Source organism: Helianthus annuus, chromosome 14, assembly GCF_002127325.2.
Source record: "Helianthus annuus cultivar XRQ/B chromosome 14, HanXRQr2.0-SUNRISE, whole genome shotgun sequence".
Lineage (NCBI taxonomy): Eukaryota > Viridiplantae > Streptophyta > Magnoliopsida > Asterales > Asteraceae > Helianthus > Helianthus annuus.
Genome location: NC_035446.2, coordinates 122229928 through 122302016, shown reverse-complemented (window position 1 = coordinate 122302016; position 72089 = coordinate 122229928). Strand labels below are relative to the sequence as shown.

Below are 72089 nucleotides of genomic sequence, written 5' to 3'. Positions count from 1 at the left end.
AATTCCTATAAAATTAGCCGAGTTTGATGTGTGTTAGAAATAGATTGAGTAGTAACCAACCCTGCTCGAATTCTCCGTAATAAGAACTTTATAGAAAATCCAGGCACCCGCCGGAGAAATATTTATGATTACAGGAAATAAACTACGTAAGGTCACATGATGAATCATGAAGATATTCACTTAGATCCTGCTAAGATAGCAGCAAATCACTAAAATGGAAGATTTCGCAATCCTTAAATGGAAATTAGGAATCTTGTAAATTTAGCCAGATACTATAGGAAGTTTATTAAGGATTCTCTTAGATAGATATATCCTTAACTAAGCTAAAACAGTTAATCCTAAATAAAAACTTAAACAAAAAGAAGCCTCTAGCATAAATTAACAAACATTCCAATCCTAGCCTTACTAGAAAGAACAGAAGATTTTAAAGGTATACGGTGATGCTTCAAAGCTAGAAATTGGGTGTATGGTAATGCAACACAAAAAGGTAATTGTGTATGCATCAAGGCAATTGCAAAAACACGAAGAAAGCCTTACCCCTTGTAAGCTTAAAAATTTAGAAACCACAAGTTACCCTTAAAAATTAGGAAACATTATCTAAGTAAGTTTACTATCCATATGGGTCATAAGAATTTAAGATATATATTGGAGCAAAGATTAAACATGAGGATAAGGAAATCCTCAGTAACTACACCTGTGATATTCAGTATCACGAAGAAAAGACTGAAGACGGTTAGAAGAATTATACAAATAATAAACAAGAGCCGTCGAAGTTCGAGTTGGAGACAAAATGCTATTGAAAGTATTTTCTTAGAAAGGAATTTATAAATTCGGTAAGAAAAGAAGCTATACGTAAAGCCATTCCCAGTGATCCAACGGATAGGACCAGTAGCTTATCGTTTACAACTACCAGAAGAATTAGCTGGAGTACATGATATGTTCATGTATCCAACCTCAAGAAATGTTTATCTGACAAATCCCTGGTAGTACCTCTTCAAGATGTAGAGGTAAATAAAAAGCTGAATCTGTAGAGAAACCACTACAAATTGAAGATAGAAAGATCAAGTTTCTCAAAACCCAAACGACTAGTGCTAATAGGAATCCAGGAAAGGACCAGAGTACACTTGGGAACTGGAATCAAAGATGAAGCGAAAATACCCTCATCTATTTTAGTAAATCTCGAGGACGATATTTTTCTTAAGGTGGGGAGGATGTAACAACTGCCACTAAAATCCATAATTAGGACGATAATTAGTCAACAAGAAAACCCTAATTGAGACACCCAAGTAATTCTGCACTAACCCTAAAATTTTCATAACAATCGGAATCAGGATCAGGGCCCCTAAAACTCAGGGGGGTTAAACCTTAGTGGATGTTTATCCTCTAAATTTGCTGTAAAAACGAAATTTGTTCGTTTAACTTACTCAGCAAGGTTACTTGGACACGAAGCAACCTAGGCTAGAAAATAGACCCGTCGCGCCACGCGACGGGTACACATGTCTTCTTCGCGTGGCGCGAGGGAGGACATTTTCCAGCTATAAATAAAGGACGTTGGCACTTGAATTTTGGTGTTCATTCCACGTCCAAATTCTCTGTAACCATCAAGTTATAGCGAATATCATTCACAACACACACAATTCACGAAGTGCTGCCGCAATCAGGGTAATAACTCGATCGCTATTACGATTCAACGTCCGATCGATTATAACTATCCAACGATTGTCCGAGTGCTGCTCAAATTGAGCTTGTACTTTGATTATTCGTCGTGATTTCGACTTGAATATTAGAGTGCTGTTCGAATTCGGACTATGCTCTGTTATTCGTTGTGAATCCGATTGAATTATTAAGTATTGCACTTGTTAATCATTGTGAGGGTTTGATCTCGTGAATTGACGTAACTGCTGAATTAGTTACTAACCTATTGTGTGTGCATTATTATTAAATTAGGTTAAATCAAGGCAAATCAGTAGGCTTATACCTTGCCCGCTAAGTCTGCAATGTGAGTCATTCTTCTTTTAAACTGTTTTCTCACAGTTTGTGAGTAAGTATTACAATACCTCAAGTTATTTTCAAAGTGTTATAATTACAGGGATTAAGTCGTGGTTATCTTAACCGCTGGTTAGTGGGGTATTGTGCACATTACTAATTTCTCACAGTTAGGCAATAAGCCCTAACATGGGTTAGGCTAATAAGATCTAACAGTGACAAAACGTCACTAATTGGGTGACTGGACCCAATAGTGGTATGACCATCGTCACACGGGTGGCAAGACCAGATATTAATTAAGATACTGCCATAGTAATCGCTCTTATGCTGTAATTTATAACTATGTGTCATTTTTATCAAAATGAATGATTCACTCAGTATTTCCCCGCTGACAAAACCTTTTTACAACATGTTTCAGGTGACCTACTGAATTAAGTACACGTGCTACGGAGCACTATCAAGCTTGAAGTGGTGGCTCAAATAAAATAAATAAACATGTTTGTAAAATAATGAAATTATGATATTTACGGGGTTTATCCTAAATGTAAATAAATAATACTCGGGCAAATTTTCTAATTTTAAAACGATCCTGTTAAGACTTCCGCTATAAAAATAAATACCACGGGATTTTCTGTCCCGCGGCTCCCGAAACAGGTCAAACCGGGTCGGGGGCCGTGACAAAACAGATTGTCTAGAAGTTTCCATAACAACTATATTTACCAAATATTTAAAGCAACACGTCCCATACCATGTCATAAATGAAAATACAATTATTACAGAAAGATCTAGTCAAATTGTTCTGTTCCGACAACTCAGATTTTTATTACAGACAAATGTTTATTGTTGACCTAGGTCTTTCCTAGCCTCGATTTCACAGCAAAGTAAGCAAATAAGCATCCTAAGCACCTGTCACATACGTTAAAGTAAAAGTCAATACACATAGTGTAAATGGATGCATACAAGTTTAATAGATATAATAGAGTTCGAAATCGATTACGCATAACCAGCACGTACACAGTGTGAAATGAGGCATGTTAGTTATCGACATGAACCTATCGATACCAATGACTGCGGTTTGACTGCCCAAGGCAGTTCGCGATACATACTCACCACTGTGAGCCATGTAAATAATTGTCCTTAACAACCCCTGAGTGAATAGGTGCTGAGTCCAAACTATGGTACTATCGTTGCTAAGGCAGGTAGATAGCATTCCATGTGTAAACATAACAAACAAGCATTCATTAAGTCACGTATAACATGCGGTAACAGTTAGCGTTAAAAGTATTGCGTAATGCGTTTGATGTGATTTAGAATAAGTAACGTATGTAACACCCAAAAGTGCATAAAGCAAAAAGGGATCGAGTATACTCACAGTGATTGATGGATTGAAGGGAGCGCAAGAGAGTAAGGTTAGCCTGATCAGAACGATAACATAATGATAAGAGACGCGTAAAACGATGCAAAGTGCTAGTGGGTTAAACAGCAGGTCGATCGGATGGTAGTCCGATCGGACATCTGATCGTTCGAGTGACAGTCCGCTCGGATGGTCATCCGATCGGGTGACCTTTCGAGTGGATTGTTTCTTCCTTTAGGAAGGATGTGTTTGTGTATGATGGCTTGACTTTTGAAGTTTTTGTTGTAGCGTTTTGAAAACACAGAAGTATAGCTACCTTTCAGGTCGGTCGATCGGACGGTCATTCCGTCCTGGTCGTTCCGTTCATCTGACACTTGGTTGTTTTGATAGTTTGTCGTTTTATCGAGATGTGTTGATATTGTGCTAACCAGCAGAACCCCATCCTAAACCTTAGTGACCCGATTGAACAGGAACCACCCAAGTTCAGTCAGTCCACCGGTTCATGACAGTTGTTCTTGGTTAACCCGGAATCGGTAATCTCATGGATAGAATCCAAGTCTTGAACCAATACAACCTCAAGAATGAGTAGAAAGTCGGTACAAGCTCCGATTCTATCGGTTTTGAGTGCATTGAGTGTAAAAGAGTTGAAAGAAAGTGGGAAAACCTTCTTTCAATCCTTTTCACCGTGAAAATGTTTATATATATGAAAGATCCTTGTTTGTTTATGTGGAAATCGGTTAGATCTAAATTGTTCTTGGAGGATTGAGGCCAAAACATGAAGTTCTCAAGAACACCATGATGACGTCATCCTAGAACACCTCAAATCTAGTGATTTCACGGTCAAAAGTTAAGATTCAAAAGATAGAAAGGTGTAGAATCAAGTGTAGATCAAAGATGTACGAGATTTAGGTTGAGATCTTACTGGAATTGGGAGAAATCAGAGAAAAAGTGAAGTTGAAGCGCTGGTCGGACGTCAGAGTGCAAAAGTGGAAAGTTTGATGGTGACATGGGGTATTTATTGGGTTACCCAAAGTGGAAAGGGGCTGGTCGATTGGGTGGCAGCCCGATCGAGTGGCTGGCCGATCGAGCGGCTGGTCGGTCGGCTGGTCGCCTAGTCGGTCAATCGCTTGGCTCGAGCGTTTGGTGCGACGAGTTTTGTCGTTTCGATTACTGCGAGCGTTGCGATGCGATGAAGTTTCTATTCAAATTACTTTTAATCCCAACTACTATATCTAACATACATTCATCCTATTTCACTTGCGTTTAGCGTTTGCGATTGAGTTTTGATTGCGTTTCGATTGATCACCACAACATAACATAATTAAACATGCACAAGTAACACATAAGGCACACATACACGTAAACAATACCCAGAACGCGTAGTTCGAGTTGCGAGCGCGATTGCGATAAGCGATAAAGTGATCAAATATGCGATAATTATCGGATAAACCTCGATAATTAATAAGTACTCCACATCATACAACTAACGTTAAGCATAAACTAGACTAACTACGAGTCAAAGAAGTCAAAACAGGAATTGAGCAAGGAGCGATAGATTACAATTAGCAATCTTTTCTTCCTTTGACTTCAATCTTGACTTTGACTTTGACTTTCGAAATACAGGGTGTTACATCCGAGGTGTTGATCGTAATAAAATTTGATCATTTTATATGAATTATACTTTGATTATTTGTACTTGTTTTACATTCAATTTATATACATGCTTGATACATATTCATCTTTCATGTAAACTCGTACTTATTTTACATAAAAACTATCGGAAATACGTGTTTTAACGTGCAATATACTTAATCATGCATTAGCAATACTCAATTTATGCTTTGTACATGTTTTTTACTCAATCATATGTAAAATATACAAAATATAGCTTAAATTATGTTAAATACCAAACTATAGGGGCTGAACTGTAAAAACTTGAAACTTCCCCAGATGAAACGCGTCGCGGCACGCGACACATGTCCCTTCCTCCTCCTCGCGCCGCAAAGGAACTTGATCCGCATCATGCACGCTTCCTAGTCACGGGTTGGCCAATATTTCACATATTTTTCTCACCTAATCACCTTTAAAACACATTTGAAACTCAACCTAACTCACCCACTATATAACAACCTTTCTAACCCTCATTTGCACTTTCCAAACACATCTAAACTATCAAAACACTCCCAAAATCTGCTGGAAATCAAGAACAAGGCAGATTTCTTCAAGTGCTAAAAGTGAGTTCGATCAAACTCACTTTTCTTCATCTTTTCTTCAGCATTTCTTCCTCTACCAAGGTGGAACATCACCATTTTGAGGTCCAAACTTTCTGTTTTGGATGAATCTATGGTTAACTTTTATAAAACTCAACTTTTCTTCTTGAATCTCATGCCTAACACCTTCCTAAACTCATCTATGGTTGTGGAACTTGTTAGAGCTTGATCCTTAAAGTTTAGATGTGCAAACACCCTCCAAACTTTCCTTTTTAATAGGGTTTAAGACAACCCACAAGTGTTGAAGTCACATAAGACTACCATAGTTCATATGGCAAGACTTGCGTTTGATGCAATATCCAAGTAGCTTGCTAGTCTTAAAGTAACATAACCCCGTATAGCCTTCAACACTTAGTTAATTCTTTCCATGTTGAGACGGCTTACCTGGGTTAATCTTACTTGGCTACTTGAAGACATATTAGTTAGCTGTACATATCATTTTCATTCATGACCATCCGAATCATCCATGTGATGATTTGTCCATTGGTGAATCATACAATGAGGTTAATCCTTCATGCTTGACTTACATGATGATCTATGATACTCTTGATGGACTTAGCTTAGATTACTATATAACTATATATATATATATATATATATATATATATATATATATATATATATATAGGGAGAAGATCATGTGAGAACCACCTCTTATTGTGAGAACCGCGAGAACCAATGTGAACACACCAAAAATGCCTAAAAATAGCTAAAAATCACACAAATTTTTTTTTAAATATTTTTTATATAAAAATCGCTACTTTTCGAAGCAAAAAAAAAAATTTTGTGGCCACTAAAAGTAGCGATTTGAGCATAAAAAATATTAAAAAAGAATTTTTTTAGATTTTTTTTTATTTTTTTAGATTTTTTAAGATTTTTTTTAGGTTTTTTGGGGGTTTAGTTTTTAGTATTTTAGCTTGGGGGGGGGGGGTTTAGGTTTTTTGGGGGGTGGGGGAGGGGGGTTTAGGTTTTTTTTGGGGGGGGGGGGGTTAGGTTTTTTTTAGGTTTTTTGGGGGTTTTAGTTTTTAGCATTTAGCTTTGGGAGGGGGGTGGGGGGTTTAGGTTTTTTTGGGGGTGGGGGTGGGGGGTGGGGGTTAGGTTTTTTTAGGTTTTTTAGCTATTTTAGGTTGTGTTCACATTGGTTTTCAAGGTTCTCACAATAAGGGTGGTTCTCGCATGAGCCCCTCCATATATATATATATATATATATATATATATATATGTGTGTGTGTGTGTGTGTGTGTGTGTGTGTATCTACAAACATGGCCGAACTCATGATGATAATCAGTTTATGATTATTTGTCATGAACTTAGGCTACTTTATATTGTCACACCCCCAAAATCCACCTGCGGATAACACCCGCTTCGGGGGCGTGACCGACCAGGATCCAGCCACCAATTATACTGAATATTTAAGTTGATAACAAAAGTAATACTTACTAATCAAAAGCTTAGCAAATATTAAATTCAGAGTTTAAGGTTTTAAGTTCAAAACAGTAATAAGTAGCGGAAGCTTAAGTAAAGAAGTTTAAACATAGTTCATGTTTCAAAATAAGGTAACACCCAACACAAGGGTGAACAGACACTACACGTTCCCAAGCTGCAAGCTCCTTCGTCACTGGTTACCTGCAAAGCATGCAGTAAGGGGTCAACAATAATGCTGAGTGAGTTCACTAGTTGTCCAGTTTTAATTACCAAAAACTTTGTTTCACCGGTTAATTTATCCGTTTATACATGCCCTGGGGAGCTACCCCAAAAGTTAGCGACTAAACTGTTTTTCCAATACCGAACACTAGGTAACCGTTGCGTATCCGCAGGATGCCCCGATGTCAATGTTCTATCATCATTGACGGATTTCTGAGTACATTAGTTCACGACCGATCCCAAACCAGGGCACGGTGTGAGGCTGGTAAACACCTAAATAGCGCTATCAACTAATAACCCGCTCGCCTAACCCGGCGACTAATCGGTATTTGTAGTAGGGACTTGAGTGATAGAGTTTCGTTTAGTGCCGTTAGTTGCAATCCGTATAAACAGTAATTAACCAAAATGTTTCCCAATACCCGGGAAGGAAAAGTAAGTTTTGTTCCCCATAACTAGGGAAGGTATGTAAATGGTATCCCCTTTTACCAGGGGATAGGGTTGTTTCAGTCTCGTGTCCCAAACCACCGGGACGCATGCTTTTAAGTTGTGAACTCACCTTGGGTTGCTCGGTAGGTTTAGGTTACTTGTCAATCACGTTGGTCACCACGTCCTAACATGGTTACCGGTATAGGTCAGGTTCGGTATACAAGCATTCACGTAAAAACACATATAGACACGTAACATGCATACAAGCAATAGTCATGGGTTATTGGGCCGGCCCTAACAGTAACACCGTCAAACAGAACACAGCAACCCATAGTCCACTTAACAGATAACCCAAGTTAACACAGAATGGCCCAATAACTAAAATGGACAGCCCACTCGCAACCAGCTGGTCTCGAGTCGCAACCAGGTGGTTTCGGCTTGTCACGCTGTGGTTGCGAGTCGTAACCGTGGTCTCGAGTCATCATGCTGTGGTTGCGAGTCGCAACCGACGTAGTCTCGAGTCGCAATCACGTGGTTTCGACTTGTCATGCTTTGGTTGCGAGTCGCAACGATGTGGTTTCGAGTCGGAATGCTGTCGTTGCGGGTCGTAATGCCGTGGTTGCGAGTCGTAATCTGTCACTTTCATATACACGTGATGATGCAGATATGACAGTCCAAATTGTACCAAGAATTCAGGCCCATTTTAGGAAACAACCAATAATATTTCACTAACACTTTGCCTAATCTGAATACTAGTAAAGATAGATCAAACTTTGCCATTTTTACATCTTCAAGTCATATTCAAACAAGTTCATCCTATCTTCATATTTTTCTAGGGTTTTCACCATAACAAATCACACATTTATGAACCAAAAATTACATATTTACAACAAGATCATGATGCAAAATAAGAAATCATGCATTATATATCCGAAATCTCATATCTAACAACATCATTTTGCGAGAACAATGAAGCATTCATTTTATAATCTTGAACATAGTTTTGGTTGGCATGAACATTCCTACACTACCATTTCTAAACATGTAACCACATAGTGTCAAACTTTTACAAATCAACCTAAAAGTCATACCAAAAACTACTAACCAAACATTTTTAGTTCATTTAACCCACAAAAGATAACACAAAAGATAGCACTAACCGGTTATGAAAGGAGGAGCCGAAAACAAAGAAAAGAGAACCGAGAAGATGGAATGTCCGAGTGATAGTCTTGACCGAGTTTCTTGTCCGGGATCTTTGCTTGAACCGAAAATAGGAAGGGATTGGGGTGTGTTGTTGAGGGTTTCTAGTAGAGAGAGTTTGAGGAGTGTTTGTGTGTGTAAAATGGAAGAAGTGGGGGAAAGGTGGGATATATATACAAGGGGATGTTTCGGGTTGGGCTTGGGGTCTCGGCCCAAACCGGTTTCGGCTCATCGGCCCACTCGAGACCGAGTGGCCCACTCGCAACCGCCCGGTTGCGAGTCATGGTCTCGGGTCGTGGTTTCGGCTCTTATATATATATATAATACATACATACATCACATATCATGCACAAAGGTCACGTTTTCATTTAATAATATTTATATACACCAGATATTACAAAGTGTTCGTTCGGAAAAACCTCGAGTGTCACATTATCCCCAAGTTTTAAGAACTTTCGTCCCGAAAGTTGAAGCAGCCACTGCCAAGCTAGCGTGTTTTAACGGGGTGTCACATCATCCCCCCGTTAGTTTGGAATTTCGTCCCGAAATTCGGTTGTAGCTTCAGTGCTGGGGTTTTCGTTTGGGAACAACTGGGGATACTTGGACTTCATCTGGTCCTCCCGCTCCCAGGTAAACTCTGGGCCGCGCCGTGAGTTCCAACGAACTCGCACAAGGGGTATCTGGCTACGTTTGAGGGTTTTGATCTCTCGATCCGTGATCTCAATCGGTTCCTCAGTAAAGTGTAGCTGTTCGTCAATCGTCAGTTCCTTAAAAGGAATCACAAGTGTTTCATCCGACAAACACTTCTTCAGGTTAGATACGTGAAAAACGTTGTGCACTGCACTCAGCTCTGCAGGCAGGTTCAATCTATAAGCAACCTTACCGATTTTCTCGGTAATTTCGAATGGTCCAACATACCGTGGATTCAGCTTGCCCCGTTTACCGAAACGGACCACACCCTTCCAGGGTGAGACTTTAAGTAGAACCCGGTCCCCGACCTGGAATTCTAACGGTTTCCTACGCTTGTCAGCGTAGCTTTTCTGACGGTCACGAGCTGCCGCCATGCGTTGTCTGATCTGGGAAATCTTTTCCGTTGTGTCTACCACTAGTTCTGGGCCTGTGAGTTGGCTGTCACCTACTTCCGCCCAGCAGAGAGGTGATCGGCATTTACGACCGTACAATGCCTCAAAAGGTGCCGCCTGAATACTAGTGTGATAACTGTTATTGTAGGAGAATTCCACCAGCGGTAGATGCTTCTCCCAGTTCTTGCCAAAATCGATCACACATGCTCTAAGCATGTCTTCCAGGGTTTGGATGGTGCGTTCAGACTGCCCATCCGTTTGCGGGTGATACGCGGTGCTCATATCCAATCGGGAGCCAAAGGATTTGTGCATAGCTTGCCACAACTCGGAAGTAAAACGAGCGTCTCGGTCGGAAATAATAGAAGTTGGCACCCCGTGTCTGGAGACTACTTCCTTTAAATAGATTTCTGCCAAGGTAGAAAACTTGTCTGTTTCCTTAATGGCCAGAAAGTGTGCAGACTTAGTCAATCGATCTACTATCACCCAAATAGTATCATTCCCGCGTTGGGATCTAGGTAGCCCTGTAACAAAATCCATGGAAATCTGTTCCCATTTCCATTTCGGGATTTCGGGTTGCTGGAGTAGGCCTGCTGGTTTCTGATACTCGATCTTGACTCTTGCGCAGGTCAAACATTTGCCAACATAGGCAGCTATGTGGGCCTTCATACCAGGCCACTAGTAAGTGGTTTTTAAGTCGTGGTACATCTTATCTGCACCAGGATGTACTGAATAACGGGATTTATGAGCTTCGTCCATCACAAGCTCTCGTAGGTCTCCGTAAAGTGGGACCCAAATGCGCCCTGCCACATAGTAGGCGCCGTCTGCTTTCTGTTCTAGTTGTTGTCTTGATCCTCGCAGGGATTCAGCCCTGATGTTTTCCGGTTTCAAAGCTTCAATCTGAGCATTTCGAATCTGGGTAGGGAGACTAGACTGGATGGTAAGTTGTAATGCTCGCACGCGCTTTGGTACAGTGTCTTTCCGGCTGAGGGCGTCTGCCACAACATTGGCCTTGCCCGGATGATACTTAATGGCGCATTCATAATCATTCAGAAGTTCGACCCACCGGCGTTGCCGCATGTTTAATTCTTTCTGCTTGAAGATATGCTCGAGACTCCTGTGATCGGTGTAAATGGTGCACTTGGTACCGTACAGGTAATGTCTCCATATCTTAAGCGCAAATATCACTGCTCCCAGTTCTAAGTCATGCGTTGTGTAGTTCCTCTCGTGTGTCTTGAGTTGTCGTGATGCGTAGGCAATAACTTTCTCGCGTTGCATCAACACGCAACCGAGTCCATGAATAGACGCATCGCAGTACACCACAAAGTCGTCCGTTCCTTCAGGTAACGAGAGAATAGGAGCACTGCAGAGGTTATCCTTAAGCCTCTGAAAAGCAGATTCCTGTGCTTCTTTCCACTTGTAGGTGACGCCTTTCTGAGTGAGCGTAGTGAGGGGTTGTGCAATCTTTGAGAATCCCTGAATGAATCTGCGGTAGTAACCTGCCAATCCCAAGAATTGGCGAACTTCAGTGGGAGTCTTAGGGGTAGGCCAATTCCTTATAGAGTCGATCTTTGCAGGGTCGACGTGGATTCCATCCTTGTTAACCACGTGCCCAAGGAAATGGACTTCTCGAAGCCAGAAATCGCATTTCGAGAACTTGGCATACAGTCGCTCATTGCGAAGGAGTTCGAGGATAAGGCGTAGGTGCTGTTCATGCTCTTCCTGACTTTTCGAGTAGATCAAGATGTCGTCTATAAACACGATCACAAACTTGTCAAGGTAGGGTTTGCATACTCGGTTCATAAGATCCATGAACACTGCAGGGGCGTTGGTCATTCCAAAGGGCATAACGAGGAATTCATAATGACCATAACGAGTTCTGAATGCAGTCTTGGAAATATCTTCATTACGGACCCTTAACTGATGGTAGCCTGATCGCAGGTCAATCTTAGAGTAGTAGCTTGATCCTTGCAATTGATCGAATAGGTCGTCGATTCGAGGGAGAGGGTAGCGATTCTTGATGGTAACCTTGTTCAACTCACGATAGTCAATACACATTCGGAATGTGCCATCCTTCTTCTTAACAAAGAGTACCGGTGCTCCCCAGGGTGACGAACTAGGGCGAATAAACCCTTTATCCAAAAGTTCCTGTAGTTGTGTAGAGAGTTCCTTCAATTCTGCGGGGGCTAGTCGATAAGGTGCACGAGCTATAGGCGCTGCTCCGGGAGCTAGCTCGATTTGGAATTCGACCTGACGATGGGGAGGGAGTCCAGGTAATTCCTCAGGAAATACTTCGGGGTAGTCACGCACTACTGGAAAATCTTCAATCCTCTTTTCCTTTTCCTGCGTGTTGGTAACAAGTGCTAGGATAGCGGTGTGCCCTTTTCGTAAACACTTCTGGGCCTTCAAGAATGAGATAATGCCGGAGATCTCTCCACTTTTGCCACCTTGTACAATGAGGGGTTTGCCAGAACGGCGAGGAATACGAACTGCTTTCTCTTGACAGAGGATCTCAGCGCGATGCTTGGATAACCAATCCGTACCAATAACGACGTCGAAGCTTCCAAGAGTAACAGGGAAAAGATCGATACTAAATGTCTGACCAGACAACTCTAGTTTGCAGCCTTTGACAACATGTGAGGCCTCGATGTTTCTACCATTAGCTAACTCGACAATATGAGGAGTACTTAATAACGACAGCGGACGCTTAAGCTTCTTACTAATACGTAGGGATACATAACTAGCATCGGCACCGGAATCAAATAACACAGAAACATAACGATCATCGAGTAGGAACTTACCCGTCACGACATTGGGGTCATTCCTTGCTTCACCAGCTCCAATCACGAATGCCCTTCCTCTAGCACCATTCCCAGCATTGTTGTTCTGATTGTTGTTCCCAGCTCCCTGATTATTGTTGCGGTTCTGATTCAGTTCAGGACAATCCTTCTTAAAGTGCCCCTCAGCTCCACACTTAAAACATGCCCGGTTGTTTCCCTGCTGCTGTTGCTGTTGGGGTTGTTGCTGATTTTGTCTAGCTGGGAACTGACTTCGACAATCCTTGGCGTCGTGCCCCATCTTGTGGCATCGCTGACACTGGCCCTTGTTACATGCCCCATTGTGGTGCTTGTTACACTTGTTGCACTTAGGGTAGCTTCCCCGGTAGCCACCCTGTTGCTGGGTGCCTTTGTTGTTTTCAGTTTTCCTTTGCTGTGCTGGGGCCTGAGTGGGGTTAGCATCCTTGCTTTGACTTCCTTCCCACTTACGCTTGCTGTCACTAGAAGTTCCGACAGTAGCACTGATCCTTTTGGGCAACCTGCCCTCTTCCACGGCCTGATCAGTGAGTTTGTGAGCAAGTCGAACAATCGGCTGAATGGTAGTGTGGTTGGCTGAAGTGACATGGCTTCGAATCTCTGGGGCCAAACCCTTGATGTACAGCTCGATTCTTCGGTACATAGGTCGAGACATGTTTGGGCAAAGAGCAGCATAGTCATTAGACAGCTTGGTGTAAGTTTCAATTTCTGACCCAACCATCTTGAGCTCATAGTACTCATTCTCAAGCTTGTGGATGTCATCCCGGTGACAGTATTCCTCCTTAATCATGTCCTTGAAATCCTCCCATGCCGTAGCATTTGCAGTTTCCAATCCAAACATCTGAATCTGCGCCTTCCACCAAGAAAGCGCGCTTCCTTCGAGCGTAGCAGTAGCAAATTTCACCCAATTTGCAGTGGGACACTCGCAAACAGCAAAAACAGCTTCAATTTTCTCAATCCAATGCAGAAGACCTATGGCACCCTCAGTGCCGTTGAAAGGGAGAGGCTTGCAATCCATGAAAGTTTTGAAAGTACACACTGGTGGTTGCGCAGGTGCATGCTGACCTGTTCGTGAGAAGCGAAGCGTATAGGTTTAGAGGCGAAAAGTCGATGTGGCGGTAGGATCTAAACATCCTAAAACAACGAGCTTACCTATAGGGTGAGCTGCGAAAGCTGCAGCCACTGTGTTGAGCAGGTTAGTGAACTGAGCCTGCGTCATGTTAATGTTTCCTCTTCCGCGTCCACTCATTGTCTTCATAACCAGAAAACACAGTATGAGTGCGATGTCGTAATGTAGCGAGAATGAGATAGAAGAGAGAGGTGTATCTATCTAGTTTAGGCACACTAATATGTATAGCATAACAGGAAACATAAAGCAAACAAGTAAACACTAGTCCGAGCTATGAGGTCAAAAGTGTCGAGCCTTGCACTTGGAGTGTAGTGTCGTTGCGAGTCACGGGTTATAGTCTGGTTTTCTCCAAAAAGATTTTCCCCTTTTTAAAACCAAGTTCACTATAACCAATGGCTCTGATACCAATCTGTCACACCCCCAAAATCCACCTGCGGATAACACCCGCTTCGGGGGCGTGACCGACCAGGATCCAGCCACCAATTATACTGAATATTTAAGTTGATAACAAAAGTAATACTTACTAATCAAAAGCTTAGCAAATATTAAATTCAGAGTTTAAGGTTTTAAGTTCAAAACAGTAATAAGTAGCGGAAGCTTAAGTAAAGAAGTTTAAACATAGTTCATGTTTCAAAATAAGGTAACACCCAACACAAGGGTGAACAGACACTACACGTTCCCAAGCTGCAAGCTCCTTCGTCACTGGTTACCTGCAAAGCATGCAGTAAGGGGTCAACAATAATGCTGAGTGAGTTCACTAGTTGTCCAGTTTTAATTACCAAAAACTTTGTTTCACCGGTTAATTTATCCGTTTATACATGCCCTGGGGAGCTACCCCAAAAGTTAGCGACTAAACTGTTTTTCCAATACCGAACACTAGGTAACCGTTGCGTATCCGCAGGATGCCCCGATGTCAATGTTCTATCATCATTGACGGATTTCTGAGTACATTAGTTCACGACCGATCCCAAACCAGGGCACGGTGTGAGGCTGGTAAACACCTAAATAGCGCTATCAACTAATAACCCGCTCGCCTAACCCGGCGACTAATCGGTATTTGTAGTAGGGACTTGAGTGATAGAGTTTCGTTTAGTGCCGTTAGTTGCAATCCGTATAAACAGTAATTAACCAAAATGTTTCCCAATACCCGGGAAGGAAAAGTAAGTTTTGTTCCCCATAACTAGGGAAGGTATGTAAATGGTATCCCCTTTTACCAGGGGATAGGGTTGTTTCAGTCTCGTGTCCCAAACCACCGGGACGCATGCTTTTAAGTTGTGAACTCACCTTGGGTTGCTCGGTAGGTTTAGGTTACTTGTCAATCACGTTGGTCACCACGTCCTAACATGGTTACCGGTATAGGTCAGGTTCGGTATACAAGCATTCACGTAAAAACACATATAGACACGTAACATGCATACAAGCAATAGTCATGGGTTATTGGGCCGGCCCTAACAGTAACACCGTCAAACAGAACACAGCAACCCATAGTCCACTTAACAGATAACCCAAGTTAACACAGAATGGCCCAATAACTAAAATGGACAGCCCACTCGCAACCAGCTGGTCTCGAGTCGCAACCAGGTGGTTTCGGCTTGTCACGCTGTGGTTGCGAGTCGTAACCGTGGTCTCGAGTCATCATGCTGTGGTTGCGAGTCGCAACCGACGTAGTCTCGAGTCGCAATCACGTGGTTTCGACTTGTCATGCTTTGGTTGCGAGTCGCAACGATGTGGTTTCGAGTCGGAATGCTGTCGTTGCGGGTCGTAATGCCGTGGTTGCGAGTCGTAATCTGTCACTTTCATATACACGTGATGATGCAGATATGACAGTCCAAATTGTACCAAGAATTCAGGCCCATTTTAGGAAACAACCAATAATATTTCACTAACACTTTGCCTAATCTGAATACTAGTAAAGATAGATCAAACTTTGCCATTTTTACATCTTCAAGTCATATTCAAACAAGTTCATCCTATCTTCATATTTTTCTAGGGTTTTCACCATAACAAATCACACATTTATGAACCAAAAATTACATATTTACAACAAGATCATGATGCAAAATAAGAAATCATGCATTATATATCCGAAATCTCATATCTAACAACATCATTTTGCGAGAACAATGAAGCATTCATTTTATAATCTTGAACATAGTTTTGGTTGGCATGAACATTCCTACACTACCATTTCTAAACATGTAACCACATAGTGTCAAACTTTTACAAATCAACCTAAAAGTCATACCAAAAACTACTAACCAAACATTTTTAGTTCATTTAACCCACAAAAGATAACACAAAAGATAGCACTAACCGGTTATGAAAGGAGGAGCCGAAAACAAAGAAAAGAGAACTGAGAAGATGGAATGTCCGAGTGATAGTCTTGACCGAGTTTCTTGTCCGGGATCTTTGCTTGAACCGAAAATAGGAAGGGATTGGGGTGTGTTGTTGAGGGTTTCTAGTAGAGAGAGTTTGAGGAGTGTTTGTGTGTGTAAAATGGAAGAAGTGGGGGAAAGGTGGGATATATATACAAGGGGATGTTTCGGGTTGGGCTTGGGGTCTCGGCCCAAACCGGTTTCGGCTCATCGGCCCACTCGAGACCGAGTGGCCCACTCGCAACCGCCCGGTTGCGAGTCATGGTCTCGGGTCGTGGTTTCGGCTCTTATATATATATATATAATACATACATACATCACATATCATGCACAAAGGTCACGTTTTCATTTAATAATATTTATATACACCAGATATTACAAAGTGTTCGTTCGGAAAAACCTCGAGTGTCACATATATGATTCTAAGTCTCTTGTTTTTTATTCTAATGGGCAAACTAGGACCGATGAAATCACATACAACTTAGTGTCAAAACGAGTACTTAGACAAGATATACTTTTATGCATATATACTTTTTTGTACTTTGAATTCCAATCCAAATCCTCTGTCATAATTCCGAATACTCACACACCTTCGTTTACCCCATGTAGGGTGACCTCGGTGTTCCATCCTCCAACTCTCCAACTCTTCAGGGGATTACCAAAGGAAAGCTTTGCAAAACCATGAGTATACTCGAACGCCCTTTTTATGCTTTACACTTTTGGGTGCAATATGTTTAACTTATCAAACTACACGCAATCACACTTATACTTTATGCAAACACAAACAATCCATCTTACATGCTTAAATACGTGATACTTGATTTGTATTCTTGGATCATTCTTATGTGATTCGCTTGTCATTAACTTCGTACGAGCTTCCCCTTAACATGTATGGCGCTATAGGAGTAATGCATCACCCGTAGTCTTGTGGTCATGTTAAGTCCTTAATTCATGCGGTAATTAGAGGATTGGCTTGTTAAATTGCATGCTATGATACATTAATCTAGTTAGCTATTTTTTGTCATGTGGATTCGTTTAAACCATTTTTGCATACTTATACAAGCAGGCTGGTCTAGGTGGAGGGCAACCTCAGGGTTACTTTGTGACAAGAACTTCCTAATTGGATTAAAGGGGAAATTCTATAGGGTGGAGTCCGACCGGCTATGCTATATGGAACAAATTGCTATGCTATTATGAAGACACAGGAGCGTAAGATGGAGGTTGCAAAGATGAGGATGTTGAGGTGGATGTGTAGCCACATAAGGTTAGATCGGGTAAGAAATGGCGTTTTCGGGCAACGTTAGGAGTGGCTAGTGTGTCAGATAATATAAGGGAAAGGGGATTAAAATGGTTTGGGCATGTGAAGAGGAGACAAAAAATGGCGTTGGTTAGAGCAACAGAAGCCATCATAGTAAAGGGGGGTGGGGGAGTAGAGGGAGGCCTCCAAGATAGGAGTTCTTGGAGATATGAGATTAAGATTAGAGAGTTTTAGAGGCTTAGGGTGTCCTACATTTTAGGTACACTTTGCATGTTGCTATATACCTATATTTGTGTCTATTTGTTGCTACATATATTTGCATTTTACTTTTTCATCACTTGTTTGGTTGGTGGTTTTCTTTTTTCGTTTAATAGTGTTTATTTGTCTGTTGTTGATTTTAGAGCTGGTTGGGGTCTTTCTAGAACTAACGTCTCTGTTCTCAGAGATAGGGGTAAGATTTGCCTACATCACATCATTCCCAGACCCTATCAATAGCTTTGCTATAGGAGGGATTTACTGTATTAGGTTGTTGTTGATTTATGATTTTTTAAGTTCTTTTGTTTTTATCTTCAAGGGTAAATAAGTAATTTCACATGTATTTAATTGAAAATTTAACGGCGTTAGCTACTAAGGACCACACGTGTTACATTTTTACATTTTTTACAACCATCGGAATCAACTTTGTACTTATTAAAATTTGAGAAACAACTGTGCAAAATTTGTAAACCGATAACCGGACATTTAACTCGATTTTCCATTCTGATTTTGGATTTTCATGATCAACATTATTTGACCCTTTCTAGGATATCACAGGGGAAACACAAATGTATTAAGAAGTTCACAAATGTATTAAGAAGTTTTACACCATGAATAAGGTATGATAAAATACATAAACCTTTTACACTATCATTAATACCATGAATAAGGTATGATCAAACACATAAACCTTTTACACTATCATTAATGTTTACTAAATAATAATCAAAGTCATCGGTCTTATATTTAAATAAATCTTCACAAAAAAGTAACTTTTTCCTTGTGAGTCAAATTGAAATAATTCTTCCCTTAGAAATACTCCACAAATTTCAAAGTTTTATAAAACAATAATAGGACAAAAAAAGATTTAATAAAATAAACTATTTTTGTAAAATGATATGTACTAAGATAATTATTTAACAAACTTTTCAATAAAACCATTACTTTCTCATGAAAATTTAGAAGGAAACACATGTTATTTGTAGAAAAAGAAAGAAACACATGTTATTTTAGAAAAAGAAAGAAAGCAAAACTGGAGTAGACAACCCTGTAAACTGTAATCACACAAAAAGCATCAATATCCGTTGACTATACGCGGTGACATTCCCAATCTGCATACAATAATTCAAAGACTAGGTTTCGATTATTTTAATATTTGAATGCTCCGAAAAAGCGGCAACTGTATTCACTCATATGCAATTGCTTACGTAGTAGTTAACTCGTTGGCCGATTTATACAGTAGCAAACTTGCGATTTTCGACGGGAAGTCGAAAACGTATATACCAAAAAATTTCTACAGAACCAGTGGTCGAAAACGTATATGCCCAAAAATTTTTATACGAAAACCACATATATGGTTATGCGGCCCGCGACACGTCTGGAAACTGGAATACTATCCCCTCCCACTTTCTGATGCGGGTCCAAGTGTAGAGGAGCGGACCATCTTGTATTTGGAGGCCCAAGATCGTGTGACAAGAGAGGCTTCACTAAAATGACTCTAACTTGAGCTACATGGGTCCGTTTTGGGTGTGCGACCAGGCGAAACGATCGCGAGAACGAGCTCCATCTTGCCGCAAACGCCTGCGGCGGTTTGGGTCATCACCCGGGCCAAAAAACGCTTATTTCTATTAGTTATTTATCTTTTTATTTTTTTTCGGTGTTTTAGACATTTTGTTTTTGGGCTTGTGTTTGGCCCATGGCCTTTTGTGGCCCATTTCGAATTTCTGTCATTATTATTATTTATATGATTCTCTTGTAAGTTGGAAGATCAGATTTCAATTTTGAATATACTCAATTTTCACTTCAAATTTTGTGCCCTTTGGATTGAATTTTGGGGGTTTGGGGAAGATCAACACGGGTATTCGCAGAATCAAGTGTTTTGCTCTTCGTTATCGTAACACACGCTACATCACTTTCTCCAGAAGGTATTCTTTTATCATTCATAGTTATGTTATTCACAGTTATGAGTTCATGTTGATGATCATAATTGTTGTATGTTTGCAGGGCTACTGGGGATGTGAGGTTCAAAGTTCTTTATTAGATCTTCACTTTGTCAAGAACGATTGGGGAATTACTAAGTACCCGGTTACTCCAGGGTACAATTTCCCTTTTACTATTTTAATGGAATTATATTTTTTATCTGACTCTTGTAAAAGTGACCCTGTCCATTAATAATAAGCTTTATATTTAATTTTAGTGTTTGTTAATTAAAATTGTATTTGGATTGTACAACACAGGCATGAGGTTGTTGGTGTAGTGACAGAAGTAGGAAGCAAAGTGGAGAAATTCAAAATTGGGAATAAAGTTGGGGTTGGGTGCTTGGTGGGATCATGTAGATAATGCCAAAGTTGTGCTTCTGACTATGAATAGTATTTGATAAAATTACAACATCAACAGAGAGGTTCAATTGATCGCAAAGGGGCGGTCTGGAGAAGATCTATAGTCGAAGGACTAAACGAGTAAAATAGTAATTAAATGTATTTAATTATTACTTGAATTATCTTAGTATTAGTTTGATTAGTGTTTAATTGTTTAGAGATAAGTATAAGTAAGAATAGGAGTCCTAGTAGAATTAGCTTGTTTCTAGTATTTGTATTCCTTGAGTCTTGTAGATTTAATAGAAGGAATTTGTGAATTCTGTTTGTATTCGCTCTCTGATCATGTACCCAAATTTAACAGTATTGCCCTAAGCAGGTACAAACTTATGGTTTCACCAACTTTGATGGTACACAGACGTACGGTGGGTACTCCGATCACATGGTTGCAGATGAGCATTTTGTACTCCGTTGGCCGGAGAATTTGCCACTTGATTCCGGTGCACCCTTGCTATGTGCTGGGGTCACAACTTATAGCCCTCTCAAGTACTTTGGATTGGACAAGCCTGGTATGAAAGTGGGTGTGGTTGGTCTCAGTTGGCTTGGTCATGTTGCTGTGAAGATGGCTAAGGCGTTTGGGGCTGAAGTTACTGTTTTTAGTACTTCCCCTGCTAAGGAGAAAGAAGGCATTGAGGGACTTAAAGCTGACCATTTTATAAACAGTAAAGATGAACATCAGATGTGTAACACCTCGAAATTTTGTGTCCAATAATGTATTGACACGTGTCTTAAGTTTACACGTGGCGTATTGTATTTAATAAAGGACGAATGTTGACAAACCTTGAAAGTATGTAAATTCGAGGGTTATAAATGTCAAACAAGGGTAAGTATACTGTATAGTAACCCTAAAAGATGCTCGTACCTTAAAACGAATAAATCATGGATCGTACGGAAGCGAAACGCGGAAGAAAGTGAGAGATTACAAGCTGCGGGGGTTAACTGTGTCAACATGTTTAATTATACCTCGGAGTGACCTTTTGACGTACCCGAAACCTTGTAACAGTATAATACGCTCACTAGAATATAATATATAAATTCCGCGAAGTTCCGTTTTAAAACGAGAAACTTATGACCAAATTCGTATGAGAGGGGTTAAAAGCGTCAACTATATAAATTAAGGCTTCTCGGATAATAAGTAAACTATCCGGGGGCTTAACTACACGGGTAAATAACGCGAGGTCCTTAATTGTAAATAACCGAGGGCCATATCGCAAAGTTACCCCTTCAAACCCGAAAGGTCAGGTTATTAATTACCAAGATTTTGGTAATCATTGTAAAAAGATTTAAAAAGATTGTTTCTTAACCCCTTACGGATCGTAAAGGTCATGCCTTACGGACCGTAAGGGAGCGCATGATTGATTTAGATCCGCCATAGGCTTACGGACCGCAAGGCCCAAGCCATACGGTCCGTAAGCGACGCCCAGCGACAGAAATATGGCTGTTGGCTCTTTTAAGCGGCAAGACAATTATGGATGGGTTTTCCAGAGTCATGGGCGCCCCCTACTCGACCCATAACACCTAGAGACACATGCCCATTATCCATGATCATTTGTAGACCAATGTGTGATGATCTAAGAGCATTTCTTGCACTATAAATAGACCTTCAATGTTCACAACTTAAACACACCTCAAACACACTCTTCTGATCATACTTGGAGCTCTCAAAGCTTTATCTTATCATTCTAAGTTGTGCACAAGTCTCTGTAAGTATGCCAAACCTTTTATGGTTTTGTTTTTGCTTAGTTTAGCCTAAAAGTCAATCCGTCGTAACTAACGATTGACTTTGCGATAACTCACGAATGGTTCAGTGAATTGTCGAATCAAAAGTGGTTATGTGTTGGTATTTAAGTGGGTAATAAACCTCTAAAAGGGCTCCCACTGATCACCACTCTAACTATGTCGAATGTCGACTCAAACGTGCACTTAAAAAGTCAACAGAAAGTCATTTTGCGATTTTGTACATAATCTGTAATGTATATGCTATGAAACCTGTTTTGATGATCATAAAACATGATATTAAGTATATAAACTTGTCTAAACTCGTTTGATTCGGCCATTTGCTATATTGACCCGGTTCGGAGCCGAATGTCGCAAAAGTTTGACTTTTGCTTTGACTTCAGTTCTGACCCGTTTTAGTATAATGTAGATATGCCTTAGGACTCTCGTAGGACCAGGTCACGTGTTGGTATCACCCTCTGTGACCGGTTCGTTGTTTATCCGAGTCTTTTACGCATTTCCGTTAATTACTTAAAAGTTGACCGTAACGCCCTTTTTAAAATAAAACGAGTATTTCGGACATGTGAAGGGACCATAACCTTGCTTACTAAATTCTAAGCATGTCCCTAAAGTTTCACGCCAATCCGAGGTCTAGAATGGGAGTTATGCTAAATAGCGCATTTATAAGAAACTTTTGTAATAAACGGCGCAATTAGCATAACGCCTACCTAAACCAAGATTTCGTCACCAAAACTTTTACCCACTGTAGTAAAATAATATTTTGGGATTTTTAAAGATTTTTAATAAATTTTAACCTGCTCATAACCTGCGGTTATGGCTACGGTTCGGTAAATACCGAATATCCCCTTTTCGGCCAAAACTTGAGTTCTACAAGGTCTTTTGACCCGATTCCAGTTGCTACTGATTTTAAATAATAAATAAGATATTTTAAACTTATTAAACTGATCGGGAAACTCAGGTTTCCTGTAGAACTCAGAAATCCCTTTAAAAGTCTTTAAAATGACCGGAAAACCCCTACGGGGCGTATAATGAACTAAAACTCGTTACGGGCATTATGGAAGGTATCCTACTGATACCACAACCTCATTAAAGTATATTAACTTAGGAAAACAGTGTAAGACTCTTACTGTTACCCGTCGCGCCTATCACGCGCACGGTTCGGCTTATGTAACTAATTTACATAAATTAGCCGATGCGGGTCAAACCATATCATTTTGACCCCAAAATCCAGAGTGTGAATATTAAGCCCATATAAAACAAGTCTCCGAACTTGTTGGGTCAGAATCACATTCCATTCTCGGTTTTCGCCTTTCACGCGATTAAACCGTATCTATCCCTCGAAACTAACCGGTCTAGGCTACGGCTAATATAAAGACCCGTTAGGATTCTAATAGGTTATTTAAAACCTTTGTTCCAGAATAAGGAGCCCCAGTAAAAGATATCAGTGATTTAATTGATTAAGGAATATACATTTCAAAGGTAAATACTTTTAACTTATTTTCCCTTATACGGGCTTGGGTTACGGTATATAAAATACCGCTTGATTGAGCATCAAATAATTCCATCGTTTAGGTGGTTAATTGAATAGTTTGATCGGCTCATTTAAACAGTCTTGTTACTTAAAATCCTTTGGGGGGTTAATGACCATGTCCCGGATATCCTAGGCATCATTTTACGAAATGGCCACGACCTTGACAGTCGGGTGTAGGCGTACACCCGGTATTATGTCTATATTATTAAAAGACGTAGCCGATGGTTTACCCACCTCGGTTTTACGCAAATGTGGTGTGTCTATTGATCTTTAACCCGGACAGGATCCGGGCTACTGAACGCAAAGAAGGAACATGTAATTCGTTCACAAGATTATAACTTTAATTAATTCTCCCAAGTTAAATAAACATGTTTATGCCATGTGCATCCAAATCAATTTTCAACCATTTTACAAAATGAGTCAGTTGATTGTATTTACCAGTGTAAACTGACGTATTTTTCCAAAAAGATTAAGTGCAGATACTACACGTAATTGGCTGGTAGTAGCTCCCTAGCATCTAAGGAAGTCTCGCAAGCTTGATGTCTATCTGTTGAACAATATTTTTATTTATTTGATCCATCCTGTGGATACTATTCGACTACTTGTGATACAATTGGATATTACAGTAAATGGTTGAATTATATTTATCTTTATGCTTCCGCTGTGCATTTATATATTGTGGTTTGACTATATTGTTGCCAACTATGTCACGGTAATCCCCCACCGGGCCCACCGGTGATACACGTGGAAATCGGGGTGTGACAGGTTGGTATCAGAGCCAACATTGAGTGAATTAAACACTATCTTAATGTGTTTAATCTCAGTGACACAATTGCACATACTTGAGTCTAGACAAGAACATAGGACAAATTCGAATTGTTATTCCAAATTTGTCTTTTCCTTTTTATTATGGTATTTAAAGTTTTAAAAAGCAGGAAATATGCCGCCAGTGAGATTCCGAGGAAGAGGAAGGGGAAGAAGAGGCAGAGGAGAGATCGTTACACATCACGATCACGAAGCCGGACCTTCAAATACGCGAGCTCCTTCAACCACAAGGAGTGAAGAACCGCAAAGGCGAAGAGACCTTTATGAACCTGCGAGGCATTCCACCTCGCATAGCTCAACGCCATCATACCGGCACTCATTCGGGCCAAATTCCGAGAATGACCCCAACAACCCGCAACCCTCCTTCATACCTCTACAGCGTTCGGTATCACACCGAAATTTTGACAACCCTACTCCATACTTCAGAGGTCAGTTTAATCCAGCTGACTACATCCAGGAACCTTCAGGTTTTGTTCCATTAGGGCCGCAAGATCACTTCTCCGAAGATCATATGGACGAGGATACTGATCCGACAGAACCTGCTCGTGGTACGCCCACGCACCCAATAGAAATCTCTGATGGGTCATCCTTCCATGGTGCACCCTATTAGGGACCGGATAGCTTCATGGCGTTATTTAATCAACACGAGTGGTACCATACGCCACAGTCATCACAACAGCCGCAACATCCGCGAGATCCCTCCGAGGATCCACATTTCATGGCAGTTACGCCACCACCTCCGCCACCGGCACAGCCAGTAATGCCTGATCCGCCAAGGCGTAGAAGGACAAATGCCCGTATGTCCACACGAGGAGGAGGGGATTTCTACTTCAGCACCCCTCGACACTCTAGTAGTAGCCACTACCCGCCACTACAAGAAGAAGGACCTTCAAGTCCTGTACAGGAGGCGAACTCCGCACCAGCTGCACCAACTTCGCCACCCTTTGGGTATGACTACCCAATACCTGCGTACACGGGTCCAACGGCTTACAACCCGTTCGAACCGTCATCTCAAGCACATTACAACTACAACTATGAGCGCGACCCATACGTGGTGTCGGCCAGGTATAATGCACGATATCCCGACGGAGCTCATGGGAACATGGGAGCACCGGACTACTCAGCTCATGGGTATCCAACATCTCCCAGACCTCCAGTTCCGCAACAGGCGCCACAACCACGTTTCTCTCCTCCCGAACAAGAAGAAATACTCCACCGTTTGAGCCGTGTGCAGAGAGAATTCGAGGAAGAACGTAAGAGCCACCGAGGATTCCTCAAGGGCTTAGCAAACCTACTAAAGGGCAAGAAGAAGAAACGTGACCATTAGTCCTTATGTATGTTCTGATGTAATGTTTATTTTAAAAGAAGTCCCTGCGTGGACATTTATCGTATTTCAGTCCCTATGTGGACTTATCTTTTAGTCCTTGCATGGACACTTATCTTGTATTAGTCCCTGCGTGGACTTGCCACTTATTCTAAACCTCTATGTAGGTATGTACTATTTAAAAGTCCCGTTTAGGGCGGTGTGTAATCGTATTAAAATTTTGGAATATTATGTTATGAATTTCATTTTGTGATTACTATATATGAAATAAATCAAAACCATTCCTTTTAATTTGATCTGCCAAAATAAAGAATCTTAGAGTGAAACCTAGCCAGGTGTCTTTTAAGATCCGGCCAAGATGGTAAGACCTAATTAAAAGATTCTGATTCCCTGTTAACCTCTGTAAGCATGTTAACAATCATGACAGATGTGATTCGTTAAAATTACACACGCCATTCTTATACAAGAATCCTTAAAAGGATTCCAAAGCCCAAAATAATGATATAATAAATCATGGGTTAAATCATCAATAAAGATGATCACTTGTTAAACATCCATAAATGATGTAGTGCCTAAGGGCCAAATTATCAAACATCCGTTAGTGATGTAGTGCCTATGGGCCATAATTGCTGTCATAATAAGACAAAAGACAGTGGTGGTTTATGACTCCCTGTCAGAAGGAGTAAAAGGACTACGGTTCAAACCTTCATACCTTGATTCTCTGTAATCTCGGCTAACATTATAATAACGTCCTCGTGACTAGGCTTTTATGCCACTAGCAATATAAATTGTAATTAGGATAAGTATGTTCAAATCCTAAATGTAATGTGAGTAACAAATTAACCAAATATGGTCTTCAATACCATGGTTGATGAATTGCCATAAAAGACAATTCAATGATAAACTCCTAAACAGAATTTTCATTATCTTCTGCAGCATATACAAGCTAATATGGCGAATCCAAATGGAGGGGAGTAGTCATACAAATGAAAATGATTATGATAATGCCCAAATAAATTTAACGGGCGCTCAACTCAAGGTTCTTGTCGACAATGCTGTGCAAGCAGCTCTGGATCGACAATATACAGAATCCCGAAGCAGAACAGTTTCCAAACCACCATCAAAGCCAAAGACACACTCAAAAACCCACAGCAAACCACTATCCAAACCTAAGAAGGACGACGATAACCACTCATCCAAGCCCAAGAAAGACGACGACAATCACTCGTCAAATGAAAATAGTGTTCGTCGCGAACGGGAGTATACTGATGCTTCCCGTGCTAGGGGCTGCACATACAAGTACTTCGTATCTTGTAAACCCCGAGACTTTACGGGGGAGAAGGGTGCTGTCGAATGCATGACATGGTTGGATGAGATGGACACAGTAGTGGACATCAGTGGCTGCGCTGAAAGGGATGTAGTGAAGTTTGTGTCACAGTCATTTAAGGGCGAGGCCCTAGCTTGGTGGAGGGCGCTGGTTCAGGCCTCAGGAAAAGCTGTGCTTTACAGCATGACGTGGGAGGAATTCGTTTCTCTCATCAGGGAAAATTACTGCCCTCAGCATGAGGTGGAGAAGATAGAGTCCGATTTTGTGTCATTGGTGATGACAAATCTGGACTGCCAGGCCTACCTGACGAGCTTCAATACGATGTCTCGCTTGGTTCCTTATCTAGTCACCCCGGAACCAAGGAGGATTGCTCGTTTTATCGGGGGGTTAGAACCCGCGATAAAGGCTAGTGTGAAGGCCTCTCGGCCAACGACCTTCAGGTCTGTGACTGACCTCTCTTTGTCCCTCACGATGGACGCGGTCCGACTGAGATCGCAGAGGAACAAAGAGGCCGAAAAGAGAAAGTGTGAGGATGATACCTCGGCGAAGGTCAGGAAAGAAACACCGTGGAAACGGTGATGGCAAGAGAGGGGGCGAGTCGAGAAAGGATGGGCAACAATCGGGAGAGAAGCCCAAATGCAAGAACTGCCAGAAATTCCACTTCGGGATGTCACACCCCCAAAATCCCACACGCGGAGTACCACCGCTTGGAGGCGTGACTGACCAGGACCAAACCATCAATTATATCAAACATAGCATTTAATAGTAATCATAAGTATAATTGATGTTCAAAACCAAACGTTATATATGTAGCGGAAGCATTAAATGTAAAACCCAAATCATAAGTATCAATGTGTGAATGTAAAAGTGTTTAATATGCATTCACATGTCCTTGTCCACAACGACCCGCTTCTCCTCTGGTGCAAGCTCCAAATATCCCTAAGGTCCTGCAAGGCATGCAGCAAATAATCAACAAACTAGTTGAGCGAGTTCACAGGAAGTAAGTTCATAATATAGTGCATAAGTATAACTAGTGGGGGCTTCCCATGTTTATCCTGGCTAATGAGGGCTTCTCATTAACGGTACTTACTAGACTAACTTCCGACCATGTGTTCTTCTTTACCGAGAACAGGAAAACGTACAGGGTCACGTAGGCTTTACGTGACGTGCCCTTCCCCGAGGACAGTGGTACGCGTGGGGGCTACGTAGGCTTTACGCAGCGTGGCCTTCCGACCTGGAAGCCAGTGGATGGTATTGGGTTACGTAGGCTTTACGTAACGTGTCCTCCCGACCCGGGAGACGTATGGCAAATATACTGGGTTACGTAGGCTTTACGTAACGTGTCCTGACTAACCTGAGGACGATGGTCTATAGTCTGGTATATGCGTAAGTACGAGTAACTCCTTTTACAATAACATATCCAACCCAATTCCCAACCCGGGAATCCCATGCCTTGGCTGTGTGAACTCACCTTGGTTTGCTCGGCAGATACACAAGTGAACAGGTAACAAGTAATTGATCAATCACGTCCTATCATGTATTTATTCAAGTCAGGTTCGATTCACGTATAGCACATAGGGTTACACAGAGTAAACAAGTTGTAAGCATACAAATCATGGCCCAAACAAAACTAATCAATCGTGCGAGTGGTAACCCATCCGTCCGGATGGGCATTCCGTGCGTGTGGCATTTCGTGCGGATGGCCACTGGTCCATCCGGATGGAAATCCGTACGAGTGACACTCATCCGGATGACGGTTCGTGCGGACAGCCTTGTTCGTGCGGACTGTTTGGGTAGTTCGTGCGATTGGACCATCCATGCGGGTAGTCAGTCCGTGCGGACTGCCAATTCGTGCGGACTGTTCGTCCGGTTGTTAATCCGTGCGGTTTATCAAGACAGTTCGTTCCGTGCGGCCGATAATTCGTCCGGTTTACAGTCCGTCCGGATTGAGATTTGTGTGACCGAGTATTGTGAATTCAGTTACAATCACATAACAGACCCTATTTCAATAATTATCGATCAAACAAGCAAATTTATCACGTACACATATGGACCCTAACCGAATCGAAATCAACAAGAACAACGTTATAACATTCATACGAATCAACCCTATCATCTAAGCATGTCACCGATCAAACTAGGGTTTCTACAACCAACCCCAATATCATACACAATTTCCGATTTCATAAACATGTGGCCGATCAACTAAGACATTATCGTTAAACATTATCAATAACAAATCCGATTACATAACATGATGACCGATTAACAAACATATCCGGCCGATCCACCAACATGTTCGGCCGGTCATCTCACGAATTGATTAACCTATTGCCGTGTCCGATTTATCAAGAATATCATTACAATCATACAATTAATATCCGGTTCTAACAACATTCACGTCCGGCCGATCCAACAAGTCCGGCCGATCGAACAAAGCTTAAATCAAACATATCCCTAATCAATTAAACATGCAATTCAGAAATCATTCAATTAAACAAAACGATTAAACACTAACCGATCGAGATAATTTGATCCGAACGATAATAGTCCCAAGGTTCTTGGCCGCCCTTGCTTCGCGAATGAGAGGGAGAGAAAAAGAGAGCTAGGTTTCTTGTGTGTGTTAGGGTTTTGGTAACAAATGAGAAAACTAACTAAGTCCCTAAGGTTATTTGCGCATAGGGGGAGTGGGCCGGCCCATTCGATCGGGCTGCCCTTGGGCCGTGCGTGTTGTGCGATCCAATTTTTATTAACAACAACCACATTTAATACACAATACACGTAGCACATAATGACATATCATTTATTTAAATCAAATCTTGTAATCATAACATGTACGAAGTAGGTCTAAAGTCCGAGTTGTCACATTATCCCCAACAAATTGGAAATTTCGTCCCGAAATTTGGTATGCACTCACTGAGGAAGCTAGATAAACTGTATTGTTCACTGATTTTCCTGGGGTGTCACATCCTCCCCCCGTTGATCTGGAATTTCGTCCCGAAATTCCGAAGTAGTAGCTTCAGCCTCAGTAGTGGTTGCCTTGTTCCCGAATAACTGGGGGTACTTTTCTGTCATCCTGTCTTCGCGTTCCCAGGTGTACTCTGGGCCACGTTTGGAGTTCCAACGAACTCGAACAAGAGGGATTCTCTTGTGTTTGAGGACCTTCACATCCCGGTCCGTGATTTCTACTGGCTCCTCGACGAACTGCAACCGCTCGTCGATAGTGAGTTCCTTAAAAGGAATGATAAGATTTTCATCCGATAGACACTTCTTTAAGTTCGATACGTGAAAGACATTGTGAACTGCCCCGAGTTCAGCTGGTAGGTTCAACTTGTAGGCTACCTTGCCAATCTTTTCTATGATTTCAAAGGGTCCGACATACCGCGGATTTAGTTTGCCCCGTTTGCCAAAACGTACCACACCCTTCCAGGGTGAGACTTTCAATAAAACCCGGTCCCCGACCTCAAATTCCAATGGCTTTCTACGCTTGTCCGCGTAGGCTTTCTGACGGTCGCGTGCTGCCGCCATGCGTTGTCGTATCTGTGCTATCTTTTCTGTGGCGTCCACAACAATCTCTGGACCCGTGATCTGACTATCTCCCACCTCTGCCCAGCAGAGTGGTGACCGGCATTTACGCCCGTACAATGCCTCGAATGGAGCGGCTTGAATGCTGGTGTGATAACTATTATTGTAAGAGAACTCCACCAAAGGAAGATGCTTTTCCCAGCCGTTGCCGAAATCAATGACGCATGCTCTAAGCATGTCTTCGAGCGTCTGGATCGTTCGCTCAGACTGCCCGTCCGTCTGAGGATGATATGCTGTGCTCATGTCTAACCGTGAGCCGAAAGATTTGTGCATTGCTTGCCAAAGCTCTGACGTGAATCGTGCATCGCGATCCGAAATGATGGACGTGGGCACCCCGTGCCTCGAAACAACTTCCTTGAGGTATACGTCTGCGAGAGTGGAGAACTTGTCCGTTTCCTTAATCGGCAGGAAGTGTGCAGACTTGGTGAGTCGATCAACTATGACCCATATTGTGTCGTTCCCTCGCTGAGATCTAGGTAAGCCTGTAACGAAATCCATGGAAATCTCTTCCCATTTCCACTGTGGTATCTTAGGCTGCTGAAGTAGCCCTGCTGGCTTCTGATATTCAACCTTGACTCTCGCACAAGTCAAGCACTTTCCAACGTACGTAGCAATGTGGGCCTTCATACTAGGCCACCAATAGGTAGTGCTGATGTCGTGGTACATTTTATCCGACCCTGGATGTACCGAATAGCGAGACTTGTGAGCTTCATCCATCACAAGTTCGCGTAGACCGCCGTAAAGAGGGACCCAAATCCGGCCCGTTACATAGTAGGCGCCGTCTGCCTTCTGTTCCATCTGTTGTCGTGAGCCGCGTAAGGCTTCAGCCTTGACGTTTTCGGGCTTCAATGCTTCTACCTGAGCATCTCGTATCTGTGCTGGAAGGCTAGACTGAATCGTAAGCTGTAGCGCTCGCACGCGCCGTGGTAGAGTGTCTTTCCGACTGAGGGCGTCAGCCACCACATTGGCTTTGCCTGGATGATACTTGATAGCGCATTCGTAGTCGTTTAGTAATTCAACCCATCGCCGTTGACGCATGTTCAAATCCTTCTGCTTAAGGATATGCTCGAGACTCCTGTGATCGGTGTAAATCGTGCACCTGGTACCGTACAGGTAGTGTCGCCATATCTTAAGCGCGAAAACGACAGCTCCCAGCTCTAAGTCGTGCGTCGTGTAGTTCCGTTCATGAACCTTTAGCTGACGAGAGGCGTAGGCAATAACTTTATCTCTCTGCATCAATACGCAGCCCAGACCCTGTATGGATGCGTCACAATATACTACAAAGTCATCTGTGTCCTCTGGCAATGAAAGAATAGGTGCGCTGCAAAGCCTATCCTTCAGATACTGAAAAGCAGTTTCCTGCGTGTTGCCCCAACGGTAGGTGACACCCTTCTGTGTCAGTAGTGTAAGTGGTTGTGCAATCTTCGAGAAATCCTTGATAAATCGTCTGTAGTAACCTGCCAGACCCAAGAATTGTCGTATTTCTGTCGGTGTACGCGGTGCAGGCCAGCTTCTGATCGAATCTACCTTGGATGGATCGACATGGATCCCATCCTTGTTCACCACATGGCCTAAGAAGTGGACTTCTCGAAGCCAGAAGTCGCATTTAGAAAGCTTGGCGTACAGCTGTTCCTTCCGAAGGAGTTCCAAAATAAGGCGAAGATGCTGCTCGTGTTCCTCCTGACTCTTGGAGTAAATCAGAATGTCGTCGATGAAAACAATGACGAACTTGTCGAGATAGGGTTTGCACACCCTGTTCATCAGATCCATAAATACTGCAGGCGCGTTCGTTAACCCGAATGGCATGACCAGAAACTCGTAGTGACCATAACGAGTTCTGAAGGCTGTCTTGGAGACGTCCTCATCCCGGACTCTCAGCTGATGGTACCCTGACCTCAAATCTATCTTCGAATAGTAACACGACCCTTGCAACTGGTCGAATAAGTCGTCGATGCGCGGAAGAGGATAACGGTTCTTCACCGTCACCTTGTTGAGTTCACGGTAGTCGATGCACATCCTGAACGTACCGTCTTTCTTCTTCACGAAAAGTACTGGAGCTCCCCAAGGCGAAGAGCTTGGTCGTATGAAACCCTTTTCCAAGAGTTCTTGTAGCTGTTTTGACAGTTCCTCCAATTCTGATGGAGCTAGACGATATGGTGCGCGAGCTATGGGTGCTGCTCCCGGAGCGAGCTCGATCTGAAATTCGACCTGACGATGAGGCGGTAAGCCAGGTAAGTCTTCAGGAAACACCTGAGGATAGTCACGTACAACTGGTATGTCTTCCAACTTCTTTTCCTTTGCTGAGGCGTCTGAAACAAGAGCCAGAATGGCTGTGTGACCCTTACGTAAGCATTTCTGAGCCTTCAAGAAAGAGATGATGCCAACCACTGCACCACTCTTGTCGCCTTGAACTTCTAGAGGTTCCTGACCCAAACGAGGAATGCGAATAACCTTTTCGCTGCATAAAATTTCTGCCTGGTGTTGAGATAACCAATCCATCCCAATCACGACGTCGAAGCTACCCAAAACTATGGGAATGAGGTCTAAAGAGAAAGCTTGACCAGCTAGGATAAGATTACAGCCCTGAACTACGTGCGTGGCTTCTAGACTTTTACCGTTAGCTAACTCTACTACATGTTTGGTGGGTAAAAGTGTTGGTGCACGTTTTAGCAGTTGACACATTTTCACAGACATATAGCTTGTATCCGCACCCGAATCAAATAAAACAGTAACGTAAATATTGTCGAGGAGAAACTTACCCATAACAACGTTGGGATCGTTCACTGCGTCGCCTCGACCTAGCACAAAAGCACGACCACGAGCCTCATTGCCGTTGTTGTTGTTGTTCCCGCCGTTATTGTTGCCGTTGCCCTGGTTGTTATTGTTGTTGCGGTTCTGGTTCAACTGAGGGCAATCGCGTTTGAAGTGACCTTCAGCCCCACACTGGAAACATCCCCGGTTTCCACGCTGTGGCTGCTGCTGCTGCTGCTGGTTCTGTGGAGCTGGTTGCTGAGGCTGCTGATTCTGATTCGCAGGCCGTGGACTCCTACAGTCTTTGGCCTCGTGCCCCATCTTAAGGCACCTTTGACAACGACCCTTGTTACACGGGCCGTGGTGATGCCTGTTGCAGTTGTGGCACCTGGGTTGACTACCCTGATATCTCCTCTGTCTGTGACCACTAGAGGATTGCTGACTGGGACTCTGATAGTGATCGATCTTCTGCTGCTGAGCTTGTGGCTGAACAGATGCTGAACCTTTGCTAGAATCTCCATCCCATTTTCTTTTACTGTCACCAGATGTAGCAGGAGTAACTGAGGTGGTGACGTTAGCAGTAGCATTAACACGCTTGGGCAGTCTATTCTGATCCACTGCCTGATCAGTGATGCGATGAGCAAGACGCTGGATTTCTTGGATGTTTTCGAGATTAGCCGACGTCACGTGGCTCTGAATTTCTGGCGCCAATCCCTTGAGATACAACTCAATGCGCTTGTACGGAGGGTCCACCATAGTAGGACACAGAACGGCCAGCTCGTTAGACCGTTTAGTATACGCCTCGATTTCCGATCCAACCATTTTCAAGTTATACAGCTCGTCTTCCAGCTTGTGTATGTCTTCCCGCGTGCAATACTCACGCTTGATGAGTTCCTTAAAGTCGTTCCATGGGGTGGCGTTTGCAGCTGCCAACCCTAAGATCTGGACTTGGGCGTTCCACCAAGTCAGTGCTATCCCTTCCAAAGTGCCGGTGGCAAACTTGACCTTGCGAGCCTCAGGGCACTCGCACATTTCAAATACTGATTCTAGCTTCTCGAACCAGTGGAGTAGTCCCACTGCTCCTTCCGTGCCGCTGAAGGAGTTTGGACGACAGTCCATGAAGTTCTTGAACGTGCAGACAGGCTGCTGCGCGTGTTGACCTATTGTGTACGAGTAGGGCAAAGTTTAAATACAAAAGCTAGTTTAGGAGTGTAGGATCTAAAGATCCTAGCGTAAGTTATAACTACAGGTTATCCTACCTGCTTGAGCAGCCGCAAGTGCTGCTGTGACTTGGGCTTGAACGAGAGCCTCTAGCTGGGCTTGTGTCATGTTGATTCGTCCAGACATGATCTTCATAGTAACAAGTAGCATACGTAAGAATGGTTCGCGAGTAGGGCGATGACAGAAAAGCGTAGGCATATAGGTGTTCTCATGAAATCAAAGCATGTGTATCTAAGCGTAATGCGAGCAAAGTTCTAAACAATTCTAGTATACAGGCAATAAATATAAACCTTATTACCTAGGATGTCGAGCCTTGCACGTGGAGCGAAGCGTCGTTGTGGATCATTGAGAGCACTGTTCTGGTTATAGTCCGGTTTTAATAAAACGTTTTCCCATATTAAAACCAAGTTCTCTATAACCAATGGCTCTGATACCAATCTGTCACACCCCCAAAATCCCACACGCGGAGTACCACCGCTTGGAGGCGTGACTGACCAGGACCAAACCATCAATTATATCAAACATAGCATTTAATAGTAATCATAAGTATAATTGATGTTCAAAACCAAACGTTATATATGTAGCGGAAGCATTAAATGTAAAACCCAAATCATAAGTATCAATGTGTGAATGTAAAAGTGTTTAATATGCATTCACATGTCCTTGTCCACAACGACCCGCTTCTCCTCTGGTGCAAGCTCCAAATATCCCTAAGGTCCTGCAAGGCATGCAGCAAATAATCAACAAACTAGTTGAGCGAGTTCACAGGAAGTAAGTTCATAATATAGTGCATAAGTATAACTAGTGGGGGCTTCCCATGTTTATCCTGGCTAATGAGGGCTTCTCATTAACGGTACTTACTAGACTAACTTCCGACCATGTGTTCTTCTTTACCGAGAACAGGAAAACGTACAGGGTCACGTAGGCTTTACGTGACGTGCCCTTCCCCGAGGACAGTGGTACGCGTGGGGGCTACGTAGGCTTTACGCAGCGTGGCCTTCCGACCTGGAAGCCAGTGGATGGTATTGGGTTACGTAGGCTTTACGTAACGTGTCCTCCCGACCCGGGAGACGTATGGCAAATATACTGGGTTACGTAGGCTTTACGTAACGTGTCCTGACTAACCTGAGGACGATGGTCTATAGTCTGGTATATGCGTAAGTACGAGTAACTCCTTTTACAATAACATATCCAACCCAATTCCCAACCCGGGAATCCCATGCCTTGGCTGTGTGAACTCACCTTGGTTTGCTCGGCAGATACACAAGTGAACAGGTAACAAGTAATTGATCAATCACGTCCTATCATGTATTTATTCAAGTCAGGTTCGATTCACGTATAGCACATAGGGTTACACAGAGTAAACAAGTTGTAAGCATACAAATCATGGCCCAAACAAAACTAATCAATCGTGCGAGTGGTAACCCATCCGTCCGGATGGGCATTCCGTGCGTGTGGCATTTCGTGCGGATGGCCACTGGTCCATCCGGATGGAAATCCGTACGAGTGACACTCATCCGGATGACGGTTCGTGCGGACAGCCTTGTTCGTGCGGACTGTTTGGGTAGTTCGTGCGATTGGACCATCCATGCGGGTAGTCAGTCCGTGCGGACTGCCAATTCGTGCGGACTGTTCGTCCGGTTGTTAATCCGTGCGGTTTATCAAGACAGTTCGTTCCGTGCGGCCGATAATTCGTCCGGTTTACAGTCCGTCCGGATTGAGATTTGTGTGACCGAGTATTGTGAATTCAGTTACAATCACATAACAGACCCTATTTCAATAATTATCGATCAAACAAGCAAATTTATCACGTACACATATGGACCCTAACCGAATCGAAATCAACAAGAACAACGTTATAACATTCATACGAATCAACCCTATCATCTAAGCATGTCACCGATCAAACTAGGGTTTCTACAACCAACCCCAATATCATACACAATTTCCGATTTCATAAACATGTGGCCGATCAACTAAGACATTATCGTTAAACATTATCAATAACAAATCCGATTACATAACATGATGACCGATTAACAAACATATCCGGCCGATCCACCAACATGTTCGGCCGGTCATCTCACGAATTGATTAACCTATTGCCGTGTCCGATTTATCAAGAATATCATTACAATCATACAATTAATATCCGGTTCTAACAACATTCACGTCCGGCCGATCCAACAAGTCCGGCCGATCGAACAAAGCTTAAATCAAACATATCCCTAATCAATTAAACATGCAATTCAGAAATCATTCAATTAAACAAAACGATTAAACACTAACCGATCGAGATAATTTGATCCGAACGATAATAGTCCCAAGGTTCTTGGCCGCCCTTGCTTCGCGAATGAGAGGGAGAGAAAAAGAGAGCTAGGTTTCTTGTGTGTGTTAGGGTTTTGGTAACAAATGAGAAAACTAACTAAGTCCCTAAGGTTATTTGCGCATAGGGGGAGTGGGCCGGCCCATTCGATCGGGCTGCCCTTGGGCCGTGCGTGTTGTGCGATCCAATTTTTATTAACAACAACCACATTTAATACACAATACACGTAGCACATAATGACATATCATTTATTTAAATCAAATCTTGTAATCATAACATGTACGAAGTAGGTCTAAAGTCCGAGTTGTCACACGGGAAGTGCAGGCTTGGGTCGAACTCACAGTCGCAGTCAAAGACGTATGCTTGTGGACTGTGCAAGTCCAAAGACCACAAAACTGTGGACTGTAAGAAGATCAAGGACGCAACCTGCTACAACTGTAGTGAGAAGGGGCACATCAGGAGCAACTGCCCCAAGTTCGCCAAGAAGACTGAAGAACCCAAAAAGAATAACGCTAGAGTCTTCAAAATGGATGTGAAGGAAGCCCTGCAAGACGACAACGTAATAACAAGTACTTTTCTCGTGAATAATATATTTGCAAGAGTACTTTTCGATTCAGGCGCTGACAAATCCTTCGTAGACCAAAAATTTTGCAAACTGTTGAACATGCCTATTAAAACCCTAAATGTAAAGTACGAAGTAGAGCTAGCAGACGGCACTGTAGAGACCGTCTCCACTATATTAGAGGGATGTATGATATCCATTAAGAACCATTCTTTTCCTCTATCTCTACTTCCCTTTAATCTAGCTGGTTTTGACATCGTTCTGGGCATGGACTGGTTAGCGCACAATCAGGCCCAGATAGTCTGCAATAGAAAACAAATTGTGCTAAAGACCCCGACTAGCGAATCGCTCACCATTCGAGGGGATACGCAGTATGGGTTGCCCGAGAACGTATCTATGCTCAAAGCTTCAAGGTGCTTAAAAAGAGGATGTGTCATCTACATGGCACAAGTGATTATTGAAGAATCCAAAGCAAGGATAGAAGACATTCCTGTCATTTCGGAGTATCCAGAAGTTTTCCCTGAAGACCTACCTGGGTTGCCACCAGATAGGCAGGTGGAATTTAGGATAGATATCATTCCTGGAGCAGCTCCCATTGCTAGAGCACCCTACAGGCTAGCACCGACTGAAATGAAGGAATTGAGAACCCAGCTGGATGAACTGTTAGCAAAAGGATTCATCAAGCCTAGTTCGTCTCCCTGGGGAGCACCTGTCCTGTTTGTGAAGAAAAAGGACGGATCGATGCGCCTGTGCATCGATTATCGTGAGCTCAATAAAGTCACGATAAAGAATAGGTACCCATTGCCAAGGATTGACGACTTGTTTGATCAATTGCAAGGGGCTAGCTATTTCTCAAAGATCGACTTGAGGTCGGGCTACCATCAGTTGAAGGTCAGAGATGAAGACGTACACAAAACAACATTTAGGACTCGTTACGGTCACTACGAGTTCCTAGTGATGCCTTTTGGGCTCACAAATGCACCGGCTGCGTTCATGGATCTCATGAATCACGTCTGTAAGCCGTACTTGGACAAATTTGTCATCGTTTTCATCGACGACATCCTTATCTATTCAAGGAATAAAGCCGACCATGAGAAACACCTACGATGTATTCTCGAATTACTGCATCGCGAGAAACTCTATGCCAAATTCTCTAAATGTGAATTCTGGCTACGAGAAGTCCAATTTCTTGGACATGTCGTAAGTGAAAGTGGTATCCAGGTGGATCCCGCTAAGGTAGAGGCGGTCATGAATTGGCAAGAGCCAAAGACGTCCACAGAGATCCGTAGTTTCCTGGGATTGGCAGGATACTACAGGAGATTCATTGAGAATTTCTCAAGGATTGCTGCGCCATTAACTTCTCTAACGAAGAAGAAGGAAAAGTTTATTTGGGGCCCTAAGCAGCAAGAATCCTTTGATATTTTGAAACAAAGGCTGAGCAACGCTCCTGTGTTGACGCTACCGGAAGGTACCGAAGAGTTCGTAGTTTACTGCGACGCGTCACACACAGGCATGGGGTGTGTGCTCATGCAGAAAGGAAAAGTGATTGCCTATGCTTCACGACAGTTAAAGGTGCACGAAAAGAATTACACCACCCATGACTTGGAACTGGGTGCCGTTGTATTCGCACTAAAACTGTGGAGGCATTATTTATATGGAATCAAGTTTGTGATCTATTCAGATCACAAAAGCCTTCAACATTTGTTCAATCAGAAGGAGCTAAACATGAGGCAACGCCGTTGGATGGAGACCCTGAATGATTATGATTGTGAGATCAGGTACCATCCCGGCAAAGCGAATGTAGTCGTTGATGCCCTGAGCCAGAAAGAAAGGATGAAACCCATCCGAATCAATGCGAGGAGGATGGAAGTAAAGAATAACTTGATTGAAAGGATATTAGCTGCACAGCGAGAGGCTGTGTTGGAAGCTAATTACCCTAAGGAAAAATTAGGAATAACTGAGGAGCAGTTGACTCTCCACAAGGATGGACTTTTGAGATTGAATGGGCAGATATGGGTTCCTATTTATGGAGGACTACGAGATGTTATCCTCCAGGAAGCCCATAGCTCCAAATATTCTGTCTATCCTGGAGCAGACAAGATGTATCAGGATTTAATGGCAAATTATTGGTGGATAGGCTTGAAAAAGTCTGTAGCCGCTTATGTAGCCAAATGCTTGACTTGTGCGCAAGTCAAAGCTGAGCATCAAAAGCCATCTGGCTTGCTACAACAGCCTGAACTTCCTGAATGGAAATGGGAGTGTGTAACTATGGATTTCATCACCAAGTTACCAAAAACGAGCAAAGGAAACGACACAATATGGGTTATAGTCGATCGACTGACTAAGTCAGCTCATTTCTTACCCATTAAGGAGACTTATAGCTCCGATACATTGGCCCAGTTATATGTTGATAAGATTGTCGCCCTACATGGCATACCTGTGTCTATTATCTCTGATCGAGATACGAGATACACGTCTCATTTCTGGAAAAGTTTCCAGCAATCTTTGGGCACGCGTTTGAACTTTAGTACGGCTTACCATCCTCAGACAGACGGTCAGAGTGAGCGTACTATTCAGACGTTAGAGGACATGCTGCGAGCATGTGCTATCGATCTAGGCGGTAGTTGGGATAAGAACCTACCCCTAATCGAATTCTCCTACAACAATAGCTACCATACCAGCATAAAGGCTGCGCCTTTCGAGGCATTATACGGTAGGAAGTGTAGATCGCCTGTTTGTTGGACGGAAGTGGGAGAGGTCCAATTATCAGGACCGGAGATAGTTTTCGAGACAACGGACAAGATTGTCCAGATTCGAGAACGTCTCAAGGCTGCCCGTGATAGGCAGAAAAGTTACGCTGATCCGAAGCGTAAGGATTTTCACTTTGAGGTAGGTGAAAAAGTGTTACTAAAGGTATCACCCTGGAAAGGGGTGATGCGTTTCGGTAAGAAGGGTAAACTGAGCCCGCGATACATAGGAACTTTTGAGGTTATCGAACGGGTCGTGTCGGTTGCCTATAAATTAAACTTACCAGAAGAGCTCAATGGAATTCATAATGTGTTCCACATCTGCAATCTAAAGAAGTGTTTCGCTGATGAATCATTGGTGATCCCACACACAGATGTGCATATAGATGAGAGCTTGAAGTTTGTGGAGAAGCCTTTGTCGATTGAAGACCGACAGGTGAAAAAGCTCCGAAGAAAACATGTGCCAATAGTTAAAGTTAAATGGGATGCCCGTAGAGGTCCCGAATTCACGTGGGAAGTAGAATCCACGATGAAAGAGAAATATCCCTATTTGTTTGAGTAAATCTCGGGTCGAGATTTATTTTAAGGGGGTGAGGATGTAACACCTCGAAATTTTGTGTCCAATAATGTATTGACACGTGTCTTAAGTTTACACGTGGCGTATTGTATTTAATAAAGGACGAATGTTGACAAACCTTGAAAGTATGTAAATTCGAGGGTTATAAATGTCAAACAAGGGTAAGTATACTGTATAGTAACCCTAAAAGATGCTCGTACCATAAAACGAATAAATCATGGATCGTACGGAAGCGAAACGCGGAAGAAAGTGAGAGATTACAAGCTGCGGGGGTTAACTGTGTCAACATGTTTAATTATACCTCTGAGTGACCCTTTGACGTACCCAAAACCTTGTAACAGTATAATACGCTCACTATAATATAATATAAATTCCGCGAAGTTCCGTTTTAAAACGAGAAACTTATGACCAAATTCGTACGAGAGGGGTTAAAAGCGTCAACTATATAAATTAAGGCTTCTCGGATAATAAGTAAACTATCCGGGGGCTTAACTACACGGGTAAATAATGCGAGGTCCTTAATTGTAAATAACCGAGGGCCATATCGCAATGTTACCCCTTCAAACCCAAAAGGTCAGGTTATTAATTACCAAGATTTTGGTAATCATTGTAAAAAGATTTAAAAAGATTGTTTCTTAACCCCTTACGGATCGTAAAGGTCATGCCTTACGGACCGTAAGGGAGCGCATGATTGATTTAGATCCGCCATAGGCTTACGGACCGCAAGGCCCAAGCCATACGGTCCGTAAGCGACGCCCAGCGACAGAAATATGGCTGTTGGCTCTTTTAAGCGGCAAGACAATTATGGATGGGTTTTCCAGAGCCATGGGCGCCCCCTACTCGACCCATAACACCTAGAGACACCTGCCCATCATCCATGATCACTTGTAGACCAATGTGTGATGATCTAAGAGCATTTCTTGCACTATAAATAGACCTTCAATGTTCACAACTTAAACACACCTCAAACATACTCTTCTGATCATACTTGGAGCTCTCAAAGCTTTCTCTTATCATTTAAGTTGTGCACAAGTCTCTGTAAGTATGCCAAACCTTTTATGGTTTTGTTTTTGCTTAGTTTAGCCTAAAATTTAATCCGTCGTAACTAACGATTAACTTTGCGATAACTCACGAATGGTTCAGTGAATTGTCGAATCAAAAGTGGTTATGTGTTGGTATTTATGTGGGTAATAAACCTCTAAAAGGGCTCCCACTGATCACCACTCTAACTATGTCGAATGTCGAGTCAAATGTGCACTTAAAAAGTCAACAGAAAGTCATTTTGCGATTTTGTACATAATCTGTAATGTATATGCTATGAAACCTGTTTTGATGATCATAAAACATGATATTAAGTATATAAACTTGTCTAAACTCGTTTGATTCGGCCATTTGCTATATTGACCCGGTTCGGAGCCGAATGTCGCAAAAGTTTGACTTTTGCTTTGACTTCAGTTCTGATCCGTTTTAGTACAATGTAGATATGCCTTAGGACTCTCGTAGGACCAGGTCACGTGTTGGTATCACCCTCTGTGACCGGTTCGTTGTTTATCCGAGTCTTTTACGCATTTCCGTTAATTACTTAAAAGTTGACCGTAACGCCCTTTTTAAAATAAAACGAGTATTTCGGACACGTGAAGGGACCATAACCTTGCTTACTAAATTCTAAGCATGTCCCTAAAGTTTCACGCCAATCCGAGGTCTAGAATGGGAGTTATGCTAAATAGCGCATTTATAAGAAACTTTTGTAATAAACGGCGCAATTAGCATAACGCCTACCTAAACCAAGATTTCGTCACCAAAACTTTTACCCACTGTAGTAAAATAATATTTTGGGATTTTTAAAGATTTTTAATAAATTTTAACCTGCTCATAACCTGCGGTTATGGCTACGGTTCGGTAAAATACCGAATATGCCCTTTTCGGCCAAAACTTGAGTTCTACAAGGTCTTTTGACCCGATTCCAGTTGCTACTGATTTTAAATAATAAATAAGATATTTTAAACTTATTAAACTGGTCGGGAAACTCAGGTTTCCTGTAGAACTCAGAAATCCCTTTAAAAGTCTTTAAAATGACCGGAAAACCCCTACGGGGCGTATAATGAACTAAAACTCGTTACGGGCATTATAGAAGGTATCCTACTGATACCACAACCTCTTTAAAGTATATTAACTTAGGAAAACAGTGTAAGACTCTTACTGTTACCCGTCGCGCCTATCGCGCGCACGGTTCGGCTTATGTAACTAATTTACATAAATTAGCCGATGCGGGTCAAACCATATCATTTTGACCCCAAAATCCAGAGTGTGAATATTAAGCCCATGTAAAACAAGTCTCCGAACTTGTTGGGTCAGAATCACATTCCATTCTCGGTTTTCGCCTTTCACGCGATTAAACCATATCTATCCCTCGAAACTAACCGGTCTAGGCTACGGCTAATATAAAGACCCGTTAGGATTCTAATAGGTTATTTAAAACCTTTGTTCCAGAATAAGGAGCCCCAGTAAAAGATATCGGTGATTTAATTGATTAAGGAATATACATTGCAAAGGTAAATACTTTTAACTTATTTTCCCTTATACGGGCTTGGGTTACGGTATATAAAATACCGCTTGATTGAGCATCAAATAATTCCATCGTTTAGGTGGTTAATTGAATAGTTTGATCGGCTCATTTAAACAGTCTTGTTACTTAAAAGCCTTTGGGGGTTAATGACCATGTCCCGGATATCCTAGGCATCATTTTACGAAATGGCCACGACCTTGACAGTCGGGTGTAGGCGTACACCCGGTATTATGTCTATATTATTAAAAGACGTAGCCGATGGTTTACCCACCTCGGTTTTACGCAAATGTGGTGTGTCTATTGATCTTTAACCCGGACAGGATCCGGGCTACTGAACGCAAAGAAGGAACATGTAATTTGTTCACAAGATTATAATTTTAAATAATTCTCCCAAGTTAAATAAACATGTTTATGCCATGTGCATCCAAACCAATTTTCAACCATTTTACAAAATGAGTCAGTTGATTGTATTTACCAGTGTAAACTGACGTATTTTCCCAAAAAGATTAAGTGCAGGTACTACACGTAATTGGCTGGTAGTAGCTCCCTAGCATCTAAGGAAGTCTCGCAAGCTTGATGTCTATCTGTTGAACAATATTTTTATTTATTTGATCCATCCTGTGGATACTATTCGACTACTTGTGATACAATTGGATATTACAGTAAATGGTTGAATTATATTTATCTTTATGCTTCCGCTGTGCATTTATATATTGTGGTTTGACTATATTGTTGCCAACTACGTCACGGTAATCCCCCACCGGGCCCACCGGTGATACACGTGGAAATCGGGGTGTGACAAGATGCAGGTGAGATTTTATATTAAATAATACTGGTAATTGGTATATTAGAGCATCCACAATAAGGGATTTTTTCTCATTTTTAGAAGCCATGTTGGAGAGAGAGTGGTGAGGTGGAGGAGAGAAGATGTTGATTAGTTTGTGGTGAAAAATGAGAAAAAATGAGTTTGTGAGAGGGGGAAGGAGGAGAGAGGAGAGAGGAGAGAGGAGAGAGAGGAAAAGTGTTTTTATGGGTTGTGAGAGGGGCAAAAGAGAGAAACTTTGTTATTGGTTGGACAATGCCAACATGGCAACCCAAAAACATGAAAAAATGGATGGTTATTGGGGATGCTCTTATTCATGATTCATTTGCTATGACTTGGAGTTTACTTTGGGTTTTGTTTTATCATGTTAATAGGCTGTTAGGGGTACACTCGATGGCATCATTGACACAGTGTCCGCAAATCATGCAATTGCGCCATTACTTAATGCACTTACACCCCATGGAAAGCTTGTTCTTGCTGGTGCACCCGAGAAACCACTTGAAGTAGCAGCATTTTCACTGCTCATGGGTAACAATTTTGACCAATATTGAATTCTGTTTTCCTTTTAGCAAGCTGATGAAATTAAGCTAAAATGGTGTTACATTTGGTTTTTAACAGGGAGAAAGCTTGTTGCTGGTAGTTATATTGGCGGCATTACACAAAATCAGGAAATGCTTGACTTTGCAGCAAAGTATGGGATAACTGCAGATATAGAGGTTGTAGCGATAGACTATGTGAAATCCGATGTAAGGTACCGATTTGTGATAGATGTGGCCAACTCGATCAAGGCTGAATAGGTTGATTCATGAAACTCTTGATGAATGTTTCATTTCTCTTATAAGTTTTTTTTTTTTTGCATTTGTGAGCATGTTTTAGGGAAGTGAGAGTCCTGAGGTTTAATTACTTGTATGCATTTGTTAATGGTTTTTTTAGATATGTATCAAACTATCGAAATCACATTTTTATGTATCAAAATTTTAGTTTGTTGCTATTATATGTACCCACTGGTTACGGTCACCACTATGACCACCAGTGGTGGATGTAGGATTTTATTCTAATGAGTTTCTTTTGGTAAATTCTCTTTAATTATCACTATTTTTTTCTAAATTCTACAAAGTTCTCACTAATTTTTTTCGTTTTTTTCCAAACCCACTGGGTTTCTAAGAACCCCCAAATGTGGGCTGGATCCGCCCCTGATGACCACCTCCGTCACAGGAAGTATCAAAGGCACTTGTACATAAATCCAAACCTAATGAACACCATCACCATAATTGAGCACTCAAATTGTAGTGGTGCAGGCACTCTATCCTGTCAAAAGATTGTGGACCACTGGACCAGCGATAAATATAAGGATTTTCATATTCGGGCAAGATAAGGGAAGCAAAATAGATTTTTTTTTTTGTTCATATATAGTTCCTAATAAATAGTAAGTTAATATTAACAATCAAATTAACAAAAACAAATTAAAATTAAAAATTAATATAAAAACCATCAGCAGTGCTAAAAAATAGGACAAGCAGAATTATAGAAGACAAAGAAGTAACATAAACTAAGTTATTATAAATAAACAATTAGCATATAACAAAAACTTGTAGTTAGTGAAATAGCATGAAAAAAAAAAATAGGGTCTTGCTTTTAATCTTTAAAAAAAAGGGTAAATTACAGTTTTCGTCCTTTATGTTTGTATCGTATTACAATGGATAGCTTTTAACTTCAATAATTACAATCACAATCCTTTATTTGGAAAATCCATTACACTTTACATCCTTTAGCACTAACAAGGTTAAAATTTTCAATTAACTTTATTAACTTAAGGGCAGTTTAGTCTTTTTACTTAATTATTTATAGTATAACTAAAAAAAAGAAAATTAAATATAAATAACCCCTTTCACTTTGACTCTCTCTCTGACACACATTTTGACCTCTCTCTCAAATCAAATCAGGAGCCACCACCGTCAAACCCACCACCACTCACCACCCACCAACAACCACCATCATCAGATCTGAAGCCTGTCACCAACAACCCACCACCAGATCTGAAGCTTGTTCATGTTTCAACCGCTGTTGCCGCCATCACCTCATGCCACCACCATTTAGCCGCCGTCACCTCCTGCCACCACCACCAACCACTGTCACCCGTTAAAAAGATTGATAGGGTAAAGCAAGAAATGGAAGCGGCTGAACGCGATTGCCATCTTAACCGTGCTGTGGAACTCAAATACGGAACGCTAATGACTCTTCAACTACAACTGGAAGAAGCCGAGAGAAATCTTTCTGATTACCAACATTCCGCGAATACCCTTATCAAATCTCCAACAATCTGAGAGAGATAAACTTGTGTCTCTCGAACACGTTCTCCATAAAAGAGTTATCGGTCAAGATATGGCGGTCAAATCTGTGGCAGATGCGATGCGAAGGTCAAGAGTGGGTCTTTTCGATTGCTGAATTTCGTCGGTCTGTATTTTCTGATTGATTTCTTACTGTTATGATTGTGATTTTGAATTGTGAAATTGATTGGTTTGGGGATTTTTTGTTATTGGTGCACATCGTTCCAGGACCTTGCCGATTTAAAGGTATTTATCTTTTAATTTTTCAATTTTTTTTTTTGGTAATACACTTTTTGGGTTTTTTGATTGTACCTATTATATTGTTATCGTTGATGTAGGTGGAAGCATTTGTGAATCTGCTAAGGCCGATGAAGGTGAGTCAATCTTCTTTCTTAAAAGTGGGCCAGCAGTGCTTAGCCATTGGAAACCCATTCGGGGGTGCGTGGTGGATCTGGTGGTGGGGGTGGTGGTTGTCGCGGTGGTGGTGGGGGTTGGTTTGAGAAAGAGACAGACCTGAGATAGAGAGGTAGAGGATGAGATTAGGATTATTTATTTTCTTAAATATATTTTAAGTAGAATAGTAAAATTACTAATATGCCCTCATGTGCAAGGCACATGTATATTTAACTGAAAAAATTTAACTTAGTTAATGCTAAAGGACGTAGGGTGTTATGAGTTTTCCAAAAAAGGATTATGGCTGTAATTATTGAAGTTAAAGGCTATCTGTTGCAATCTGGTACAAACATAAAGAACGAAAAGTGTAATTTTTCCTAAAAAAATGTCAAAGTTAGTTCTATTTTAATCAATCGACTTCTCAGTCTCACATCCTTTAGGACCTCTACTCTATCTTAAAAAAGTCTAAGTAGGTTTATTTTAATTAATTTTTTTTTTGACAGGTGAACTTCACAACAGACAACTAATTCACACCCGCAAGGGCGCAAGACGCAGGCCTGCCACCACTCATTACAAGGACTATGTTGTCTTAACCGGGCCCACGCCTGATTGAGAGGGGCATTTTATTTTAATTAATTGACTTCTTAGTCTCACATCCTCTACTCTAGAGGTGCACAATCAAACCGATCCGGATTTGAAACCGGAACCTAATATAAAACCCAAACACTCTTATCGCGAAAAACATTTGCGACAACAACTATAATGGGTTCAACTTTAAACATTTTAGGCATTACTTACAAAATTCCCAAAACAGATCAAGTTTGAGCTATCCAAGTTTAAATTTTACATGATGGTACTAACTAATCACCACAACTTAATTACATACAAAATATGAGTTCAAAGAAAAGTGTTAAAACAATAACATCAACTAAACTTTGACCACAAAAGTCTACTACAAAAGTTTTAACACATTTGGACTTGAGTAAGCGCTTGAGAGTAGTGTGTTCGTTCCAAGCTCACCAAGTCCTAATTAGATGATTTACCTATAACCATACCAAACAAGTTAATTGCGACAATTTATACTAATATGGATCGAAGTATTCCCATTCAACATTAAAAATCATACTTCCAAATCTTTCATACTTGTAATCATACTAAGTTTCCACATAAAAAAACCTCACTTCAACGAAATCATTCTTTCCTTTCTATGATTCATTCTATACTTCATAATATCAAATTATTAAACTAAACGCCACCCAAGTTCTTCATCTTGGTTTTTCCTTCCATTTTACCAAATCTTCATCCAATTGACCCGTTTCAATGGGTCGACTTCATGACACTTTATCACCATTTAGAAATCGTCACTTCACATAATACATGACATGAAAGACACTACTTACTATCAAAAATTACACTTGTAAGTTAAAAGAACTAACCTTGATCTTGACTTCCTTGTCGCTTGGTACCACTTGAGCCCTCTTCTTTCACTCTTACACTTGTGATAAATTCATTAGTTTAATGAGTTAGATTCATTCTCATACTTTACAACATGAGGAGGTTAAGATCACCATATACATGAACTTTTACATACTAAGCATGATCATCAAGAAGTATTCATCATAATATCACATAATTTACAATCAAGGCATTTTGTCAAACACTTGGTGTGCAACCTTCCTAGATGTTTAGAAAAATGCAACTTTCATTACCTTATACTCCATAGTTCTTTCATATATCAATTTCAAGTTATTCATACACTTCATAACATCATTTCAACATAATCAATCATCATACCTTCATGCTATTTAGCTAACATCAACCATTTAACCTAAGAGTTTCAGTTTCATGATTATACCCCACTTTATACAACTGATGTGTTCATAAAAACACATTGTATTTGTATGACTTTTGTACACCTTTTTTTTAGTTTTAACGCGTCATTTTGTGCCTTTATGTTGTAATTATTGTGTGTTGGGTTTTATAGGTTTAATGGGTGCTAAATGATGGAAAAGGAGCATACAAGCTGAAAAAGTTAGGTTTTACGGGTCGAGCTGGTACTCAAAACACAAGTTCTAGAAAATTGTCTCCCCCGCGCCACGCGGGGGAGAGGGATGAAGCTCCCACGACGAGAGGGAGAGTGCCATTGTGGGTCCCCTGAATTGTTGTCCTCCGCGCCACATGGAAGGAACAAGAAGCTCCCCCGGCAACGCGCGGGGGAGAGCTAAATTGGAAAAAAAGGTTTAGTTAACCTAATTTGCGATTTTACAATACCATTCCATCTTTCAACCATTTTAACCATTTTTACGAATCGAGAGCAAAGCCTAGGCGATTTTTTAGAGTCCTGACACCCAAATGATCCCGTTTATTCATGCCGAATGATTCTGAATCAAGAATCGTAGCTGAGAAGACAAGCATGTGAGGCTAAAAGCCTTGTCACTTCCCCCGGATGAACGATTGCTAGATTTTTCACATTAAACTTTGTTTCTAATTCTTGTAACTGATATTCTTGATCACTTTGTGTTAACTTTTGATAAACGTTGATGATATTTGAATTATTTGTCATTTATCTAGCGTATTGGTGATTTGCTTGCATCATTAGTGGGTCGATAATTTGGTGGGTAGTTGGTTTAGTTTAACGGATTGTTAGGTTGTATAGCTATTATTAAAAACTGTCCCTAATAGTTAATCAAAGTTATCAATTCCAATGCTATGTCTATGTGGTGTGTGAATCAGTAAATGAGTTTTTTTATGTTAAATTGGTAATCTGGATTTCGTGTGAGGGTTACTTCTTCTCATTCAGATAACACTTTTCTTAACAATTTTGCATGTTTTCTCACAATCAAACAACCCTGATTTTAAATAATAGTTGTTAATTAGTTTGTTCACCAAACACTGGCTACAAATACTAGTATCGGTATTTAAGCAAGATACTTTCTTTTGATTAGCCCACGACACCTACATCAACAACATTAGAGTTTTTTTACTTAAAACTTACTAATTCCACACTTGTTTTCATTCACAAAATGCTATCAAACAAGAATTATTCATCAATTTTCATTATAGCATCAAAACTCATTCAAGTTTAGGCATTTTCATGATTGTTCTTCCACTAAATCTCACCAAATGAAAATTAGTAACTTACCTTATGATTGTCACGCCTAGATGATTAGGAAATCAGTTTCATGCATAGGATTCATCTTCAATCTAGCCTCAATTTACTGAATTTTGTGAATTGGTGAACAAGTGAAGATTCTCTCCCTTTTTGCATTTTGTAAATTAAAGGGGAAATTTTATAGGGTAGCAGTCAGGCCCGCTATGTTATATGGAACAGACTGTTGGGCTATCAAGAAGACACAAGCGCGCAAGATGGAGGTAGCAGAGATGAGGATGCTGAGGTGGATGTGTGGTCACACAAGGTTAGATCGGATAAGAAATGAGGTTTTTAGAGAAAGATTAGGAGTGGCTAGTATATCGGAGAAGATTAAGGAGGGGAGATTGAGATGGTTTGGGCATGTGAAGCGGAGGGAAACGACGACACCGGTTAGAGTAATGGAAACTCTTACTGTCGAGGGGAGGAGAGGAAGAGGCAGACCCAAACTGACATGGGATGAGCAGATTAGGCATGATTTAGTAGAGTTGCATCTCTCTGAGGACATGGTCCAAGATAGGACTTCGTGGAGGCGTATGATTAGGGTTAAGGACTTCTAGAAGATATTGCAGTAAGGTCTTACGTGTATTTTAAGGAGATAGGTTTTTCTTACTCTTTAAGGGACTTTTCCGCTGATTGCCTTCTTGTGTTTATGCCCAAATGATGTTGTATGCATGCTATTATACATGATTTACATTATATTGTGTCACTCGGATCAATTTCTTGGTACGAGGGACTTCTTATTTCTATATGCTTTGTTGTGGTGTGTTGGTTTGTTGTTCGTTTTCGAGCCGAGGGTCTCTCCGGAAGCAGCCTCTCTATTCCTATGGATAGAGGCAAGGTCTGCCTACATCCCACCCTCCCCAGACCCTATAAGTAGTTTTGCTATTTGTGGGATTTACTGGGTATGGTTGTTGTTGTTGTTGTATCTTTCCACAACGCACATATTCAGCCCCTAAAGTTCTTATTAGTTATTTGTTTGGCCACGGTAATTTATTTCTTTCTTAAAGACATAAATATTTAACCAAGTTGGTTATTGCTAGTTATTATGCTCCATACTAAATATTCAAATAAACATAATAGTAAAAGTTAGGATTTTTGGGGCATTACATAACAAGTTCATGATTCTAATTACCTCTTTTCATACTAAGGTATTTAAAACAAGAAAATAAAATATATGTATTTTCAGGTGTTACACCTAAACCAATCCGGATCCAATTTTGAAACTAGTTTGGGTGAAATCAGTTTGGATCTGATCAAATCCGCGGATTTGAGTGTATATATTTTGAGTATTTCAATTTTTAAAACCGGTCTGAGAGAATATACATTAAATATACGATTTAATGGGTTATTGGTTAGCCAATGTTCTTCGGTTTGCTCATTCGGATAACCAGTTAATCATTTTTTATTTATATGTTATTTTTTTCAAACAGCGAAACTTTTATATATCGAAATATAGAAATTGGGCCAGCAAAAAACCAGAACCCGACAGTTACACAATTACATCGTGAATATTAAAATCAACCCATCTAGACCAATCAATATTACAAAATTTTGATCTACTCGTAATCCAAATATACGCATTTTCTTTGATTGTGTCCCCCATCCTCAAAAAGTGGATGTTGTTATTATTGAAAGTCTTCCCGTTTCTCGTTATGAATGTATATATCTCTTTTAATTATAAGCATTTTATTATATAATTACTCAAAATGTATGTATCTAAGGCCATCTCCTATGGTATGATGACCCTTGCCATGAGGCAAGGGGCTTAGCATGGAAGAGGGGGCACACCGCCGGAAGGGGCGCAATAGGGGACGGGTTGGGGAGTGGCGTGGATGGGGAAACAGTGTGGAGGAGATGGTGGTGTGTCCCATGTTTCTCAACAAATCAAATTTGTTTATTTTTTATTGTTTATTACTTTATTTAATATATATTATTTTAATGGGCATTGGTTAGTGATAGGGCGTGAAACCAAAGTAGGAGTTAGTGAAAGAAAGTAAAGGAAAGAGGAAGGTGATGTGTAGTGAGGTGACAGTTACTTTATGACGTGGCGGTGATGTGAAGTGAAGGGGCGTGAGCCTATAGGAGATGGCCTAACTTGTTAAAATATGCTAGCTAATGACGTGGCACCAGTCTACCATCTTCGGTGCCAGCATGATAAACCAGTTGTGGACTTGTGGCCACCACCTTTTCTCACTGCCACCAACAATGTTCAACCCTACTTAGCACCGGTCCCCTTTTTGATGACCTAGAGCGAATATTAAAATTGAGGCCTTATGATAAAATAAGTTTTTTTTTTTTAACGGAAAATGTTATTTTACTTTACTTTTACATCAACAACTATAAATTATGTCATTGTTCAAGTTTGAACCCAAGACCTCCCTTCTAAGAGGCATGTGCTTATACCAAATGGGTTAGCCCAATAATGCTTTACTATCATTAGTGGACTTAGCATAAGCGAAAGATGCGAACAAACCTCTCGCATTAGAATCCTAATTAACTTCATTGTATAACACCCTTCAACATAAATGCAAATTTGTAAAATCAATTAAGGACGTTTGTAGATTTTGGGGGTTACAAAACTCCAAATGCACATACTCAAGAAGTGAAGTTGAACCCTAATCTCAAAAAAGGTTTGACGGCCTCTAAACTTTTAGGGCTAAAGCAATTTTTTTCTATAACAGTTGTTTGTTTGTTTAATAGGTAGCCTAATGTCACGGAGTCATTTTCTAACTCTCGTGCGGCGACTTAGATTCGCTCTAAGTTAAGCCTTTGATATGGTTTTGTTGTGTTCCAAGTAATGTGATGCGGAAGCCTTAAGGGTTAAGATCAAATAACTCTTTTATATTAATTGAAGGAACAAGAGTACAAGATGTTTTACTTTACTTTTACATCAACAATTATAAACTATATCATTGTAGACCTCCCTTCTAAGAGGCATGTTCTTATACCAAATGGGCTAGCCCAATAATAATTTACTTTCATTAGTAGACATAGCATAATCGAAAGACGCGAACAAACTCCTCGCATTGGAATCTTAATTAACTTGTTGTATAGCACCCTTCAATAAAAATGCAAATTGGTAAATCAATCAAGCACGGTTGTAGATTTTGGGGGTTATAAAACTCCAAATACACATACTCAAGAAGTGAAGCCGAACCCTAATCTCAAAAAAGGTTTGAGGTGCCTCTAAATTTTTAGGGCTAAAGAATTTTTTTTAAACAATTGTTTATCTGTTTAATAGGTAGCCTAATGTCACGGAGTAATTTTCTAACTCTCGTGCGGTGACTTAGATTCGCTCTAAGTTAAGCCTTTTATATGGTTTTGTTGTGTTTCAAGTAATGTGATGCAGAAGCCTTAAGGGTTATGATCAAATAACTCTTTTATATTGATTGGAGGAACAAGAGTACAAGATGTTTTACAAGGCTTTTACAAAGCTTGTAGTGTAGTGAGATTGTTTAGCGTTGTGGGTTATAAATAAGCTATGTGGGGTAATGTGGGGTGAGTGCAAATGATGCCTAACACTTCTATTTATACTACTTGGATATTATATAGATAGTTCCATATTTAGATCATTCCTTTATAACGATCTAGCCTTAATATCTAGATATTTCTTACCTAAATATCATGATATTTGCTAAAATTGTAAAGAGTTCTATATGTCCAATAGAGTATCACCATGTTTCCTTAAAAAATATGTCCAATAGAGTATCAGCATGTTCGTTAAAAAATTCTAAACTACAAAAACGTAGGTGCACTCGTTATAGAAAAAAAAATAAAGAATATGCCCAAAACGCACGTTCGTTAAAAAGCTAAACTAAAAGTAAAAGAAAAATGAAAAAAGCAAAAGCAAAAGCAAAAGCAAAAGCAAAAGAAAAATATATAGGTGCAAGTTAGCGAAAAACTCATGACTCATATTAGCATGGGCTCACTATTTATTTTCCATTATTTATATATATAGATAACTACGTTATTTGCCTGTGTGATACACGAGTCGAATAATTTAAGTTGTTTAAAACATAAAAATATGAGTAAATCACAAAATTTGTCCTTTATGTTTATATCGGATTGCAAAGTGTGTCATTTGTCTTTAATAATTACTGAAAACCTACTTTATGTTTGCCAACCTTTGCACGGTACGTGCTTTACCTCTAACACGTTGCCTCAGCTCTTTAATCACTGCTTCATTGGCAACCTTCTACTTGTTAAATCACATCTTCTCTAAACCCAACTCAGCCTTTTCCTTGAAAATCTTATCCTGGAAATCAGACAAATCCTTAGAATGCTTTTCAAGTTTCTTTATTTCTTCATCAACCTGGGTGCGAGAAACAGCGAACTGATGTATAAGACTCTCCTCCTTAGCCTTTAAGGCACCAATTGTTGTCTTTGTCTCTTCAAGCTTAGCCTCGACCTTCTACTAAGAAGCCTTAGCATCCTTTGAGTCATGCAACAACCAATTCTACTATTGAATCCCCTCAGGGATAGCCATCACCAGATGGGTAGCGTGGAGATTGATCTTCCTTATAACCTCCTCATCAGCAACCTTCTCTATGGACTACTTCTCGATAGAGTAGGTAGGTTCATAAAAAGCTCTTGGCAGACACTACCATCCCGGGTAGTTTCAGTGGGCAAACCTTCCATTTTGGAACAAAGATCTCAACATCAACATCAGCATCAGAAGCTTCACTCGACATAAGCTTCTCAACCACATACTTTCCCTTCATGCTGCATAGACTTTGAAGTTTCATCTTCAACATTCTTCTCAAGACACACCTCAAATTGAGAAGCCCCAGTCACCACACCCTTCTCCACCGCCTTCTCAGACTTAGACCCCCATGTAATTACGACCTTTCTTCCCACCAACTGTCATTTTCCCCTTATTCAACTTCTTAATCACAGATTCCATGCTAACCCTACCAAGAGTAGCAAATGTATCTTCATCTTAGTAATATACAAACCACTTTGAATCGTTTTAGCCGTAACCACATCAACCCTAATCACGGTCGCTATCAAATTTGCATCAATCTCCACCTACTATTAAGTGAAATAGCATAGGAGGATTGAGACACTTTACTAGAAGCAGTTGCTCTAGTCAACCTCTAGGGAGGACGAGAAGACTTCTTGACTTCAGAAGCTTCCATGACAGGATGGGTCACAACGCTTGTAAACTCTCCAAAGCAACGAACATGTTCAGTCCGACGAGTAACAGGAGGGCGACCTTATAGAACCTGCTAATTAGGCACCATTAGAGGTAAGTTTAGAGTTACCTCTCGTCTAGATTTAACACTTGCAAAACCAACTTGCTTCTAGAATTCTAGCGATAACACCAACATCAACAAACGGATTCCTAATCTAAAACAATCCTGCTAAAAAATGCACGAACATCTTCTTCACATTTGCGATTTTAAGAGACCTCCACTAATAATCTATTCTGAAGGAGAACATCTCGTTTGATTTAGTAGCAACGCAAAGGACAGAATCAAATGATCTGTCAAATCGAAAGAAAAGTACCTTATCAGTGGTTGCAAGAATAGGAATATGGCGTTTCAAGCAATGAAGAAGATCTTGTTAGGGTTTACAATATTAAAGGAGAACCACTGCACAAAAATGTTTTGCAACGAGAAAACAAATCAAGAGGACGACGATGATGGTAAATCATTCAGATTTCATCATCTTCGCCAGAGAGAGAAGCAAACGGTGGCGGAAAAGAATTTTGAAATGTGATTTGTGATTTGTGTTGAGATTGGAAACCCTAGTCAGATTCAGATATCCGAAAAAATGGGTGGATCGGGTTTAAAAACGGAGCTTCATTAAACAAAAAATAGGACCCGGAATTTTGGAGCCAAAAAGGAGATTGAGAAGCTCTAACATCATGCCACATCAGCCCAAATATTTTCATTTATATATATATATATATATATATATATATATATATATATATATATATATATATATATATATAGGGGAAGTATCTATGCAGAACACTAAATATCACGAGAACACGCAGAACAAAATGAATCACTCATATTTTCAATCCTAAAAACCTAAAAATTAAATGAAAATGTTATAAATGTAAGATTTATTGTTTCTCACATTAGAATTTAAAGTCCATGGCTTTATAGCCTAGTGGCATTTTGGAGGTGGGATAAGGCTTTGGAACCAATAGGTCCTGAGTTCGATTCCCACAAGGGGGGTTTTCTCATATTTATTGGGTTTCCTCCTGAATTGGTGTATAGGCATTATGCCTAGTGGAGATGGATATGATCGGGTGGTACCACTGGTGGCACGATGATACTCCAGTGGTTCGTCAGTGATCCAAATTTGCCGTTCAAAAAAAAAAAAAAAAAAAAAAAAAAAAAAAACAATAAATGAAAAATCTTCAATTTTTAAATAACCTACACACATGTAGGTTATGTGTAGGCTAAATTACCTACATGTATGTAGACTATGTGTAGGGAAAAATATATGATTTTTTATATTTATATAATACACATATGAATGTAAGAAACATAAAATTCAAAAAATATGAACCTTAAATCCTAAAATTTAGTGATTTAGAGTTGTTCTTTTTGTTCTCGCAATAACTAGTGTTCTGTAACGATCCTTATCCTATATATATATATATATATATATATATATATATATATATATATATATATATAGTGTATTATACAAATACCTTAACGTACGAACTGTACGCGATATCAACGTCGCACGTATGTTAAAAAAAGAATATAATTCGCATGTTAGTGGAAAATGGGTTTGTCCAAGGAATCGCATGTTACAATGATTCTTGGAAAAGAATATAATTCGCATGTACTGGAAAAATGATTTTTTCCAAGAGAATCGCATGTGACAATGATTTTTTTTTTTTTTTTGGAATTCGCATGTTTTCACAAAAAAACATTATTCGCATGTTATATTTATAAACCAAAATCGCATGGTGTAAAAAACTCTAAAATCGCATGTTGAAAATACAATTGCGTACAGTTCGTACGTTATACGTTAACTGGCCTATATATATATATATATATATATATATATATATATATATATATATATATATATATATATATATATATATATATATATATATATATATAGGATAATGCTAGATAAAAAACCCTAAAATTCTTAGAAAACTCTGGAAAACCAAATGGGAAGCCATTTTTACCCAACCTCCCGACATTTTTTTTTTTGAAAAAAATTACACATGTAATATACATGTTTTAGAGTGTTTTGGGCCAAAAAAAACAAAAAAGCGCCGAAGGGATTTTTTTAAAAAAAATAAACAAATTTCAGCTCCTAACACGTGTTAAGCAAAAAAGACATAATTTCGCTGAAAATTGCTGAAACTTGTTTTTTTTTTTTTTAAAATATCCCTTCGGCGCTTTTTTAATTTTTTTGGCCCAAAAGTCTTAAAAACATGTATATTACATGTGTTATTTTTTTCAAAAAAAAAAATGTCGGGAGCTTGGGTTTTCTCGGGTTTTTTTATATATATAGGGTTTTCTATCTAGCCCTACCCTATATATATATATATATATATATATATATATATATATATATATAGGGAAAGTATAATGTACTTCAAGGCTTAACCTACATTAACATACATGACAAAAAATATAACGTGCGTTATTATCATAGAACGTGCGTGATTATAGTCCCATGCGTGATTATGTGGTCTCATGCGTGATTATGTGGTCCCATGCGTGATTATACCTCTGATCCAACGGTTACCATTGTCTCCTACGTGATGTATGATAAGGCTTTTTGTATGTTAACCTTACTCTATATATATATATATATATATATATATATAAGATAAGATTTTTATTAGTTCCCCTTAAACTAACTATAAGCAGATCGTCAAGTTTTACATTAGATTTTATAAATTTAGGCCTTTTTTACATACAATTATTTTTTATTAAATATGTTGAATTAATGGAGTCATCCGTTGATGAAGATAAAGCCTTGGTTAGGGCCAAAGGACGTAGGGTATAATGGGTTTTACATATAAAGGATTGTTAGTGTAATTATTGAAGTTAAAAGGTATTCATGGCAATTCGATACGAAAAGTGTACTTTACCCTTTAATATATAGTAGTTTTACTATTTATAAGAATAAACAAATGCATACAACCTTAACCTCAGACTCTCAATTCCTTGTAACATGGAAAAAATATATAAAACTACTACGAGAAATAGAACATTCATTAAGGGCTTCAAGAATCAACCTATTCAGCCTTCATAGAATTGCCTACATCGATCACAAATCGATACCTTACATCAGATTTTACCAGCCGCTCCATCGCTTTGTTCACATAGTCTATTGGGATAATCTCTATATCAGCAGTTATCCCATGCTCTGCTGCAAAATCAAGCATCTCTTGAGTCTCTTTAATTCCACCAATGTTACTACCAGCAATAGTCTTCCTCCCTGTTAAAAGTTAAAACAAAATTTCGCCCTTTTAGCTAATTTCATCAGCTTGCATTAGCTAAAAGCAAAGCAAAACAAAATTCAAAACTGTTACCCATGATCAAAGAAAATGCGGCTACTTCAAGTGGTGACTCGGGTGCACCAACAAGAACAAGCTTTCCATGGGGCGTAAGTGCATTAAGCAATGGTGCCATTGGATGATCTCCGGACACTGTATCGATGATGCCATCGAGTGTACCCCTAGCAGCCTATTAACATAATCCAAATCATAATTCAAAACTTAGCAAACCAAGTATCAACATTTTCAAACAAAAAAAAAAAGTCATCACCTCCATTTGATGTTCGTCTTTACTGTTTATAAAATGGTCAGCTTTAAGTACTTCAATTGCATCTCGCTCCTTAGCAGAGGTGGTGCTAAAAACAGTAACTTCCGCCCCGAAAGCCTTAGCCATCTTCACAGCAACATGACCGAGTCCACCGAGACCAACCACACCCACTTTTGTACCAGGTTTGTCCAATCCAAAGTATCTGAGAGGGCTATAAGTAGTAATCCCGGCACATAGCAAAGGTGCACCGGAATCAAGTGGCAAGTTCTCCGGCCAACGGAGGACGAAATGCTCATCTGAAACCATGTGATCGGAGTACCCACCGTACGTCTGTGTACCATCAAAGTTGGGGACACCATAAGTAAATACCTGCTTAACGCAATCTTGTTCGTAGTCAGAAGCACAACTTTGGCATGATCTGCATGATCCCACCAAGCACCCAACCCCAACTTTGTCTCCAATCTTGAATTTCTCCACTTTGCTTCCTACTTCTGTCACCACACCCACAATCTCATGCCTGTATTATACACAACTTTAATTAACAAAGGTGAACAAGTAATATAAAGATAAATAATAGACTGAGGTGTCACTTTTTTAAAATCAGATAAAAAACATAATTCCATTAATGCCTAAAATTTGGAAACAAAACTGTTAAAGGGAAATTATACCCTGGAGTAACCGGGTACTTGGTAAATCCCCATTCGTTTTTGGCAAAGTGAAGATCAGAATGACAGATTCCACAGTAAAGAACTTTGAACCTAACATCTTTATCCCCGGTAGCCCTGTAAACATACAATAATTGTATTGTGATCAACAACATAACTCTGAATAGCTTAAATATGAATGATAAAAGAATACCTTCTGGAGAAGGTGAGAGGGGAAAGTAATCCAGACGTGTCGCGGGCGGCATAACCATAGGCCTTGATCGGATGCTCGAATTCGGGTGAGGTGGTCATTTTGTGGTGGTGTTGAAGAGGGGTGTGGGTGTGGTTATTAATAGGCCAACCATACTAGTGGATGCTGCTTTTTGATGATGTATTCATTCATGTTAAAATCATCGAAGCCTTTGGATTATTATTATGTGCATATTGGTGGTTATTACAGAGTTGGCTAATCCATATTGGTGCAGTGCTAGTTCCGAACATGATGCTTTCTTCTTTTTTGGAAATTACCGTTTTCTTTTACAAGTTTATTTTAATTTCATTTTATCATTTAATAAGAAATCGTGAGTTGTCCTCATCTGGTATTATGACTTTAGTTGTTGCATTTCATTGTTTAATTGTATTTAACTTTTTGGTTATGAATTTACGACAAATGGTTAAAATATCCTATAAACGCAAAATGTGATATGATAATCTCGGAAATTCATTCTGTAATATTATATTATGTGTCAAGTCTTACGTATGCACTTTTGTGTGTGTTTTATCTCAAACCTGGTGTTTATCAAACATTTACAAGGGCACTTTTGTTGTAATGTTGGTTTCGGTTGCCTCGGTTTGAGGCAGCTGTAGTTTTTAATGAAGTTTACTTTTTAAAAAAAAATCATATAATATAAAATATATTTGAAAAAAGATATGGGAAAGAATAGTGAGAAAAAAATTTAGGGTTTATTTTGTTTTCCCATAAAAATACACAGGATGGAGATGAATATGTAGAGGTGTTTTCTACAATTACATGCCCCGTCTAAAAGTATTTCTAGTTTTAAAATTCGATGAGTCTATTCACACTTATTCAACTCCTCCAGACCTCTATCTACCACTCAACTCCCCATTCCATACTCCCTTCAAAAGGTCCCCCACACATCCATTTATTATGGAAGACATATTCTCGAAATTTTGTCACCGAATATAAAGCTATATATCTCTAGATCAAGTGGTAGAAGGCTTGCATGTCTATTGAGAGATGCAAGTTCAACTCTCACTACAAGAAACAAGCACCTTTAGCGACGACACGTGTCGCCGCTAAAAGTCCTCTTTGTCGCCGCTATTGCCTAAAGGGTGTGTCGCCGCTATAGATCGACCGCTATTGGTCACCTGCCGTCGCTAAAGGGTGTGTCGTCGCTATTGTGAATGACTTTTAGCGGCGACATTTGTGACTTTTAGGGGCGACATATGTCGCCACTAAAAGTAAAAAAAAAAACGAAAAAAAATAATTTACTACTATTTACATTGTTACCCACATACAATTACATGCACATTTTTTAAGTTTTTCCTAAACACACATGGACCAAAATGTTCATAAGTATACAAAGAATTAAACAGTAATTCACATTCAACCAACCAAAAATTACATAGCAGTTTGTTTATATCACCATATTAAAACAGTAGTAACTAGTGCTTTCAACCCGCGTGTTGTGGCGGGGATGACAAACATTTGTAGTTTGACATTGTATGAGTTAAACTACAATTTGATTCGCGGACCTGTTATGTATCGAAAAGCACCTGCGGCAACTTAACTTGTCGGAAGATGGTAGTTTCTGGCCTCTCTTCATATTGCTGATGCCTTAATCTGAAAAATATATTAAGTTAGTAATATGCAACTAATTTATTGTAATCTATGTCAGCATTTAAATTACTAATGAGTTATTACTCATATTTAGTTCTTATGGCTTCTAACTTACCCAAATGTTCATCGTACGCTCACGCTCGGGTCGAGTCACCTAAAGGACATGACTTCTTTTCTAAGACGAGCCCTTCTGCAAGCTGCACATGAGTTTATTAGTACATGTGCGTGTACAGTTATTGAGCACAAAAGAGAATAATGGATACATGCCTTGCAAGGTTTTAAAGCCAAATGAGCTACCAAAGCTTCATCGTAGCCTGCATCGCGTGCAGCTTCAACATCAGCTACATCTAACAAGATTTTCTTTCTTTCTTCAGTTGTTAGTCCCTGTAATACCCAATAAAACATATTTGATGATAATTGTGTAGATGTGTATGTATTCTGTGCATAAATGTAACTATTGCAGCCAAGTGAACATATCATTAGAAGCGAGATGATATAAGCTATGTGTTGTGTGTATTTATATGCAGATGTTGTGTCATTGTTTATTGGTCTTTGTGTTGAAAATGTGTCCAAAACAGAACATCATAATCAAATTGAGAATTTTGAAGTTTGTAATTAGTAATAATATTAATCAACTTACAATATGGACATTTCTTTTTTTGAGTGTGGGATGACAGTTATCTCCTTATGCACCAAGTGTATGAACCAGGAAACCACCGTGGAATACAACCACAATCTCCTTCTCTTTGCGTGTCAACAGCCTGTATAAGTTGTAGGCGAAAACAACATACGTGAGAGTCAGGGAAATGGGGTGATTATTTTCATATTCTCATAATATGTTAAATAAGTTTGAAAAAAAAGTAGAGTCACCATTTCATAAACTTCAACCCCCGGGCTGCAACGTCTTCAGGCTTTTCTCTAGTCTTTGGGCTCCACCAAACATGGTGGTCAGTTTCTATCTAAATACAATGAAACAGACAAACAATGTACTTTACGAGGCAAATTAACTTTAAAACTACATTGTACTTTAGAATGTATAAGATTATATATGAAGAAATAATGCATTTTATACTTGAGTATCTTACCAAAGAAAAATCAATTGCTGGGAACATGGATTTGTACTCACTTATACTTCTCCTCCAATCACAAGGATGAATGCCCTATGTGAAATGCAAAATGTGAGTTCAACAACATATAAATAGTGGGCTGGTTAACGACAAAGCTCCATAGCAATGAAGGGAGGACAATTTAGGCTTGAAATTGCAGGACGATTACTATTGCCCGTATTTTCTGCCATCAGTGGAGGCACATCAATCCCAACAGCAGTAGCTTCACCTCCAAAAGCACCAACTGCTGTTTGCATAGTCCTACAAGCATATATATAGTGAATTAATCTTAGAGGTGGCAGCTGTGTAATGTGTCAAAACTGGTTCAGATGTAACCTTTTAAATATTTTTTTTCTCCAGTTTCTAAAATCTTAGTTAATAATTAATTATCTTTACAGAAACAGTTACAGTGATAATGTACATCTTTTAATAAAAAATACAACAAGTTGCCTGCCATATAAATAGATTTTGGGCGACTTTCATCCAATTTAACATGTTCCTCTTTTTGCTAATCTGATTAATTTAACCTGTAATAGGTCCAAATTCTCCTAAAAGAGATAATATATCATGACTTGGATCATAAACAATAAACCTCATTCTCAATCACATCAAAAAGATAAGGAGGAAGTACCTGAGCAAAGGTGAAACGACCACCGAAGATTATCTACCTGTTGGACATATCAAAGTCAATATGGAGGTTTCACGGATGAAGCTTAACCAAATTTTAACCCATTTACTTCTCAATGGTTGATCTTGAAAGTTTAAACTTAAACAGGTCAAATACATGAATTTAGATAAAGGGGAAACATGTCAAACAAATTGTAACTTGTAAGTATCCAAAATGTACATCAAAACAAAGAACAAAAAAAGTTGTACATCAAAACTTGTGGAATCCATTCAAAAACAACTTAAAGAATCCTTTCAAAACTTGCAGAAAACATTACTTAAACCCTAAATCCCAAATGTACATCAAAACAAAGAACAAAAAAGGTACAGAATCCAATATCACCCCATATTTTTTCCATATACTTAATCCATAAAACCAACGAAACCCTAATGTGTTCAATTACCACAGAAATAGGAAAACTAAAACAATAAAACAGAAGAAAAGGAAGGTACCTAGTGCAGCAGACGAGGTGCGGCGCGCGAGCGGCTGAGGAGGTAAGTTGACTCCCAAGGCTGCAGGTCGTGGCGGCGAGCGAGCCTCTGTGGCCGGGTTGAATCAATCTGGCAGCGCCGTGGGGTTTGGGGGAGGGCTCATGGATCGATTTGGGGGGAATGAGTGAATGGTTTGCCCGCCATAGGTTTTGTACACCTAAAGCTAAAATAAAACCTGGACCGTCAGATGTACACAAGATCAACGATCAGGGATTGGTTTTAAAACCTGGACGCAGATTGGGCTTTTAGCGGCGACTTCTTTGTTGTCGCCGCTAAAGGGGTCGTCGCTAAAGGCCAACTTTCTGGGTTAAAAATGATAGACCATTAATTTGTTTTAACTCGCAGCCCATGGAAAAGAACATGTTATTGGGGCAAAAAAGGTCGGCAGAGATTATGAGAATAGGATTGAAGTCGACAATTAGAGACAACAAGTTTTTATGGAGTAGTTTGAGAGAAGAACAGGTAAAAAAACAATGAAGCATGAAGATTAATTATAAGTACGAATTTGTTTTTGATTAACTAAAAGAGGGAATACAAAAACATTTCTTATGACACGCTATGAAATTGCTATCGCTATGTTTCGGGTTATATGTTCTGGTCGGCGATTCGGTCCAGGTCGAGTCAAACAATAATAAGTCGACCGTCCTTACACATAAAAAAACTATATATTATTTTAACAAGCAAAGATCTAACATATTTATAACGATGCGAGAGAAATGATAAGTATCTAGAAGAAGAATTACAACTCAGTCTGACGACCTTTATGATTTTTGAATTCGTCGATTATATATGGATTCCAAATCAAACTTATTAGCAATTTGTTTTTCTATGTAAATCACCAAGCTATTCGCGAGATACTCATCAGCCATCCTATTGCGAAGGCGATTCTTGAATATTTTCGTTGCTAAATCCCCTTTCTGTTGTTCACTAGAAATTGGAAGTGTCAAGATTAGCCAAACCACTTTATCAACCAAATAGTTTGTCTCACGATTCTGAGTTTCTACAAGACTTTGCATAGATTAGAAAGAGTTGATACACCACTTAACTTGGTATTCTTTGTCATTTAACATTGAAAAGCTCTAATTGACATCGTAATAAAATTCTCTCCTGCCCTGTAAAATCTTCGGGATAATAATTCTCAACAAGAAGACAAATCTGATCAACACTAATCTCTTTTGAAACTAAACTAGAACTAAGAGATAACAACTCTATCACGTACTCATTAAATCTACTATTTAACCTATGTATCTATTTGTCCAATGTGGATGTAAACAGATCTACTAATCGATAATAATGTTCAAATGCAACATGAAGTTCTTTTTTACAAGGCTGATACTGAGTAGAAGTATATGAGGTGTTCATATCCAGAATTTGTATTTGATGCTTGTTACAAAAATAAGTATGTTGGACCTACAAAAGAATAGATGATATCCAAAAGCCAAAGCATGATCCACTGATCAAGAAATAAGCAAAATATTGAACCAGTTTCTCCCCAAAGATAGTGAATCTTGAACACCTAATCCGAACATCTGTTCAAGAGCATGGCAAACATCTGATCAAGACTTGTAAACCGTTCTTCAAAGAGAATCAACATCTGTTGAAGGCTAACATCTGTTGAAGACCAAAGCACTAATGAAGTCAAAGGTCTGATGAAGAAGACTAAACATCTGTATGGCCAAACAGATGTTTGGATAACTACAATAAAGGATATCTTAGACAGTGTTTTCTAAATGTAACAATATTTATCTTATCAGTATTTAGAATAACCTAAAACAGATGTTAGGATTTGCACAAATGTTTGTAACATCTGTGGAATCTTTACTGTTAGGAATGTTAGATGTCACTATTAGGGTGATATCAGCTAATCACTGAACAATGCTTTCGTACTTAGTATAAATAGATCACACCATCACATTTTCTCTTGTACGAACTGTTTTGTTTACGTGATCAGATGAGGGGGAGTCTGTACAGTCAATCGAATTGTAAAACATTGAATCCTTTGATGACTGATGAAAACAATCATTGATGATGACTTCAAGTTTGTGAATTTTATTGTGATAATCAGTATTTGTTTACAAACAAGAAACTTAGCTTTTAACAAAGTAACTTGTTTAAGTAATGAATCCTATCCACTGTTTCTAAAATTATTCAGACTGACCGTTATTGCTTATTGCTGAAACTAACTCGATGGCATTAAGAATATCTTGGGTTTCTTTTGTAATGCTTGATAAAATGTATCTCTTTTTCTCCGGTTGACAAATTTCCTAAGTAGTGGTTGTACTGTCGGGTATAACCCACAGAGAAAACAAGTCCATGAATTAATAACCAAATATAGTAATTACATGTAGTTATATATATAAAGACAAACTCAAATGATTGTAAGTTATGCCATGCTGCTTTAGCATCTCCAGGTTGAGCAAAAGTAGTATGGGATAAGTATTCAATTATTCACATGAGAACAACATGAGTGTCATCAAACATTTTAAGAAAACTACAAGCAAAGTTAAAATGAGATCCCTAACGTGCATTACCACTTTTCTTAATGTCCCGAGTTGATTCTCTCTTTTTCCCGATTTGATTTCACCCAGTTCCAGTATCGTTTCAACCCATCTGCTTGTGCCTTTTGTAACTCCTCATGACGTTTACTAGAAACACAAACCTCATCAACTAAGTTTGTAAAGAATTGGTGTACTGGAATAACTTCCCTTGAAGCACAAACCAAGGCAAGTTGTAACCTGTGAGCAACAAACAAAAAACGTAATAAGCATAAGTGTAGTTTAGTCAAAAGGAAGAAAGAAAGAGAAAAATAAACAAGTAATTAACATGTGAGCAAAGCAGTGAACATAATACACACACGGACAATCGTTAAGAACAAATGCTTGTAATCTGTTCCATTTTCCACTCATATTGCTAGCACCATCATAACCTTGCCCACTGATTTAACTAACCTCAAACTGATACTGCAAAGTTGTTTCCACAAACTTGTTTTTAGGGTTGCTGATAAAGTATCGCTAACATAAACCAAATCCAAGAACCTTTCTTGTATCATCCCTTCTGCATCAACAAATCTAAAAACTATGGCCATTTGCTCTTTTTTTTTTTTTTGACTCATCTCATGACTCAACAACCATGACACAAAAGCCTGAATCCCCCACTTCACTATGAATATGCTTTTGAACTTTATTTCCAATAATACCAACAAATTCTTTTTGAATATCTCTAGAAGTATACTTGAATTACAAGGAGCATTCTCTAATATAACCTCCACCATTCATCATTATAAGAAACTAGAAGTTTTAGCAATTCAAGAAAATGACCTCAATTTTTAGGACTAGAAGATTCATCATGTCCTCGTAAGCACAAGCTTGGAATGTCAACCAACGAACTACATCAACAATAGTTTTTAATCGTAAACAGTTCTTCATTATTTGATATTTATTTAGCTTCAATACGACATTATCAATGTGTGTTGCTTGGTTCAATAAGTTTTCACTCAATGCCAGGGAATCTCTGTGTCATGAAGTACCATTGTGCTCAAGAATGCACACTTTTCCCCGTAACTTTTTCCAATTGTCAAACCCTTTGACCGTAAATGAATCGTAATCGTGGCTCACACTTGGTTTATCACTAAACAGATAACAAAGAAAACAAGAAGCAGCATGTGTTGTTGGAAAATACTCTATAACTAATTAGGGAAAACTTTGAACCAATCACGTTGGAACCTACGAGTATGCGTCTATGAACCTTTATCTTGATACTCTATATTTTGTATTCCGTAAGCTCCTAAAGAAAGAGAAGAACGTCTTACTTGTTTCCTTAAATTAACTAGATACTCACATATTGGTTTTCGTTTAGCTGGATATCTTTCTAAATGGTTCATATTTACTTCATTAGTGTTTGACGATGGCTGTGGCTGTGGAGCTTCATTAGTGTTTGACTATGGTTGTGGAGTGTCGTGCTCTTGCAGCTCACTTGTTGAAGCATTGTGACGTTTACTCTGATCTTGTTCATCATCCTTTCTCTACGGTTTTTGCAATCAGAACAAAACAAGGGCGATGGGAGGTGGGTGGTTGTGGTGGTGGCCGGGTGGTGCAGTGGTGGAGGGTTTTGAGCGAACAAAACAAGAGCGGTGGGAGGTGGGTGGTTGTGGTGATCGCAAGGTGGTGTTGTAGAGAGAGAAAATATATAGAGAGAAAGAGGTTTGTGTGTGTGAGTGAATGTGTATGTATATATATTTATTAATAAAATGGGTAAACGTATTTTGTAAGTACCTTATGCATTAAACGGTTGTACCTAGGTGTAAAAAGACTGAAATCCGACTTGGTTAACGATGATACAGATTTGGACTCAAATAGTTACATATTGAAAAATCAGGTACTTAGATAGTAAAATATTTTGATTTTGGACTTAAGTAGTTAAAACCATTAAAACTTAGTGACTTGAAGTAATTTACTCTAATTCATTGAGATGGGCTAAATATGTATCTTCTCTTATTACTTTTCATACCTCTTCCTAAAAACTTACATTTAAATTGTCATATTTTATGTCTAATTTTTTTAAAGATCAAGATTACTCTAGGTAATTAATAACGTTTTTAAATGAAATAAATAAAAACATTTTCCCCAAAAAAATAAACTTTCCTAATAATAAATACACTTTTATAACAATTTAAAAATGGTATAAAGTATGTGTGGTAAAAAAAAAAAGCAAACTTGTATAAATACATAAATACATTTTACCCAAATGCAAGATTTAAATTTGATTGCAGAATTAAAAAAAAAAAAATCCTAATTATCTAAAAAAAGTTGTCAACACACTGTTAATACATATGACTTGTCCACTCTATATAAAAAGAAAATAAGTGGCATAATTTGAACGCAATCAAATAAACTGAAATTGTCATAACCCTATATATATATAAAAAAAAATTAAACTATGCCTCAATCTTACTATTAGGTTCTGGTTATCCGATCAGCTTTGAGTATAAATCGTAAACCAAATTGTAAATTTGTTATGGTTTCAAAATTTTAAAGCCAACTGATCAGAAGATTAAAAGAAAAAAACGAATGTGAAACCAAACTGATAATGAGTTTGGGCGGTTTCATAGTTTCAAAACGAACCGTTTATTTAATAAACAAACTAACATGAGCACATATTTCGTTCATTTAGTTAAATGAACAAACTTGAACCCATATTTTGTTCGTCCGATTACATTCATGAACATTCGTTAATGTCCATTTATGTTCGTTGATATTCATTTATTTGTTCGTTTATGTACTTGAATAGATCATTTAGAATGATAACGAACGAACGAACATGAAAATGTTCATTTTCCAAACGAACGATCATGAATACGTTAATTAACCATTTTTGTTTATTAACAAAAGATACGGAAAATGTTTTAAAAATGTGCTAAAACTCTTTAAATATTATTAAAAAACACCTTCTAAAAAAATTGAAACACCCTTTTGTTCTAAAAAGTGTTTTTCTAAAACAAGAAAAAACGTTATTTAAGACCCCCTTAATAAATAATTAGCTAACTTATTTTAAACTGGAGTGTGACAAGCACGAAAATGAAACAATAAGAGCACCTTCATGCAATGCCACTGTCTATGTAACTATGTTATACTTATACCCCTGTCTATGTTAAGCCGCTACCTATGCAGTTTGGCATTTAACTCTTCCACTATAGTCTATTTATACACCAACAAATCCTTCTTTGTCACATAAGAAATTTCTAATTTGCTCCTCAACCAAAAACTTAACAAAATGGTGAAATCGCCCGAATCTGAGCATCCAGTTATGTCCTCTGGTTATGCTGCTCGAGACGTTACTGGAGTTCTTTCTCCTCTCACTTTCTCCCGAAGGTATAGTACACACGAAATGTTCGTTGATTAATCAAAAGGATTGTTTACCAACGGTAGATATGTCGTTATATGTTATCCAATCTTTGGTTTTGGATTACGTTTGTGTAATCTGGATTTTATCACCCTGCAATATACACATCACTATGAACCGTTTTAGACATAACCAAATCAACCCCAATCACAGTCGCTATCAAATTTGCATCAATCTCCACCCCACTATCAAGTGAAATAGCATAGGAATATTGAGACACTTTACTAGAAGCAGTTGCTCTAGTCAACCTCCGGGGAGGACGAGAAGGCTTCTTGACTTCAGAAGTTTCCATGACAGGCTGGGTCACAACGCTTGTAAACTCTCCAAAGCAATGAACATGTTCAGTCCGACGAGTAACAGGAAGGCGACCTTATGTAACCTCCTTAGGCACCATTAGAGGTATATTTAGAGTTACCTCTCGTCTAGATTTAGCACCTGCAAAACCAACTTACTTCTAGAATTCTAGCGATATCACCAACATCAACAAACGGATTCCTAATCTAAAACAATCCAGCTCAAAAAATGCACGAACATCTTCTTCACATTTGCGATTTAAGAGACCTCCACCAATAATCTATTCTGAAGGAGAACATCTCGTTTGATTTGTGAGTTTATTGGAAGAGATAATCAAATTCAAATAAGAAGAAGAAAGTATTTAGTAGCAGTGCAAAGGACGGAATCAAATCGAAAGAAGGGTACCTTATCAACAGTTGCAAGAATAGGAATATGGCGTCTCAAGCAATGAAGAAGATCTTGTTAGGGTTTATAATATTAAAGGAGAACCACTGCACAAAAATGTTTTGCAAAGAGAAAACAAATCAGGAGGACGACGATGATGGTGAATCATTCATATTTCATCATCTTCGCCAGAAAGAGAAGCTGACAGTGGCGGAAAAGAATTTTGAAATGCGATTTGTGTTGAGATCGGAAACCCTAGTCAGATTCAGATATCCGAATAAAATGGGTGGATCGGGTTTAAAAACAGGGTTTCATTAAACAAAAAATAGGACCCGGAATTTTGGAGCCAGAAAGGAGATTGAGAAGCTCTAATATGATGCCACATCAGCCCAAATATTTTAATTTATATATATATATATATATATATAGGGGAAGGTTCTATGCAGAACACTAAGTATTGCGAGAACACGCAGAACAAAATGAATCACTCATTTTTTCAATACTAAAAACCTAAAAAGTAAATGAAAATGTTATAAATATAAGATTTATTGTTTCTCACACTAGAATTTGAAACAAAATCTGAAAAATCTTCAGTTTTTAAATAACCTAGACACATATACGTTATGTGTAGGCTAAATTACCTACATGTATGTAGACTATGTATAGGGAAAAATATATGATTTTTTAGGTATATATAGAATGTAAGAAACATAAAATTTAAGAAATATGAACCATAAATCTCAAAATTTAGTGATTTAGAGTTGTTCTTTTTGTTCTCGCAATAATTTGTGTTCTGTAATGATCCTTATCCTATATATATATATATATATATATATATATATATATAGGGTAGGGTTCCAGCGTGAACAATCTCCCAAGAGTGAACTGCGTGAACAGATCTGGACCCTTGATTTCATTTTTAGTTGTTAAGGGTAGGATTGTAATTATATAAAAATTAGATTTAAATCATTATTTTAATAATTAAATTAAGTTACATCTTTCCTATTTTAAATTTATTATCCACATTATGTTTTATTTATTAATAAGATAATTATCAAAACAAACAACAAATCACCGGATTTCAATTTTAATTTTCATTTCAGATTTCATCACCAGAATTCAAATTTTGATTTTTAAGATCCACGTAACCTTCATATTTCAATGGTATACACATGTGTACTTGGATATAAATAGAACAGTACACATGTGTACTTAGCATCGTACATATGTGTAATTAGCTACATAATACATACATAGAAACAATACCTGTAAAATTATTTTATATTTAACAAATTACAAGTTCCATAATGTTTTCCAAACCAAACAAAAACACATATAATTACAAATTCCAGTTTCGTAAAAACAATAAACCCAACATAATCGAAAAAACAAAAAAAAAAAAACATAATGTTTTACAACTATTCACCACGTTGTATGTTGAATCATCCTTATCGACCAAGCAAACAAACATATGTGAATCATCCTTATCGACCTCATACGTGAATCATCCTTATCGACCTTCCATCTCCACTTTTCTCGTTAACGACATCTCCTATAATAGCCAAAAAAAAAAAAAAAAAAAAAAACTCAGCAACTAATACTTTCCATAATTCACAAGTGTACATCAACAACCTTACACATTCAATACACAAAAAATTCTGAGATATCACAAAAACAGACGGTATACACATGTGTAAATCGAGTTAAAATCACAATACACATGTGTACATCACTTTAAAAACATAGCAAAATCAGAACACACATGTGTACATCGCATTGAAAACAGAGCAAAATAAAAAAATTGAACAAAAAAACTCAGCAACTAATACTTTGCATAATTCACAAGTGTACATCAACAAATTTACACATTCAATACACAAAAAAAAAATCTTAGATATCACAAAAAAACAGACGCTATACACATGTGTACATCGCATTAAAATCAGCACAAAATCAGAATACACATGTGACATCTGTCACGGCCCCCGACCCGGTTTGACCCGTTCCAGGAGCCGCGGGACAGAATTCCCGTGGTATCGGAT

General features: G+C 39.5%; 3 protein-coding genes and 2 long non-coding RNA genes across 7 annotated transcripts; 3 read left to right on the top strand and 2 right to left on the bottom strand.

Moving 5' to 3' along the window:
- Positions 1 to 19575: 19575 nt before the first annotated feature.
- On the top strand, positions 19576 to 20515 carry LOC118486639. 2 transcript variants are annotated; one of them, XR_004879294.1, is made up of 3 exons: positions 19576 to 19714; positions 19794 to 19885; positions 20484 to 20515. It is a non-coding gene; the product is annotated as an uncharacterized LOC118486639 (long non-coding RNA). The 2 variants fall into 2 exon arrangements; XR_004879293.1 differs by lacking the exon at positions 20484 to 20515 and adding an exon at positions 20027 to 20247.
- Positions 20516 to 20546: 31 nt separating this feature from the next.
- On the top strand, positions 20547 to 45023 carry LOC110907290 (mannitol dehydrogenase). The gene is made up of 3 exons (XM_022152290.1): positions 20547 to 20756; positions 44441 to 44594; positions 44685 to 45023. Exons 1-3 carry the CDS (start codon positions 20547 to 20549, stop codon positions 44861 to 44863), a joined length of 543 nt encoding a protein of 180 aa, XP_022007982.1. The 3' UTR covers positions 44864 to 45023.
- A 217-nt stretch (positions 45024 to 45240) lies between these two features.
- LOC118486548 (chaperone protein ClpB3, chloroplastic-like) lies at positions 45241 to 46594 on the top strand. The gene is made up of 2 exons (XM_035983066.1): positions 45241 to 45299; positions 45931 to 46594. Exons 1-2 carry the CDS (start codon positions 45241 to 45243, stop codon positions 46388 to 46390), a joined length of 519 nt encoding a protein of 172 aa, XP_035838959.1. The 3' UTR covers positions 46391 to 46594.
- Positions 46595 to 58021: 11427 nt separating this feature from the next.
- LOC110909246 (mannitol dehydrogenase) lies at positions 58022 to 59751 on the bottom strand. The gene is made up of 5 exons (XM_022154283.2): positions 59561 to 59751; positions 59371 to 59484; positions 58706 to 59219; positions 58471 to 58624; positions 58022 to 58376 (listed from the first exon to the last, which is right to left on the bottom strand). The coding sequence occupies exons 1-5, from the start codon at positions 59656 to 59658 to the stop codon at positions 58174 to 58176; spliced, it is 1083 nt and encodes a 360-aa protein (XP_022009975.1). The 5' UTR covers positions 59659 to 59751; the 3' UTR covers positions 58022 to 58173.
- A 1193-nt stretch (positions 59752 to 60944) lies between these two features.
- LOC110909247 lies at positions 60945 to 63628 on the bottom strand. Of its 2 annotated transcripts, XR_004879292.1 has the most exons (7): positions 63433 to 63628; positions 62945 to 62981; positions 62483 to 62574; positions 62293 to 62367; positions 62078 to 62166; positions 61848 to 61968; positions 61455 to 61591 (listed from the first exon to the last, which is right to left on the bottom strand). It is a non-coding gene; the product is annotated as an uncharacterized LOC110909247 (long non-coding RNA). The 2 variants fall into 2 exon arrangements; XR_002575291.2 differs by lacking the exons at positions 61455 to 61591; positions 61848 to 61968; positions 62078 to 62166 and adding an exon at positions 60945 to 61210.
- Positions 63629 to 72089: the final 8461 nt, after the last annotated feature.

Coding starts and splice junctions, on each gene's coding strand:
- LOC110907290 (XM_022152290.1), top strand. CDS start 20,547: ATGGTTGCAGATGAGCATTTTGTACTCCGTTGGCCGGAGAATTTGCCA. Junction 20,757..44,440: donor CGTTTGGGGCTGAAGTTACT/GTTTTTAGTACT, acceptor TCATGTTAATAG/GCTGTTAGGGGTACACTCGA. Junction 44,595..44,684: donor AGCATTTTCACTGCTCATGG/GTAACAATTTTG, acceptor GGTTTTTAACAG/GGAGAAAGCTTGTTGCTGGT.
- LOC118486548 (XM_035983066.1), top strand. CDS start 45,241: ATGTGGGCTGGATCCGCCCCTGATGACCACCTCCGTCACAGGAAGTAT. Junction 45,300..45,930: donor AGGAAGTATCAAAGGCACTT/GTACATAAATCC, acceptor ACTAAAAAAAAG/AAAATTAAATATAAATAACC.
- LOC110909246 (XM_022154283.2), bottom strand. CDS start 59,658: ATGACCACCTCACCCGAATTCGAGCATCCGATCAAGGCCTATGGTTAT. Junction 59,485..59,560: donor CCTCTCACCTTCTCCAGAAG/GTATTCTTTTAT, acceptor GTATGTTTACAG/GGCTACCGGGGATAAAGATG. Junction 58,625..58,705: donor AAGACGAACATCAAATGGAG/GTGATGACTTTT, acceptor TTATGTTAATAG/GCTGCTAGGGGTACACTCGA.